General features: G+C 42.8%; 1 protein-coding gene across 1 annotated transcript; it reads right to left on the bottom strand.

Annotated features, from left to right (window-relative positions):
- Positions 1-20,307: 20,307 nt before the first annotated feature.
- LOC115121303 (visual system homeobox 2-like) lies at positions 20,308-44,831 on the bottom strand. The gene is made up of 5 exons (XM_029650364.2): positions 44,306-44,831; positions 43,657-43,741; positions 42,479-42,602; positions 23,753-23,933; positions 20,308-22,838 (listed from the first exon to the last, which is right to left on the bottom strand). Exons 1-5 carry the CDS (start codon positions 44,685-44,687, stop codon positions 22,510-22,512), a joined length of 1,101 nt encoding a protein of 366 aa, XP_029506224.1. The 5' UTR covers positions 44,688-44,831; the 3' UTR covers positions 20,308-22,509.
- Between the last annotated feature and the right edge of the window lie 27,258 nt (positions 44,832-72,089).

Genomic DNA, 72,089 nt, shown 5'->3' with positions numbered 1-72,089 from the left:
CCCATAACTACACATATCTATACCCCATAACTACACATATCTATACCCCATAACTACACATATCTATACCCCATAACTACACATATCTATACCCCATAACTACACATATCTATACCCCATAACTACACATATCTATACCCCATAACTACACATATCTATACCCCATAACTACACATAACTACACATATCTATACCCCATAACTACACATAACTACACATATCTATACCCCATAACTACACATAACTACACATATCTATACCCCATAACTACACATATCTATACCCCATAACTACACATATCTATACCCCATAACTCTATATCTATACCCCATAACTACACATATCTATACCCCATAACTACACATATCTATACCCCATAACTACACATATCTATACCCCATAACTACACATAACTATAACTACACATATCTATACCCCATAACTACACATAACTACACATATCTATACCCCATAACTACACATAACTACACATATCTATACCCCATAACTACACATAACTACACATATCTATACCCCATAACTACACATAACTACACATATCTATACCCCATAACTACACATAACTACACATATCTATACCCCATAACTACACATATCTATACCCCATAACTATACACATAACTACACATATCTATACCCCATAACTACACATAACTACACATATCTATACCCCATAACTACACATAACTACACATATCTATACCCCATAACTACACATAACTACACATATCTATACCCCATAACTACACATATCTATACCCCATAACTACACATAACTACACATATCTATACCCCATAACTACACATAACTACACATATCTATACCCCATAACTACACATAACTACACATATCTATACCCCATAACTACACATAACTATACCCCATAACTACACATAACTACACATATCTATACCCCATAACTACACATATCTATACCCCATAACTACACATATCTATACCCCATAACTACACATATCTATACCCCATAACTACACATAACTACACATATCTATACCCCATAACTACACATAACTACACATATCTATACCCCATAACTACACATATCTATACCCCATAACTACACATAACTACACATATCTATACCCCATAACTACACATAACTACACATATCTATACCCCATAACTACACATAACTACACATATCTATACCCCATAACTACACATAACTACACATATCTATACCCCATAACTACACATATCTATACCCCATAACTACACATAACTACACATATCTATACCCCATAACTACACATAACTACACATATCTATACCCCATAACTACACATAACTATACCCCATAACTACACATAACTACACATATCTATACCCCATAACTACACATATCTATACCCCATAACTACACATATCTATACCCCATAACTACACATATCTATACCCCATAACTACACATATCTATACCCCATAACTACACATAACTACACATATCTACACCCTATAACTACACATAACTACACATATCTACACCCTATAACTACACATATCTACACATATCTATACCCCATAACTACACATAACTACACATATCTATACCCCATAACTACACATATCTATACCCCATAACTACACATATCTATACCCCATAACTACACATATCTATACCCCATAACTACACATATCTATACCCCATATCTACACATAACTACACATAACTATACCCCATAACTACACATAACTATACCCCATAACTACACATAACTACACATATCTATACCCCATAACTACACATAACTACACATATCTATACCCCATAACTACACATAACTACACATATCTATACCCCATAACTACACATAACTATACCCCATAACTACACATAACTACACATATCTATACCCCATAACTACACATAACTACACATATCTATACCCCCATAACTACACATAACTACACATATCTATACCCCATAACTACACATATCTATACCCCATAACTACACATATCTATACCCCATAACTACACATATCTATACCCCATAACTACACATAACTACACATATCTATACCCCATAACTACACATAACTACACATATCTATACCCCATAACTACACATATCTATACCCCATAACTACACATAACTACACATATCTATACCCCATAACTACACATAACTACACATATCTATACCCCATAACTACACATATCTATACCCCATAACTACACATAACTACACCCCATAACTACACAAATCTATACCCCATAACTACACATAACTATACCCCATAACTACACACATCTATACCCCATAACTACACATAACTACACCCCATAACTACACAAATCTATACCCCATAACTACACATAACTATACCCCATAACTACACACATCTATACCCCATAACTACACATATCTACACCCCATAACTACACATATCTATACCCCATAACTACACATATCTATACCCCATAACTACACATATCTATACCCCATAACTACACATATCTATACCCCATAACTACACATATCTATACCCCATAACTACACATAACTACACATATCTATACCCCATAACTACACATAACTACACATACCTATACCCCATAACTACACATAACTACACATATCTATACCCCATAACTACACATAACTACACATATCTATACCCCATAACTACACATATCTATACCCCATAACTACACATATCTATACCCCATAACTACACATATCTATACCCCATAACTACACATATCTACACCCCATAACTACACATATCTATACCCCATAACTACACATATCTATACCCCATAACTACACATATCTATACCCCATAACTACACATATCTATACCCCATAACTACACATATCTATACCCCATAACTACACATAACTACACATATCTATACCCCATAACTACACATAACTACACATATCTATACCCCATAGCTACACATAACTACACATATCTATACCCCATAACTACACATATCTATACCCCATAACTACACATAACTACACATATCTATACCCCATAACTACACATAACTACACATATCTATACCCCATAACTACACATAACTACACATATCTATACCCCATAACTACACATAACTACACATATCTATACCCCATAACTACACATAACTACACATATCTATACCCCATAACTACACATATCTATACCCCATAACTACACATAACTACACATATCTATACCCCATAACTACACATAACTACACATATCTATACCCCATAACTACACATAACTACACATATCTATACCCCATAACTACACATAACTATACCCCATAACTACACATAACTACACATATCTATACCCCATAACTACACATAAATAACTACACATATCTATACCCCATAACTACACATATCTATACCCCATAACTACACATATCTATACCCCATAACTACACATAACTACACATATCTATACCCCATAACTACACATAACTACACATATCTATACCCCATAACTACACATATCTATACCCCATAACTACACATAACTACACATATCTATACCCCATAACTACACATAACTACACATATCTATACCCCATAACTACACATATCTATACCCCATAACTACACATAACTACACCCCATAACTACACAAATCTATACCCCATAACTACACATAACTATACCCCATAACTACACACATCTATACCCCATAACTACACATAACTACACCCCATAACTACACAAATCTATACCCCATAACTACACATAACTATACCCCATAACTACACACATCTATACCCCATAACTACACATATCTACACCCCATAACTACACATATCTATACCCCATAACTACACATATCTATACCCCATAACTACACATATCTATACCCCATAACTACACATATCTATACCCCATAACTACACATAACTACACATATCTATACCCCATAACTACACATAACTACACATATCTATACCCCATAACTACACATAACTACACATATCTATACCCCATAACTACACATATCTATACCCCATAACTACACATATCTATACCCCATAACTACACATATCTATACCCCATAACTACACATATCTATACCCCATAACTACACATATCTACACCCCATAACTACACATATCTATACCCCATAACTACACATATCTATACCCCATAACTACACATATCTATACCCCATAACTACACATATCTATACCCCATAACTACACATAACTACACATATCTATACCCCATAACTACACATAACTACACATATATATACCCCATAACTACACATAACTACACATATCTATACCCCATAACTACACATAACTACACATATCTATACCCCATAACTACACATAACTACACATATCTATACCCCATAACTACACATAACTACACATATCTATACCCCATAACTACACATAACTACACATATCTATACCCCATAACTACACATATCTATACCCCATAACTACACATAACTACACATATCTATACCCCATAACTACACATAACTACACATATCTATACCCCATAACTACACATAACTACACATATCTATACCCCATAACTACACATAACTACACATATCTATACCCCATAACTACACATAACTACACATATCTATACCCCATAACTACACATAACTACACATATCTATACCCCATAACTACACATAACTACACATATCTATACCCCATAACTACACATAACTACACAAATCTACACCCCATAACTACACATAACTACATATATCTACACCCCATAACTACACATAACTACACATATCTATACCCCATAACTACACATAACTACACATATCTATACCCCATAACTACACATAACTACACAAATCTACACCCCATAACTACACATAACTACACATATCTACACCCCATAACTACACATAACTACACACATCTATACCCCATAACTACACATAACTACACATATCTATACCCCATAACTACACATATCTATACCCCATAACTACACATATCTATACCCCATAACTACACATAACTACACATATCTATACCCCATAACTACACATATCTATACCCCATAACTACACATATCTATACCCCATAACTACACATATCTACACCCCATAACTACACATATCTATACCCCATAACTACACATAACTACACATATCTATACCCCATAACTACACATAACTACACATATATACACCCCATAACTACACATAACTACACATATCTATACCCCATAACTACACATAACTACACATATCTATACCCCATAACTACACATAACTACACATATCTATACCCCATAACTACACATAACTACACATATCTATACCCCATAACTACACACATCTATACCCCATAACTACACATAACTACACATATCTATACCCCATAACTACACATAACTACACATATCTATACCCCATAACTACACATAACTACACATATCTATACCCCATAACTACACATATCTACACCCCATAACTACACATAACTACACATATCTATACCCCATAACTACACATAACTACACATATCTATACCCCATAACTACACATATCTACACCCCATAACTACACATAACTACACATATCTATACCCCATAACTACACATAACTACACATATCTATACCCCATAACTACACATAACTACACATATCTATACCCCATAACTACACATAACTACACATATCTATACCCCATAACTACACATAACTACACATATCTATACCCCATAACTACACATAACTACACATATCTATACCCCATAACTACACATAACTACACATATCTATACCCCATAACTACACATAACTACACATATCTATACCCCATAACTACACATAACTACACATATCTATACCCCATAACTACACATAACTACACATATCTATACCCCATAACTACACATAACTACACATATCTATACCCCATAACTACACATATCTATACCCCATAACTACACATAACTACACATATCTATACCCCATAACTACACATAACTACACATATCTATACCCCATAACTACACATATCTACACATATCTATACCCCATAACTACACATATCTATACCCCATAACTACACATAACTACACATATCTATACCCCATAACTACACATAACTACACATATCTATACCCCATAACTACACATAACTACACATATCTATACCCCATAACTACACATAACTACACATATCTATACCCCATAACTACACATAACTACACATATCTATACCCCATAACTACACATATCTACACATATCTATACCCCATAACTACACAAATCTATACCCCATAACTACACATATCTATACCCCATAACTACACATAACTACACATATCTATACCCTATAACTACACATAACTACACATATATATACCCCATAACTACACATAACTACACATATCTATACCCCATAACTACACATAACTACACATATCTATACCCCATAACTACACATAACTACACATATCTATACCCCATAACTACACATAACTACACATATCTATACCCCATAACTACACACATCTATACCCCATAACTACACATAACTACACATATCTATACCCCATAACTACACATAACTACACATATCTATACCCCATAACTACACATAACTACACATATCTATACCCCATAACTACATAACTACACATATCTACACCCCATAACTATCTATCTACACATAACTACACATATCTATACCCCATAACTACACATAACTACACATATCTATACCCCATAACTACACATATCTACACCCCATAACTACACATAACTACACATATCTATACCCCATAACTACACATAACTACACATATCTATACCCCATAACTACACATAACTACACATATCTATACCCCATAACTACACATAACTACACATATCTATACCCCATAACTACACATAACTACACATATCTATACCCCATAACTACACATAACTACACATATCTATACCCCATAACTACACATAACTACACATATCTATACCCCATAACTACACATAACTACACATATCTATACCCCATAACTACACATAACTACACATATCTATACCCCATAACTACACATAACTACACATATCTATACCCCATAACTACACATAACTACACATATCTATACCCCATAACTACACATAACTACACATATCTATACCCCATAACTACACATATCTACACATATCTATACCCCATAACTACACAAATCTATACCCCATAACTACACATATCTATACCCCATAACTACACATAACTACACATATCTATACCCCATAACTACACATATCTACACATATCTATACCCCATAACTACACAAATCTATACCCCATAACTACACATATCTATACCCCATAACTACACATATCTATACCCCATAACTACACATAACTACACATATCTATACCCCATAACTACACATAACTACACATATCTATACCCCATAACTACACATAACTACACATATCTATACCCCATAACTACACATAACTACACATATCTATACCCCATAACTACACATAACTACACATATCTATACCCCATAACTACACATAACTACACATATCTATACCCCATAACTACACATAACTACACATATCTATACCCCATAACTACACATATCTACACCCCATAACTACACATAACTACACATATCTATACCCCATAACTACACATAACTACACATATCTATACCCCATAACTACACATATCTACACAAATCTATACCCCATATCTACACATATCTATACCCCATAACTACACATATCTACACATATCTATACCCCATATCTACACATATCTACACCCCATAACTACACATATCTACACAAATCTATACCCCATAACTACACATATCTACACAAATCTATACCCCATAACTACACATATCTACACAAATCTATACCCCATAACTACACCCCATATCTACACAAATCTATACCCCATAACTACACCCCATATCTACACATATCTACACCCCATAACTACCCATATCTACACCCCATAACTACACATATCTACACAAATCTATACCCCATAACTACACCCCATATCTACACAAATCTATACCCCATAACTACACATAACTACACATACCTACACAAATCTATACCCCATAAGGACAAAGCAAAAACAGGTTTTTAGAAATGTTTGTAAAAAACTGTAATCTCGTTTACATATGTATTAACTTTACTCAGTACTTTGTTGAAGCACCTTCGGCAGCGATTACAGCCTTGTGTCTTCTTGGGTATGATACTAGCTTGGCACACCTGTATTTGGGGAGGTTCTCCCATTCTTCTCTGCAGATGCTCTCAAAATCAAATCGTGCTTGTCACATGCGCCGAATACAACAGGTGTAGGTAGACCTTGCTTATACAAGCCATTACCAACAATGCAGTTTTAAGAAAATACCAACAAAAAAAAGTATGAGCTAAGAATAACAAATACTTAAATAGCAGCAGTAAATAACAAGAGCGAGGCTATATACAGGGTATTACGGTACAGAGTCAATGTGGAGGCTATATACAGGGTATTACGGTACAGAGTCAATGTGGAGGCTATATACAGGGTATTACGGTACAGAGTCAATGTGGAGGCTATATACAGGGTATTACGGTACAGAGTCAATGTGGAGGCTATATACAGGGTATTACGGTACAGAGTCAATGTGGAGGCTATATACAGGGGGTACCGGTACAGAGTCAATGTGGAGGCTATATACAGGGGGTACCGGTACAGAGTCAATGTGGAGGCTATATACAGGGGGTACCGGTACAGAGTCAATGTGGAGTCTATATACAGGGGGTACCGGTACAGAGTCAATGTGGAGGCTATATACAGGGTGTACCGGTACAGAGTCAATGTGCGGGGACACTGGTGTCGAGGTAATTGAGGTAATATGTACATGTAGGTAGAGTTATTAAAGTGAATATGCACAGATAATAACAGATAGTAGCATCAGTGTTGAAGAGGGGGAGTTAGGGGAGTTGTGCCTGGCCATGCAGTCATGAGTGAACATGGAGTACAGGAGGGGACTGAGCACGCACCCCTGAGGGGCCCCTGTGTTGAGGATCAGCGTGGCGGATGTGTTGTTACCTACCCTTACCAACTGGGGGTGGCCCGTCAAGAAGTCCAGGATCCAGTTGCAGAGGGAGGTGTTTAGTTCCAGGGTCCTTAGCTTAGTGATAAGCTTTGAGGGCACTATGGTGTTGAACGCTGAGCTGTTGTCAATGAACAGCATTCTCACATAGGTGTTGATTTTGTCTAGGTCTGAAAGGGCAGTGTGGAGTGCAATAGAGATTGCATTATCTGTGGATCTGTTTGGGCGGTATGCAAATTGGAGTGGTTCTAGGGTTTCTGGGATAATAGTGTTGATGTGAGCCATGACCAGCCTTTAAAAGTATTTCATGGCTACAGACGTGAGTGCTACAGGTCGGTAGTCATTTAGGCAGGTTATCTTAGTGTCCTTGGGCACAGGGAATATCGTGGTCTGCTTGAAACATGTTGGTATTACAGACTCAGACAGGGAGAGGTTGGAAATGTCACTGAAGACACTTGCCAGTTGGTCAATGCATGCTCGGAGTACACGTCTTGTTAATCCATCTGGCCCTGCGGCCTTGTGAATGTTGACCTGTTTAAAGGTCTTACTCACTTTGGCTGCGGCGAGCACGATCACACAGTTATCCGGACCAGGTGATGCTCTCATGCACGTTTCAGTGTTACTTGCCTCGAAGCAAGTATAGACGTTATTTAGCTCATCTGATAGGCTTGTGTCACTGGGCAGCTCTTGGGCTATGCTTCCCTTTGTAGTCTATAATAGTTTGCAACCTCTGCCACATCCGACGAGTGTCGGAGCCGGTGTAGTTGGATTCAATCTTAGCCCTGTATTGACGCTTTGCCTGTTTGATGGTTCATCGGAGGGCATAGCAGGATATTTTATAAGCTTCCAGGTTAGAGTCCCGCTCCTTGAAAGCGGCAGCTCTAGCCTTTAGCTCAGTGCGAATGTTGCCTGTAATCCATGGCTTCTGGTTGGGGTATGTACGTACAGTCACTGTGGGGACGACATCCTCGATGCACTTATTGATGAAGCCAGTGACTGATGTGGTGTACTCCTCAATGCTATCGGTAGAATCACGGAACATATTTCAGTCTGTACTAGCAAAATAGTCCTGTAGTTTAGCATCTGCTTCATCTGACCACTTTTTTATACACTGAGTCATTGCTGCTTCCTGCTTTAATTTTTGCTTGTAAGCAGGAATCAGGAGGATAGAATTATGATCAGATTTGCCAAATGGAGGGTGAGGAAGAGCTTCTCTGTGTGTGGAGTAAAGGTTGGATGTGGAGAGTTGCTGTAAAGCTATTTTCAGGTCTCTCCAGAGATGTTTGATCGGGTTCAATCCGGGCTCTGGCTCGCACAGCAACTCAAGGACATTCAGAGACTTGTCCCGAAGCCACTCCTGTATTGTATTGACTGTGTGATTAGGGTCATTGTCCTGTTGGAAGGTGAAACTTAGTCCCAGAGGTCCTGAGCGCTCTGGAGCAGGTTTTTATTAATGATCTCTCTGTACTATGCTCCGTTCATCTTTGCCTTGATCCTGACTAGTGTCCCAGTTCCTGCCGCTGAAAAACATTGGTTGGTCGAGTGCTTCAGAGATGGTTGTTCCCCTGGAAAGTTCTCCCATCTCCACAAAGGAACTCTGTCAGAGTGACCATCAGGTTCTTGGTCACCTCCCTGACCAAGGCCCTTCTCCCCTGATTGCTCGGTTTGGCCAGGCGGCCAGCTCTTGGAAGAGTCTTGGTAGTTCCGGGACCTTCAATGATGCAGAAATGTTTTGGTGACCTTCCCCAGATCTGTGTCTCGACACAATCCTGTCTCGGAGCTCTATGGACAATTCCTTCGACCTCATGGCTTGGTTATTGCTCTGACATGCACTGTCAACTGTGGGATCTTATATAGACAGGTGTATGCCTTTACAAATCATGTCCAATCAGTTGAATTTATGCCAGTTCCTGCTCGACTTTTTTAATGGCTATTTTCGCGTTAATTATTACTTTGTTTGCTCAAAGTTCAATAATTTCATACGACTGACAAACACTTCTGGATCATGAATCGGAAGCTACGAATATCACATTCCCTCCTTTGTTCCCCGCACAGTGTGGCATACCTGTTGCTCCTGGCCGAGATGACTGAAGGCAATGCCAACGACGAAGAAGAGGAAGGAAAATGGGGGGGGGGGGGCTGAAAAGACGGGCTACACGGCCTCCTCTTCCTAGTGTCCAGATGACTGATGTCCAATCACTGGAAAGGAAACTTTGTGAACTCAGAGCTTCAATCGCAGGGGTACATCAGGGAATGCAACCTCTTTGTTTTTACAGAGACACTCGACTCTGCTATACAACCAGAATGTTTTTTCCTTTTTCCGTATGGATGTGAACAGCGGCTTCTGGTAAGAGTAGGGAGAGGTGTATGCTTCCTGATCATCTATTCCTTGTGTTCCCGAAGATGAAAACATCTCGAGCTGCTGTTCAGTTTCTGATGCTGAAATGCAGACCCCAGTATATGTTGAGGGAATTCACGTGTGTTATTATCACAGCTGTGTACATATCGCCACAAGCAGACACCAAGGTGGCACTCAGCGAACTGTACGAGAACATTAGCCAGCAAGAAACCTTTCACCCGGAAACAGTCTTTATTGTCGCTGGTGATTTAAACCAAGCACATTTTCAAACACCTTTTCCCAAAATATCACCAACATGTATCCTGGCCCACGAGAGGAAACAACGTGCTGGACCATGTATATACACACATCTGTGACGTGTACAAAGCCACCCCTCCCCCCGCCCCCACTTTCGACCAATCAGATCACGTCTCTCTGTTCCTACTCCCGCCTACAAGCAACAACTCAAGAGGGAGACACCAACACAGAGAATAGTGAGACACTGGACAGAGGAGGAAGACTCAATGCTGCAGGACTGTTTTGAGAATAGTGATTGGAATATGTTCAAAGAATCATTCACCCAGGACTCATCCATCAACATTGAGGTGTCGTCAGACACAGACTCTTCATTTGAAAATGTGTTGATGATGTTGCACCCACAATAACAATCGGACGTACAGTACATCAACCAAAAACCTTATTTTTTTCTTTATTTAACCAGGCAAGTCAGTTAAGAACAAATTCTTATTTTCAATGACAGCCTAGGAACAGTGGGTTAACTGCCTGTTCAGGGGCAGAATGACAGATTTGTACCTTGTCAGCTCGGGGATTTGAACTTGCAACCTTTCGGTTACTAGTCCAATGCTCTAACCACTAGGCTACCCTGATGAATGGAGATATCCGTTCCATGCTGAGAGCCTGTACGGCCGCATTCAATGTCAGCAGAACAAACCCAGATGACTTGGTGGTGCGCGACTCGTAGAAGGCAAGCAGGTACGAGCTACGCAAATCCCATTAAGGACGCAAAAAGACAATACAGACTCAAACTTTAATTGATGTTTGACAACTCAGACACGCGACGCATGTGGCAAGGATTACAGACTATCACAGACTATAAAGGCAAATCCAGCTGTGTGGTGCCCACCGAAGCGTCCCTCCCAGACAAGTTTAATACATTCTATGCTCACTTCGAGGCAGACAATACTGAGCCATTCAGAAGGACTCTCGCTGCTCCCTTCCGACCCATGGAAGATTCCATTTCCATCGCTATTCACACGGCCGTAACACATCTGGACAAGAGGAACACCTATGTGAGAATGCTGTTCATTGACTACAGCATACAACACTATTTTCCCCTCCAAGCGCAACACCACGCTCAGAGCCTTGGGTCTGAACACCACCCTTTGCAACTGGATCCTGGACATCTTGACAGGCAGAACACAGGCTGTGAGGATTGGCAATAACACCTCCTCCACACTGACTCTTGACACAGGAGCCCCCCAGTGTTGTGTACTCAGCCATCTGCTGTACTCCCTGTTCGCCCACGACTGTGTGGCTTTGCATGACACCTACTCCATCATCTAGTCTCCATGACGACACCACGGTTGTAGGCCTAATAACCAACAACAATGAGTCAGCCTATACGGAGGAGGTAAGTGAACTGGCATTGTGGTGCCAGGACAACAACCTCTCCCTCAACATCAGCAAATGAACGGAGTTCAATGTTGACTTCAGAAAGCAGAGGTAGCACGCTCCGATCCACATCAACAGGACTACAGTAGAGAGAGTCAGCAGTTTTAAGTTCCTCTGCGTCCACATCACTGAGGACTTCACATGGACCGACATCACCACCACCACTCTTGTCAAGAGGGAGCAACAGAGTCTCTACTTCCTACGGCGGCAGAAGAAATTTGTCATGCCAACCCGGGTCCTCTCCAAATACTACCGCTGCACCATCGAGAGCATCTTGACCGGTTGCATCACGGCCTGGTATGGGAATTGCTCCATCAATGATCGCAAGGGCCTCCACCGGTGAAGACGGCCCATCACTGGGAACGCGCTCCCACCCATCCAGGATATGTACTCGAAACGGTGCCTGAGGAAGACCAGAAGCATCGTCAAGGAGCCCACACACCCCAGCCATGAGCTGTTCACTGTCGGGCATACAGTATCAAAGCATGAGGTCTTATACCAACAGGCTCAGAGACAGTTTCTATCTACTGTACAAGCCATCAGACTGCTGAACACTTGATACCAACAGGCTCAGAGACAGTTTCTATCTACTGTACAAGCCATCAGACTGCTGAACACTTGATACCAACAGGCTCAGAGACAGTTTCTATCTACTGTACAAGCCATCAGACTGCTGAACACTTGATACCAACAGGCTCAGAGACAGTTTCTATCTACTGTACAAGCCATCAGACTGCTGAACACTTGATACCAACAGGCTCAGAGACAGTTTCTATCTACTGTACAAGCCATCAGACTGCTGAACACTTGATACCAACAGGCTCAGAGACAGTTTCTATCTACTGTACAAGCCATCAGACTGCTGAACACTTGATACCAACAGGCTCAGAGACAGTTTATATCTACTGTACAAGCCATCAGACTGCTGAACACTTGATACCAACAGGCTCAGAGACAGTTTCTATCTACTGTACAAGCCATCAGACTGCTGAACACTTGATACCAACAGGCTCAGAGACAGTTTCTATCTACTGTACAAGCCATCAGACTGCTGAACACTTGATACCAACAGGCTCAGAGACAGTTTCTATCTACTGTACAAGCCATCAGACTGCTGAACACTTGAACTGGACTGACTCTCTGCACTTTAGCATACATGCACTCACACACACACACACACACACACATACACACACACGATTGATGTTAGGAAAATGTGGCGCTGGATATTTGGCCGGCAGCATTTCAATTTACCCGGACATCTAAAAAAAATTGTACCAGACGCATATCCATTAGGTGCCGAACCTGATTAGGTCGATCACATCCACGGTGCTCAGAATGAAATAAATCACATTTTGTTTATGATAATTCGTATATTAATAGAATATGCAAGTCCAGGATGCAACGACGTTCCTTCTCACCGAACTCTGATGCGCACTGTTTAGAATAAGTCCACGTCATCTTTTCCTTAGCCAACAAGACGAGTAGCAAACACCACAATCACAAGCGTGTGTCAATTTACTATTCCCCCACAGTATAAACGTGTTCCTATTTTATTAGTCCGCTAGTCGTTCTGTGTGAGAAATAAATAGCCTATTCCAAACAGACTGGGACAGTTGTGGGATGATAGAGCCCAAATTCATACAACCAGTATGCCTTGGCTACGTTAAAAAAATAATTTTAAAAAAGCAAAAAAAGCAATGAGGCTCATGAAATAGATCAGAACATTTAGCTTAAAATGTTTATAAACTATTTTTCTTCACATTGCACACAAGGCAGTGGGCTACACGAGAATGTTCATCCCATAATGCAATTAGTAGGAAAACAACTGTTGTCAAAAGCGCACCACACCTGCGAGTGGTTTCACGAGACAGAGATCCATTATAAATGTTTAAAGAGGGGAGATCTACACAACTAGCCTGGGTTGTTGACGTGTCCCGGTGTGGCTCAGTTTGTGGAGCATCGTGCCAGGGTTGTGGGTTCAATTCTTACGGGGCACCTGTACGGAAGAAAAAAAAGTTTTTAAAAAAAATGTATGGTCACTATTGTAAAGAGCGTCTGACGAATGTTTCTACTTGGATTGTGTCTTTGGCTACTGGACAATGAAAAGGGGCGGCAGGGTAGCCTAATGGTTAGAGCATTGGACTTGGAACCGCAAGGTTGCAAGTTCAAATCCCCGAGCTGACAAGGTACAAGTCTGTCGTTCTGCCCCTGAACAGACAGTTAGTTAACCCACTGTTCCTAGGCCAGGCCATCATTGAAAATGTGTTCTTAACTGACTTGCATAGTTAAATGAAGTTTTTTTTTAAAAATAACGTTGATTTGAAAACCAATAGAACATGAGAGAAATAGGTCTGCATGTTTTTGGGGGGATTTTGGCTAGGCTACTTTGAAAGGGAAAGGGGGCTACCTTGTCAGTAGTCCAAGTTAATGTATTGAACTGAATCAGAGAGGCGGGGGGGGGGGGGGGGCTACCTTAATCGAAGCATGGTAAGACATGCCTCATATGTGGCAAAACGTTCAGGTTTCAAACTAGTATAAGTTTTGAAAATACGTCCTGCCTCCAGCTCATTGCAAAGTGTTGTGTGACGCACCGAAGCCTGCCTAGTTGCCTATGCACTTGAATGGCGAATGAAAAGAGTGCTTCAGAGGAGAAAAATAAATAAATAAATAGCTGAATGGCATTTATAATTGTTTCTGGATGATTGGGTTTATAAAAGCACGTTTAAATCCAGCAACAACCAACAGCTGTTTGATGAGCTGTAGCAGCAGCTCTCGTGCTACATTGACTGGTATATTTCCGGGCTCAAATGCATTATTTCGCAATGGGATTTTTAAATATTTTTTTTAATGAAAAAATATCTGCGGACAGCCGGCATTAGCGGCTAACGGAAAACCTGACATACACACACACACACTCATGCTACACACAAATCACAACTGTTGCTACCAGACTGTTATTATGATTGCTAAATACTGCACAATTTAAACACAACCCCCCCCCCCCCCTTATCCAAAACACGTGTAAATATTGGGACTATAAATTGTGCCTTCCTGTATAATACTGATGCTAACATGTGTATTCTATTCTACCGAGACATTTACTTTATGTTCCTATTCTTATATTTGATTATTTATTATTGTTGTTGGAACCTGTAGTTAGCATTTTGGTTGGACGGTGTATACCATGTGTATCCCGTCTATAAAGACTAATAAAATAGGACATTTCAGAAACAAAAAGGATGTAAAGGTTGATGGGGAGAGAAGAGAACAGAGAATACGTTTATTTTTTATTTTTATAACCAGTGTGTCAGTCTGTCAGCCTAATAAACCCCGACTCCTTTGCTACAGATGTCGATGAACGAATTACTGCCACGTTAAGTAAATTAAATGCAATTAGGTTTGACTCTCTCCCTCGGCCAGGCCATGCTAATCTGATCTGGTCCGGGGCAGGGTCCTTGCCGGCTAATCTAGCGGTGCACTCTTTCTTGCTAATCTGGCTGGTGTGGATCTGGGATGCAAAAGGGAATATAGTCCCAAATGGCACCCTATTCCCTTTTGTAGTGCACTACATTTAACCAGGACCCATCAAAAGTAGTGCACTACATTTAACCAGGACCCATCAAAAGTAGTGCACTACATTTAACAAGGGCCCATCAAAAGTAGTGCACTACATTTAACCAGGGCCCATCAAAAGTAGTGCACTACATTTAACCAGGACCCAGGCTTTGGTCAAATGTAGTGTATTATAATAGGGTGTCATTTGGGACACATCGGGTCTCTGTAGAACTAGGACAACACAGAATAACATCCCACATGGGCAAGGTGCCAACCAGCCAGCCAGCCAATCAGACAGCCAGTCAAATCCCTTGATCTACCCCTCTAATGGGCTATTTTGCACATAGATCAAACTGCCAGCAATTATCAATAATGCCATTTAGTCCTAATTGGAAAGGCTCAGAGACTAAATACCATAACGACATAATCCTCTGTTCTGAAGTAGGGTATTTGGGTCATATCTATGCCTGTAATGCTCCACGCTAAACTATGCATGTTTAATTATGAATATTAAAGAGGCAATCTGGCATTCAAACAACAGCAAAATTAATAGCAATACTTTATTAATTTTAGAGTCCAAAAATGGATGTACCAATCCCAGATTGCCCCCTTTATTTGCCGATTGTGGGTTAATTAACGTTATTCCGGTGCATTTCGGTAATTACTCAATTCATGTAATTTGACGTGATCGAAGGATGAAATATATAGTGTCAATCTGAATTTTAGGTAGATTACCCTCTAAATTGTAATTTTTATTAGCGAAATCGTCTTTGACTTTAATGCTGGGCTATAATAACATGTTTTAAACTCTTTACAGTGTCATGTATACTCCCTCTCCGGCCTCTAGGTCATCAGGCTGCTGATTATCCCGCACACCTGTCACCATCGTCAAGCGCACCTGTCACCATCGTCTCGCGCACCAGCGCCTCATGACACTCACCTGGACTCCATCACCTCCTTGATTATCTTCCCTGTATCTGTCACTCCCCTTGGTTCTTTCCTCAGGTGTTATTGACTCTGGTTTAATGTCGGTGTGTTGTATGTGTTACGTGTTTATGATTTCATTTATTAAAACACTCATTCCCTGAACTTGCTTCCGGACTCTCAGCGCATACGTTACATACAGGCATGTTATTGTAGGCTACTTTTCACTGACACAATGATAAAATACATTCCAATGGAGCAAATTACATAGCTTCCGGTTCAATGAAGGTGAGCGAGGAATTGCCCCTAAAAGGTTAAACTATGGAAAGCTAGCTGACGTAACTGGTGGCGAGCCCACGTGCAGGGTCAGAGACAAAGAGAGAGAACATTTAAGTTGTTAAGTCTTAACAGACGCTCTTATCTAGACCACGTTTCTGTCAGAAAGAGAGAGAAATGAATTGCTGAGAAGTGTTTGTTTCCAAGTTACACTATATATACACACAAAAGTATGTGGACACCCTTTCAAATGAGTGAATTCTGCAATTTCAGCCACACCCGTAAAATCACAGCCATGCAATCTCCATAGACAAACATTGGGAGTAGAATGGCCTTACTGAAGAGCACAGTGATTTTCAACATGGCACCATCATAGGATGCCATCTTCCAATAAGTCAGTTTGTCAAATGTCTGCCCAGCTAGAGCTGCCCCGGTCAACTGTAAGTGCTGTTATTGCGAAGTGGAGACGTCTAGGAGCAACAACGGCTCAGCCACGAAGCGGTAGGCCATACAAGCTCACAGAATGGGACCGCAGAGTGCTGAAGTGCGTAATAATCGTCTGTCCTCTGTTGCAACACTCTCTACCGAGTTCCAAACTGTTGGGAGCTTCATGAAAAGGGTTCCAGTGGCCGAGCAGCCGCATACAAACCTAAGATCACCGTGCGCAATGCCAAACGTCGGCTGGAGTGGTGTAAAGCTCGCCGACATTGGACTAATGAGCAGTAGAAACATGTTCTCTGGAGTGATGAATCACGCTTAACCATCTTGCGTTAAAACGGACAAATCTGGGTTTGGCGGATGCCAGGAGAACGCTACCTTCCCCAAATACATAGTGGCAACTGTAAAGTTTGGTGGAGGAGGAATAATGGCTGCGCCACTCGGGAACCCTATAGCTCCACACCATGTGTAAAAACGACATCAGTCAAAGGTTTAACAGTAAATAATCATTTTAAAGTATCTTAAGAATCTATCAATGAACAGTAATAACATCATCATAAAAACCTGTGTCTCTTGACTCAACCTCCTCCAGTGGAACATCTCTGTCTGTCATGGCAACGGTGTTCTCTGTTCTCATGGCAACCAGGACCTGCTGGACGGAGGGACAATTCTGGACCGCCTGGTCCACGGTTCTCTTCAGATCGAACACCTTGCCTCCCCTCACAGCTTGGTTGACTGTGATGTCCGTGCTGGACGGCTATAGAGTAGAAGGACCAAGGACAGTCATGTTCAGCCTTATACAGTATTGACCATAAAAACTGTCCTGTAATTTCATTTATTTTTAAAACTTCAAGCATAATCATGCAGTAATACAGTGCCGATTTTGCAGGTTTTCCTACTCACAAAGCATGTAGAGGTCTGTAATTTTTTTAATCATAGGTACACTTCAACTGTGAGAGGCGGAATCTAAAAAAAAAATCCAGAAAATCACATTGTATGATTTTTAAGAAATAATTTGCATCTTATTGCATGACATAAGTATTTGATACATCAGAAAAGCAGAACTTAGTATTTGCTACAGAAACCTGTTTGCAATTACAGAGATCATATATTTCCTGTAGTTCTTGACCAGGTTTGCACACACTGCAGCAGGGATTTTGGCCCACTCCTCCATACAGACCTTCTCCAGATCCTTCAGGTTTCGGGGCTGTCGCTGGGCAATACGGACGTTCAGCTCCCTCCAAAGATTTTCTATTGGGTTCAGGTCTGGAGACTGGCTAGGCCACTCCAGGACCTTGAGATGCTTCTTAGTTGACCTGGCTGTGTGTTTTGGGTCGTTGAGATCTTGACCAACAGCCTCCTTCCCTCAGTAAGAGCATACTTAAAAATCATACAATGTGATTTTCTGGATTTTTGTTTTAGATTCCATCTCTCACAGTTGAAGTGTACCTATGATAAAAAAAATTACAGACCTTTACATGCTTTGTAAGTAGGAAAACCTGCAAAATCGGCAGTGTATCAAATACTTGTTCTCCCCACTGTTTATCTCTACGTCCCATATTCACAACACAAGGGAAAGTAAACCACTACTCAATCATTGATTCATACCGCACCTGAGAGGAAGAGACAACCCCTAATTTTGCTACTGAAGCCTGGGATGAACCACAGAGACCTCTCAACCCAGAAGAGTATGTGAGCGGGGCGTGCTGAATTTGACTAGAGCGCAGAGCGAGTTTCCCAACCGCTGGAGCGTCGACCTTCTTGCCCTCTCCAATTGCGCTCCAAAGTACCGCTCAAATAGCGCTCACTTCAATTCATGAGCTCAGGGCGTGCCCGGCCCAGCATGCATTTGTGGTCTACTTGTGTGCTGCTGTAGCCCATTGCTTTAGCTACTGCCATGGAGTTCACTATATATTTTTTCATAAAGAAACTGATAAAACACACAGGTACAAAATCAAGGAGACTTACAAATCTGAGGACCAAGAGCAATAGAGGGAGTGAGGGTATTTTTATTTAACCTTTATTTAACTAGGCAAGTCAGTGAAGAACAAATTCTTATTTACAATGAGGGCCTACCAAAAGGCCTCCCGCGGGGACGGGGGCTGGGATTAAAAATAAAAACATTTAAATAAAACAGGACAAAACACACATCACAACAAGAGAGACAACACTACATAAAGAGAGACCTAAGACAACAACACAGCATGGCAGAAACACATGACGACAACATGGTAGCAACACAACATGGTAGCAGCACAAAACAGGGTATAAACATTATTCGGGCACAGACAACAGCTTAAATATATGTAGTGTCCACAACTAAAGACTCATTGTCGAATCTGAAAAGACACATAGACATACATATCCCGAAAGCATGATTGTCTACTATGTGTACATGCTAACATGAAGGAAGGAGGTGGGTAGCGAGCTGAGTGTGTCATTGTAGCAAAGTATTTAATAAATACAACATATTAAACGTTCCGTTGATTTTCGTTCTATTATCTATACAATAGATTATCATTGATTTTGGCCGAATAGGCCTGACACAGTATAACCTCTTTCTTTCCGTTTTGATTGGGTTATTTCGCCTAAAGACCTTTGGACTTGCCTATATCATTTAAAAAAAAATTAAACAGCTCCGCATCCCCGCCCAGCCGTGACCCGAAGGGTGTTTTTATCATTCCCAGTGGCTCCAAGCCGGGAGAGGGGTTTTCTCCGCTGTTGGTCTGCACTCCAGGCTGTTTATAAAGGCTGTTTTTATTTTCTATTTTTATTTAACCTTTTATTTAACTAAGCTGTGACTTTAAAATGAAACGAAAAAAAGTGCATTATTAGGCTCTGTCTGTAGTGCCTTTTTAATTTTTTTTTTTAGAAACACTAGTTTGGCCAGAGTATGTGGCTTCACAGATAGTTGAGGTTCATATGAGCCTGCATTTTCCCCGAAGCCACATATAGACAGAGCGTAATAATATAGACTGAGCCTAATAATGCATTTTTCATGTAATTTTTATTTAATTCAATTTATACACTAACACAACGAAATATTGTTTAAAGAAGATTATGTTAGAAAAAGGAATGATTGATATATGGAGAGACGAAAATCCAGACGAAATAGAATTTTCTAGAAGGCAGGTGGTTTTAGGGGATTTGAAACTAACAAAGGATAGATCTGGTTTTAGTAAAATAAGGTTTAAGGAATTTTATGAAAGATATTAAATGCTGGCGCTAATGTGGCCACCAGTCTATTGTGTCACCCATCGCTTCACAATGTATTTAGTTGTAGGCTGTAGCCTTGAAACAAGAGGCAACTAATAAGGTAGCCTAAATCATTTATTTTCGTTCCTTCTTAGGCTTATAACACAATTAGTCTATTTATATTACAAGATCAGTCAATATGTTTCGATTTAAAATAGCCTATTATGACAGACCTATGCAATGTGGTTTATGTCATTTAGGCTATTCTTAATGAATCCTCATCAACACACACACACACGATACCCCTGAATCTTCCACGTAAATAACGTTTTATTACTATTATACAGAACACAGAGACGAACTTACTCATTTCCAACTACATGAACGTAGCTATATTTCGTTTAAAAAATGATTACAATAGAGAAATCCACCATACATTTCAAGAGAATGTGTTTGTGTTAAAAAGGTCCACGAATCCTCTGCAAGTTTAGTCTCTTGTTTTTTCCACAAGACACCATGTATATTTTTTTGTCACGACATGCTTTGAGTATTACCTTAGCCTATGTACTGTCCCCTATTATGTTATGTAGAGACGGATCTACGTAACCAAATAGTTAGTCTTCCTAAAGTTGCAGAATAGCAAGCACCCAAATAGCCGACAGATTACAAAACAGTGGACAGTTATAGACCAGGGTATAGTTATAGCAGTTTACCGAGGTGGAATTTGCCATGTTGCAAAATGTGATCTGTACAAAATGTATCTCCATGACTGAAGGATTTTGAGGTTGACGATATCAGGTCTTGGTGTCAAAGAAACATTATGTACTTTTTTTTGCTACTAAGAATATTGTGTATTGTGACCGATACCATCTTGTTTATGATTAGTATAGACGTCAGGAGTATGTAAACAATGTTCTTTACAGAGAGGGCATCAACTTCTTTAGACAATGAGCATTCATATCAGTGACTGGGCTCTCTCTCTCTCTCCAACGCAGGCTTCAACTGTCCTCCTCTTTGTCCTCTGTCTCCATTGGCTGTCCCCCTGTTCCGTCCCCTGAAACTGTTCCCGGTGGTCCGTCCCCAGGATGTGTCCCCAGCATCTTAGCGCTGTGTTCCAGCGCTTTAGCTCTGAGTGCAGCGATGCTATTCTCTCGCAGTTCCTCTTTGGACATGGACGATCTGGTACTCTCCCTCCTCCTCTCCTCCTCCTCTGTTTTCTCCACCACTCTCTCCCTCTCTCGTTCCCTGGCAGGCGGTTGGGAATGGGGAGCTTCTAGTTTCCCAGAAGAGGTCGGTACAGGGGTATCCATGGACTTCTTGTGCATACCTGGAAGGAAAATAAATCATTGTACTCATCCCATTTGGAGACATGCACGGTTAAAAACAGCAAAGCTACAGTACTAGGAATTTCAAGCTCGTATTGAGCTGTAGCTGGCAGGTAGTAGAAGGTCTTGGTCAGTTAGTGTTTCTGACCTCCACCATGGTCAGGAGGGAACATGGGAAAGGTACCCTCACTAACAGAGAGGTTTCAACTGCTCGTTGAACCATTTATTTTATTAAAACATGTTTTTATTTAACTAGGTAAGCCAGTGAAGAACAAATTGTTATTTACAATGAAGGCCTACCAAAAAGACAAAAGGCCTCCTGCGGGAACGGGGACTGGGATTAAAAAATAAATATAAATAAAACTGGGATTAAAAATAAATTTAAATAAAACTGGGATTAAAAATAAATTTAAATAAAACAACTGGGATTAAAAATAAATATAAATGAAACAAATATGATATGTGAATAGTTAAACCAAGCTCTCCACTAACTACATCATGGTTAAGGAAAGGGAGGATTTTCGCAAAGGTTTTGACCTCTATGTCAGACTTGTCGGGAGTCGATAAAAAGTGTCAATGACGGGTGTTAATCAATAAAATGATAATCCTACTTTATCAGACTGGATTAAGATGCATCTCCTCTCTGCTTGACGTATCGGTCAATTGATTAGCATAGATCAATGAGATGGTAACTAATTGAAAACAAAGCGTAGTACTGCAGAAGCAAACATGTTAGTCGTCTAGCAGACGCTCTTATCCAGAGCGACTTACAGTAGTGAGTACATACATTTTCATTCATACTGGTCCCCCGCGGGAATCAAACACACAACCCTGACGTTGCAAGTGTCATGCTCCAACAACTGAGCCACATGGGACACCAGCACACCCACCCACCCACATTAGCACAGTGCCTTACCCAGTAGCCATGGGGCACAGGAATCCATGACGCCGTCCTTGGCTGACTTGAGGATGGACTCGGGCAGAGGTATGGAGTGGCGGACCATGGCACCGTACAGGCCGTACTCCGCCATCACACTGCTGCGACCCCAACACTTCTCCCTCTTCCTCCACTTGGCACGGCGGTTCTGAAACCAAACCTGCAGGAAGGGAGGAAGGGACAGCGGATGGAAGTTTATTGGAATTCTCTCAACCAGCTTCATAAAGTAGTCACCTGGAGTGCAGCGGATGGAAGTTTTGGTTCAAAAGTTGGGGCACATCGAGCCATTCCAGGGATTTTTCTTTATTTTCTTCACTGTAGAATAATAGTGAAGGCATCAAACTATGAAATAACACATGTGGAATCATGTAGTAACCAAAAAAAGTGCTAAACAAATCCAAATATATTTTAGATTCTTAAAAAGTAGCCACCCTTTGCCTTGATGACAGCTTTGCACACTCTTGGAATTCTCTCAACCAGCTTCATAAAGTAGTCACCTGGAGTGCATTTTAAATAACAGGTGTGCCCTGTTAAAAGTTATTTTGTGGAATTTCTTCCCTTCTTACCGCATTTGAGCTAATCAGTTGTGTTGTGACAAGGGAGGGGTGGTATACAGAAGATAGCCCTATTTGGTAAAAGACCAAGTCCATATAATCGCAAGAACAGCTCAAATAAGCAAAGAGAAAAGACAGTAACAAAAACTATAAAGCCCTATGAGGAAACTGGCTCTCATGAGGACAGCCACGGGAAAGGAAGACCCAGAGTTACCTCTGCTGCAGAGGATAAGTTCATTAGATTTAACTGCACCTCAGATTGCAGCCTAAATAAGTCCTTCACAGAGTTCAAGTAACAGACACATCTCAACATCAACTGTACAGAGGAGACCTGCGCGAATCAGGCCTTCATGGTCGAATTGTTAGAAAGAAACCACTACTAAAGGACACCAATAAGAAGAAGAAACTTGCTTGGGCCAAGAAACACGAGCAATGGACATCAGACCGGTGGAAATCTGTCCTTTGGTCTGATGAGTCCGAATTTGAGATTTTTGGTTCCAACTGCCGTGTCTTTGTGAGACGCAGAGTAGGTGAACGGATGATCTCTACATGGGGAGGTGTGATGGTGCTTTGCTGGTGACACTGATTTATTTAGAATTCAAGACACACTTAACCAGCATAGATACCACAGCATTCTGCAGCGATACACCATCCCATCTGGTTTGCGCATAGTGGGACTATCATTTGTTTTTCAACAGGACAATGACCCAACACACTTCCAGGCTGTTTAAGGGCTATTTGACCAAGAAGGAGAGTGATGGAGTGCTGCTTTAGATGACCTGGCCTCCACAATCACCCGAAGCTCAAACCAATTGAGATGGTTTGGGATTAGTTGGACCGCAGAGTGAAGGAAAAGCAGCCAACAAGCAGTGGTGGAAAAAGTACCCAATTGTCATACTTGAGTACTTTACACCATTGCCAACAAGTGCTCAGCATATGTGGGAACTCCTTCAAGACTGCTGGAAAAGCATTCCAGGTGAAGCTGGTTGAGAGAATGCCAAGAGTGTGCAAATCTGTCATCAAGGTGGCTTCTTTGATGAATCTCAAATATATTTTGATTTGTTTAACACTTGTGTTATATGATAGTTCTGATGTCTTAGCTATTATTATACAACGTAGAAAATAGTACAAAATTAAGAAAAACCCTTGAATAAATAGGTGTCCAAACTTGACTGCATTTTATGTTTCTGCATATGTCCTTCAATATAATACAAAAAAAGTAAAAAAGATATGAACTTAGCTATATTGACATCATCCACAAGTCAAACAATAAATTGGCGTTTTAAACACATCCTAAACAAAAAGAAGATCTGATATGAAGAATAAAATAAAAGAGATTATAAAAAATAATCAGTATTTAACTAGGATGGTCCACAGCAACAATCACTGTGTTTCAAGGAGTCCTGTGATGGAGAGCGGAAAGAGGACGTCTCAATTTAAACATCAAGTCACTGGTATTACACCCACATGATAAGGTGAGAGTAGCCTGGTGAACTTAAACGTCCATTGATTGGATATAATGATTGTGTACCACAGTCTTTATTCTCTAGTTATAGAACAAGGACACCTGATGGAGAAGATAGGCAGATATTATGCTGTTTCTGCTAGATTCACCAGTGTGTGTGTGTGTGTGTGTGTGTGTGTGTGTGTGTGTGTGTCTCCCTCTCCCCTAGACTAATCGAGTGCCTAAATTTCCACAGTGGAGACCCAGTAATAACCTCATCACTTCAGATTCAGAGACATGCATATAGATCAGGGAGAAAGATACAGAGAGAAGAGAGATGGGTCTGGAGATAACCCCCATCTCACGGTGATAGGTCTGGAGATAAGGAATTACTTCCAGGGCGCACAGCAGAGAGCAGAGTGTGTGTGTGTGTCTGTGTGTGTGTCTGTGTGTGTGTGTGTGTGTGTGTCTGTGTGTACACGTGCTGTGTGTGCGCGTGTGTGAAACAGCTGAGCTGAGAAAGGGGAGGAGAGGAGGGTGTGTGTGTGTGTGTGTGTGTGTGTGTGTGTGTGTGTGTGTGTGTGTGTGTGTGTGTGTGTGTGAAACAGCTGAGCTGAGAAAGGGGAGGAGAGGAGGGTGACCCTAGGGGCACGTGGAGGCTGATTGAAAAATAAGTTAATTTCCAGAGCCAATCAATGGGTGACAGGCTTTCAAAAATCACCAGGGAAATTAAAGAGCTAAGAACCCAGGAGAGCCCTGCCATTGACCCATGCTAATTAATTTCACTGTAGTTATCCTTTCATTGATGGCTCCCACCATGCCTTGTGCTAAAGCATCTCTCCGCCTCCCTGTCTGCCTCCCTGTCTGGCTGAGTCGATGGCTGAGTGGATGGCTGATTTAACGAATCACACCAGAGGAAATGGGGTGTTAATTGAGCAGAGAAGGTGTGGTGGTGGTGGTGATAGGGTGTTAATTTAGCAGAGAGGGTGTGGTGGTGGTGATAGGGTGTTAATTGAGCAGAGAAGGTGTGGTGGTGGTGATAGGTTGTTAATTGAGCAGAGAAGGTGTGGTGGTGATAGGGTGGTGATAGGGTGTTAATTGAGCAGAGAAGGTGTGGTGGTGATAGGGTGGTGATAGGGTGTTAATTGAGCAGAGAAGGTGTGGTGGTGATAGGGTGTTAATTGAGCAGAGAAGGTGGGGTGGTGATAGGGTGGTGATAGGGTGTTAATTGAGCAGAGAAGGTGTGGTGGTGATAGGGTGGTGATAGGGTGTTAATTGAGCAGAGAAGGTGTGGTGGTGATAGGGTGTTAATTGAGCAGAGAAGGTGTGCTGGTGGTGACAGGGTGTTAATTGAGCAGAGAATGTGTGCTGGTGGTGATAGGGTGTTAATTGAGCAGAGAAGGTATGGTGGTTGTGGTGATAGGGTGTTAATTGAGCAGAGAATGTGTGCTGGTGGTGACAGGGTGTTAATTGAGCAGAGAATGTGTGGTGGTGGTGATATGGTGTTAATTGAGCAGAGAAGGTGTGGTGGGTGTGATAGGGTGTTAATTGAGCAGAGAAGGTGTGGTGGTGGTGATAGGGTGTTAATTGGGCAGAGAATGTGTGGTGGTGGTGATAGGGTGTTAATTGAGCAGAGAAGGTGTGGTGGTGGTGATAGGGTGTTAATTGAGCAGAGAAGGTGGGGTGGTGGTGACAGGGTGTTAATTGAGCAGAGAAGGTGTGGTGGTGGTGATAGGGTGTTAATTGAGCAGAGAAGGTGTGGCGGTGGTGGTGATAGGGTGTTAATTGAGCAGAGAAGGTGTGGTGGTGGTGATAGGGTGTTAATTGAGCAGAGAAGGTGTGGTGGTGGTGGTGATAGGGTGTTAATTGAGCAGAGAAGGTGTGGTGGTGGTGGTGATAGGGTGTTAATTGAGCAGAGAAGGTGTGGCGGTGGTGGTGATAGGGTGTTAATTGAGCAGAGAATGTGTGCTGGTGGTGATAGGGTGTTAATTGAGCAGAGAAGGTGTGGTGGTGGTGATATGGTGTTAATTGAGCAGAGAAGGTGGGGTGGTGGTGGTGATAGGGTGTTAATTGAGCAGAGAATGTGTGCTGGTGGTGATAGGGTGTTAATTGAGCAGAGAAGGTGTGGTGGTGGTGATATGGTGTTAATTGAGCAGAGAAGGTGTGGTGGTGGTGGTGATAGGGTGTTAATTGGGCAGAGAATGTGTGGTGGTGGTGATAGGGTGTTAATTGAGCAGAGAAGGTGTGGTGGTGGTGATAGGGTGTTAATTGAGCAGAGAAGGTGGGGTGGTGGTGACAGGGTGTTAATTGAGCAGAGAAGGTGTGGTGGTGGTGATAGGGTGTTAATTGAGCAGAGAAGGTGTGGTGGTGGTGATAGGGTGTTAATTGAGCAGAGAAGGTGTGGTGGTGGTGGTGATAGGGTGTTAATTGAGCAGAGAATGTGTGGTGGTTGTGGTGATAGGGTGTTAATTGGGCAGAGAATGTGTGCTGGTGGTGATAGGGTGTTAATTGAGCAGAGAAGGTGTGGTGGTGGTGATATGGTGTTAATTGAGCAGAGAAGGTGTGGTGGGTGTGATAGGGTGTTAATTGAGCAGAGAATGTGTGGTGGTGGTGATAGGGTGTTAATTGAGCAGAGAAGGTGTGGTGGTGGTGATAGGGTGTTAATTGAGCAGAGAAGGTGGGGTGGTGGTGACAGGGTGTTAATTGAGCAGAGAAGGTGTGGTGGTGGTGATAGGGTGTTAATTGAGCAGAGAAGGTGTGGCGGTGGTGGTGATAGGGTGTTAATTGAGCAGAGAATGTGTGGTGGTTGTGGTGATAGGGTGTTAATTGGGCAGAGAATGTGTGCTGGTGGTGATAGGGTGTTAATTGAGCAGAGAATGTGTGGTGGTTGTGGTGATAGGGTGTTAATTGAGCAGAGAAGGTGTGGTGGTGGTGATATGGTGTTAATTGAGCAGAGAAGGTGGGGTGGTGGTGGTGATAGGGTGTTAATTGAGCAGAGAAGGTGTGGTGGTGGTGATAGGGTGTTAATTGAGCAGAGAAGGTGTGGTGGTGGTGATAGGGTGTTAATTGAGCAGAGAAGGTGTGGTGGTGATAGGGTGTTAATTGAGCAGAGAAGGTGTGGTGGTGGTGATGATAGGGTGTTAATTGAGCAGAGAATGTGTGGTGGTTGTGGTGATAGGGTGTTAATTGGGCAGAGAATGTGTGCTGGTGGTGATAGGGTGTTAATTGAGCAGAGAAGGTGTGGTGGTGGTGATAGGGTGTTAATTGAGCAGAGAATGTGTGCTGGTGGTGATAGGGTGTTAATTGAGCAGAGAATGTGTGGTGGTTGTGGTGATAGGGTGTTAATTGAGCAGAGAAGGTGTGGTGGTGGTGATATGGTGTTAATTGAGCAGAGAAGGTGGGGTGGTGGTGGTGATAGGGTGTTAATTGAGCAGAGAAGGTGTGGTGGTGGTGATAGGGTGTTAATTGAGCAGAGAAGGTGTGGTGGTGGTGATAGGGTGTTAATTGAGCAGAGAAGGTGTGGTGGTGATAGGGTGTTAATTGAGCAGAGAAGGTGTGGTGGTGGTGATGATAGGGTGTTAATTGAGCAGAGAATGTGTGGTGGTTGTGGTGATAGGGTGTTAATTGGGCAGAGAATGTGTGCTGGTGGTGATAGGGTGTTAATTGAGCAGAGAAGGTGTGGTGGTGGTGATAGGGTGTTAATTGAGCAGAGAAGGTGTGGTGGGTGTGATAGGGTGTTAATTGAGCAGAGAAGGTGTGGTGGTGGTGGTGATAGGGTGTTAATTGGGCAGAGAATGTGTGGTGGTGGTGATAGGGTGTTAATTGAGCAGAGAAGGTGGGGTGGTGGTGACAGGGTGTTAATTGAGCAGAGAAGGTGTGGTGGTGGTGATAGGGTGTTAATTGAGCAGAGAAGGTGTGGTGGTGATAGGGTGTTAATTGAGCAGAGAAGGTGTGGTGGGTGTGACAGGGTGTTAATTGAGCAGAGAAGGTGTGGTGGTGGTGATAGGGTGTTAATTGAGCAGAGAAGGTGTGGTGGGTGTGACAGGGTGTTAATTGAGCAGAGAAGGTGTGGTGGTGGTGATAGGGTGTTAATTGAGCAGAGAAGGTGTGGTTGTGGTGATAGGGTGTTAATTGAGCAGAGAAGGTGTGGTGGTGGTGATAGGGTGTTAATTGAGCAGAGAAGGTGTGGTGGTGGTGATAGGGTGTTAATTGAGCAGAGAATGTGTGGTGGTTGTGGTGATAGGGTGTTAATTGGGCAGAGAATGTGTGCTGGTGGTGATAGGGTGTTAATTGAGCAGAGAATGTGTGCTGGTGGTGATAGGGTGTTAATTGAGCAGAGAAGGTGTGGTGGTGGTGATATGGTGTTAATTGAGCAGAGAAGGTGTGGTGGGTGTGATAGGGTGTTAATTGAGCAGAGAAGGTGTGGTGGTGGTGATAGGGTGTTAATTGGGCAGAGAATGTGTGGTGGTGGTGATAGGGTGTTAATTGAGCAGAGAAGGTGTGGTGGTGGTGATAGGGTGTTAATTGAGCAGAGAAGGTGGGGTGGTGGTGACAGGGTGTTAATTGAGCAGAGAAGGTGTGGTGGTGGTGACAGGGTGTTAATTGAGCAGAGAAGGTGTGGTGGTGGTGATAGGGTGTTAATTGAGCAGAGAAGGTGTGGCGGTGGTGGTGATAGGGTGTTAATTGAGCAGAGAATGTGTGGTGGTTGTGGTGATAGGGTGTTAATTGGGCAGAGAATGTGTGCTGGTGGTGATAGGGTGTTAATTGAGCAGAGAATGTGTGGTGGTTGTGGTGATAGGGTGTTAATTGAGCAGAGAAGGTGTGGTGGTGGTGATATGGTGTTAATTGAGCAGAGAAGGTGGGGTGGTGGTGGTGATAGGGTGTTAATTGAGCAGAGAAGGTGTGGTGGTGGTGATAGGGTGTTAATTGAGCAGAGAAGGTGTGGTGGTGGTGATAGGGTGTTAATTGAGCAGAGAAGGTGTGGTGGTGATAGGGTGTTAATTGAGCAGAGAAGGTGTGGTGGTGGTGATGATAGGGTGTTAATTGAGCAGAGAATGTGTGGTGGTTGTGGTGATAGGGTGTTAATTGGGCAGAGAATGTGTGCTGGTGGTGATAGGGTGTTAATTGAGCAGAGAAGGTGTGGTGGTGGTGATAGGGTGTTAATTGAGCAGAGAATGTGTGCTGGTGGTGATAGGGTGTTAATTGAGCAGAGAATGTGTGGTGGTTGTGGTGATAGGGTGTTAATTGAGCAGAGAAGGTGTGGTGGTGGTGATATGGTGTTAATTGAGCAGAGAAGGTGGGGTGGTGGTGGTGATAGGGTGTTAATTGAGCAGAGAAGGTGTGGTGGTGGTGATAGGGTGTTAATTGAGCAGAGAAGGTGTGGTGGTGGTGATAGGGTGTTAATTGAGCAGAGAAGGTGTGGTGGTGATAGGGTGTTAATTGAGCAGAGAAGGTGTGGTGGTGGTGATGATAGGGTGTTAATTGAGCAGAGAATGTGTGGTGGTTGTGGTGATAGGGTGTTAATTGGGCAGAGAATGTGTGCTGGTGGTGATAGGGTGTTAATTGAGCAGAGAAGGTGTGGTGGTGGTGATAGGGTGTTAATTGAGCAGAGAAGGTGGGGTGGTGGTGACAGTGTGTTAATTGAGCAGAGAAGGTGTGGTGGTGGTGATAGGGTGTTAATTGAGCAGAGAAGGTGTGGTGGTGATAGGGTGTTAATTGAGCAGAGAAGGTGTGGTGGGTGTGACAGGGTGTTAATTGAGCAGAGAAGGTGTGGTGGTGGTGATAGGGTGTTAATTGAGCAGAGAAGGTGTGGTGGGTGTGACAGGGTGTTAATTGAGCAGAGAAGGTGTGGTGGTGGTGATAGGGTGTTAATTGAGCAGAGAAGGTGTGGTTGTGGTGATAGGGTGTTAATTGAGCAGAGAAGGTGTGGTGGTGGTGATAGGGTGTTAATTGAGCAGAGAAGGTGTGGTGGTGGTGATAGGGTGTTAATTGAGCAGAGAATGTGTGGTGGTTGTGGTGATAGGGTGTTAATTGGGCAGAGAATGTGTGCTGGTGGTGATAGGGTGTTAATTGAGCAGAGAATGTGTGCTGGTGGTGATAGGGTGTTAATTGAGCAGAGAAGGTGTGGTGGTGGTGATATGGTGTTAATTGAGCAGAGAAGGTGTGGTGGGTGTGATAGGGTGTTAATTGAGCAGAGAAGGTGTGGTGGTGGTGATAGGGTGTTAATTGGGCAGAGAATGTGTGGTGGTGGTGATAGGGTGTTAATTGAGCAGAGAAGGTGTGGTGGTGGTGATAGGGTGTTAATTGAGCAGAGAAGGTGGGGTGGTGGTGACAGGGTGTTAATTGAGCAGAGAAGGTGTGGTGGTGGTGACAGGGTGTTAATTGAGCAGAGAAGGTGTGGTGGTGGTGATAGGGTGTTAATTGAGCAGAGAAGGTGTGGCGGTGGTGGTGATAGGGTGTTAATTGAGCAGAGAAGGTGTGGTGGTGGTGATAGGGTGTTAATTGAGCAGAGAAGGTGTGGTGGTGGTGGTGATAGGGTGTTAATTGAGCAGAGAAGGTGTGGTGGTGGTGGTGATAGGGTGTTAATTGAGCAGAGAAGGTGTGGCGGTGGTGGTGATAGGGTGTTAATTGAGCAGAGAATGTGTGCTGGTGGTGATAGGGTGTTAATTGAGCAGAGAAGGTGTGGTGGTGGTGATATGGTGTTAATTGAGCAGAGAAGGTGGGGTGGTGGTGGTGATAGGGTGTTAATTGAGCAGAGAATGTGTGCTGGTGGTGATAGGGTGTTAATTGAGCAGAGAAGGTGTGGTGGTGGTGATATGGTGTTAATTGAGCAGAGAAGGTGTGGTGGTGGTGGTGATAGGGTGTTAATTGGGCAGAGAATGTGTGGTGGTGGTGATAGGGTGTTAATTGAGCAGAGAAGGTGTGGTGGTGGTGATATGGTGTTAATTGAGCAGAGAAGGTGTGGTGGGTGTGATAGGGTGTTAATTGAGCAGAGAAGGTGTGGTGGTGGTGATAGGGTGTTAATTGGGCAGAGAATGTGTGGTGGTGGTGATAGGGTGTTAATTGAGCAGAGAAGGTGTGGTGGTGGTGATAGGGTGTTAATTGAGCAGAGAAGGTGGGGTGGTGGTGACAGGGTGTTAATTGAGCAGAGAAGGTGTGGTGGTGGTGATAGGGTGTTAATTGAGCAGAGAAGGTGTGGCGGTGGTGGTGATAGGGTGTTAATTGAGCAGAGAAGGTGTGGTGGTGGTGATAGGGTGTTAATTGAGCAGAGAAGGTGTGGTGGTGGTGGTGATAGGGTGTTAATTGAGCAGAGAAGGTGTGGTGGTGGTGGTGATAGGGTGTTAATTGAGCAGAGAAGGTGTGGCGGTGGTGGTGATAGGGTGTTAATTGAGCAGAGAATGTGTGCTGGTGGTGATAGGGTGTTAATTGAGCAGAGAAGGTGTGGTGGTGGTGATATGGTGTTAATTGAGCAGAGAAGGTGGGGTGGTGGTGGTGATAGGGTGTTAATTGAGCAGAGAATGTGTGCTGGTGGTGATAGGGTGTTAATTGAGCAGAGAAGGTGTGGTGGTGGTGATATGGTGTTAATTGAGCAGAGAAGGTGTGGTGGTGGTGGTGATAGGGTGTTAATTGAGCAGAGAATGTGTGGTGGTTGTGGTGATAGGGTGTTAATTGGGCAGAGAATGTGTGCTGGTGGTGATAGGGTGTTAATTGAGCAGAGAAGGTGTGGTGGTGGTGATATGGTGTTAATTGAGCAGAGAAGGTGTGGTGGGTGTGATAGGGTGTTAATTGAGCAGAGAATGTGTGGTGGTGGTGATAGGGTGTTAATTGAGCAGAGAAGGTGTGGTGGTGGTGATAGGGTGTTAATTGAGCAGAGAAGGTGGGGTGGTGGTGACAGGGTGTTAATTGAGCAGAGAAGGTGTGGTGGTGGTGATAGGGTGTTAATTGAGCAGAGAAGGTGTGGCGGTGGTGGTGATAGGGTGTTAATTGAGCAGAGAATGTGTGGTGGTTGTGGTGATAGGGTGTTAATTGGGCAGAGAATGTGTGCTGGTGGTGATAGGGTGTTAATTGAGCAGAGAATGTGTGGTGGTTGTGGTGATAGGGTGTTAATTGAGCAGAGAAGGTGTGGTGGTGGTGATATGGTGTTAATTGAGCAGAGAAGGTGGGGTGGTGGTGGTGATAGGGTGTTAATTGAGCAGAGAAGGTGTGGTGGTGGTGATAGGGTGTTAATTGAGCAGAGAAGGTGTGGTGGTGGTGATAGGGTGTTAATTGAGCAGAGAAGGTGTGGTGGTGATAGGGTGTTAATTGAGCAGAGAAGGTGTGGTGGTGGTGATGATAGGGTGTTAATTGAGCAGAGAATGTGTGGTGGTTGTGGTGATAGGGTGTTAATTGGGCAGAGAATGTGTGCTGGTGGTGATAGGGTGTTAATTGAGCAGAGAAGGTGTGGTGGTGGTGATAGGGTGTTAATTGAGCAGAGAATGTGTGCTGGTGGTGATAGGGTGTTAATTGAGCAGAGAATGTGTGGTGGTTGTGGTGATAGGGTGTTAATTGAGCAGAGAAGGTGTGGTGGTGGTGATATGGTGTTAATTGAGCAGAGAAGGTGGGGTGGTGGTGGTGATAGGGTGTTAATTGAGCAGAGAAGGTGTGGTGGTGGTGATAGGGTGTTAATTGAGCAGAGAAGGTGTGGTGGTGGTGATAGGGTGTTAATTGAGCAGAGAAGGTGTGGTGGTGATAGGGTGTTAATTGAGCAGAGAAGGTGTGGTGGTGGTGATGATAGGGTGTTAATTGAGCAGAGAATGTGTGGTGGTTGTGGTGATAGGGTGTTAATTGGGCAGAGAATGTGTGCTGGTGGTGATAGGGTGTTAATTGAGCAGAGAAGGTGTGGTGGTGGTGATAGGGTGTTAATTGAGCAGAGAAGGTGTGGTGGGTGTGATAGGGTGTTAATTGAGCAGAGAAGGTGTGGTGGTGGTGGTGATAGGGTGTTAATTGGGCAGAGAATGTGTGGTGGTGGTGATAGGGTGTTAATTGAGCAGAGAAGGTGGGGTGGTGGTGACAGGGTGTTAATTGAGCAGAGAAGGTGTGGTGGTGGTGATAGGGTGTTAATTGAGCAGAGAATGTGTGCTGGTGGTGATAGGGTGTTAATTGAGCAGAGAATGTGTGGTGGTTGTGGTGATAGGGTGTTAATTGAGCAGAGAAGGTGTGGTGGTGGTGATATGGTGTTAATTGAGCAGAGAAGGTGGGGTGGTGGTGGTGATAGGGTGTTAATTGAGCAGAGAAGGTGTGGTGGTGGTGATAGGGTGTTAATTGAGCAGAGAAGGTGTGGTGGTGGTGATAGGGTGTTAATTGAGCAGAGAAGGTGTGGTGGTGATAGGGTGTTAATTGAGCAGAGAAGGTGTGGTGGTGGTGATGATAGGGTGTTAATTGAGCAGAGAATGTGTGGTGGTTGTGGTGATAGGGTGTTAATTGGGCAGAGAATGTGTGCTGGTGGTGATAGGGTGTTAATTGAGCAGAGAATGTGTGGTGGTGGTGATAGGGTGTTAATTGAGCAGAGAAGGTGGGGTGGTGGTGACAGGGTGTTAATTGAGCAGAGAAGGTGTGGTGGGTGTGATAGGGTGTTAATTGAGCAGAGAATGTGTGGTGGTGGTGATAGGGTGTTAATTGAGCAGAGAAGGTGTGGTGGTGGTGATAGGGTGTTAATTGAGCAGAGAAGGTGGGGTGGTGGTGACAGGGTGTTAATTGAGCAGAGAAGGTGTGGTGGTGGTGATAGGGTGTTAATTGAGCAGAGAAGGTGTGGCGGTGGTGGTGATAGGGTGTTAATTGAGCAGAGAATGTGTGGTGGTTGTGGTGATAGGGTGTTAATTGGGCAGAGAATGTGTGCTGGTGGTGATAGGGTGTTAATTGAGCAGAGAATGTGTGGTGGTTGTGGTGATAGGGTGTTAATTGAGCAGAGAAGGTGTGGTGGTGGTGATATGGTGTTAATTGAGCAGAGAAGGTGGGGTGGTGGTGGTGATAGGGTGTTAATTGAGCAGAGAAGGTGTGGTGGTGGTGATAGGGTGTTAATTGAGCAGAGAAGGTGTGGTGGTGGTGATAGGGTGTTAATTGAGCAGAGAAGGTGTGGTGGTGATAGGGTGTTAATTGAGCAGAGAAGGTGTGGTGGTGGTGATGATAGGGTGTTAATTGAGCAGAGAATGTGTGGTGGTTGTGGTGATAGGGTGTTAATTGGGCAGAGAATGTGTGCTGGTGGTGATAGGGTGTTAATTGAGCAGAGAAGGTGTGGTGGTGGTGATAGGGTGTTAATTGAGCAGAGAATGTGTGCTGGTGGTGATAGGGTGTTAATTGAGCAGAGAATGTGTGGTGGTTGTGGTGATAGGGTGTTAATTGAGCAGAGAAGGTGTGGTGGTGGTGATATGGTGTTAATTGAGCAGAGAAGGTGGGGTGGTGGTGGTGATAGGGTGTTAATTGAGCAGAGGAAGGTGTGGTGGTGGTGATAGGGTGTTAATTGAGCAGAGAAGGTGTGGTGGTGGTGATAGGGTGTTAATTGAGCAGAGAAGGTGTGGTGGTGATAGGGTGTTAATTGAGCAGAGAAGGTGTGGTGGTGGTGATGATAGGGTGTTAATTGAGCAGAGAATGTGTGGTGGTTGTGGTGATAGGGTGTTAATTGGGCAGAGAATGTGTGCTGGTGGTGATAGGGTGTTAATTGAGCAGAGAAGGTGTGGTGGTGGTGATAGGGTGTTAATTGAGCAGAGAAGGTGTGGTGGGTGTGATAGGGTGTTAATTGAGCAGAGAAGGTGTGGTGGTGGTGGTGATAGGGTGTTAATTGGGCAGAGAATGTGTGTGGTGGTGATAGGGTGTTAATTGAGCAGAGAAGGTGGGGTGGTGGTGACAGGGTGTTAATTGAGCAGAGAAGGTGTGGTGGTGGTGATAGGGTGTTAATTGAGCAGAGAAGGTGTGGTGGTGATAGGGTGTTAATTGAGCAGAGAAGGTGTGGTGGGTGTGACAGGGTGTTAATTGAGCAGAGAAGGTGTGGTGGTGGTGATAGGGTGTTAATTGAGCAGAGAAGGTGTGGTGGGTGTGACAGGGTGTTAATTGAGCAGAGAAGGTGTGGTGGTGGTGATAGGGTGTTAATTGAGCAGAGAAGGTGTGGTTGTGGTGATAGGGTGTTAATTGAGCAGAGAAGGTGTGGTGGTGGTGATAGGGTGTTAATTGAGCAGAGAAGGTGTGGTGGTGGTGATAGGGTGTTAATTGAGCAGAGAATGTGTGGTGGTTGTGGTGATAGGGTGTTAATTGGGCAGAGAATGTGTGCTGGTGGTGATAGGGTGTTAATTGAGCAGAGAATGTGTGCTGGTGGTGATAGGGTGTTAATTGAGCAGAGAAGGTGTGGTGGTGGTGATATGGTGTTAATTGAGCAGAGAAGGTGTGGTGGGTGTGATAGGGTGTTAATTGAGCAGAGAAGGTGTGGTGGTGGTGATAGGGTGTTAATTGGGCAGAGAATGTGTGGTGGTGGTGATAGGGTGTTAATTGAGCAGAGAAGGTGTGGTGGTGGTGATAGGGTGTTAATTGAGCAGAGAAGGTGGGGTGGTGGTGACAGGGTGTTAATTGAGCAGAGAAGGTGTGGTGGTGGTGACAGGGTGTTAATTGAGCAGAGAAGGTGTGGTGGTGGTGATAGGGTGTTAATTGAGCAGAGAAGGTGTGGCGGTGGTGGTGATAGGGTGTTAATTGAGCAGAGAAGGTGTGGTGGTGGTGATAGGGTGTTAATTGAGCAGAGAAGGTGTGGTGGTGGTGGTGATAGGGTGTTAATTGAGCAGAGAAGGTGTGGTGGTGGTGGTGATAGGGTGTTAATTGAGCAGAGAAGGTGTGGCGGTGGTGGTGATAGGGTGTTAATTGAGCAGAGAATGTGTGCTGGTGGTGATAGGGTGTTAATTGAGCAGAGAAGGTGTGGTGGTGGTGATATGGTGTTAATTGAGCAGAGAAGGTGGGGTGGTGGTGGTGATAGGGTGTTAATTGAGCAGAGAATGTGTGCTGGTGGTGATAGGGTGTTAATTGAGCAGAGAAGGTGTGGTGGTGGTGATATGGTGTTAATTGAGCAGAGAAGGTGTGGTGGTGGTGGTGATAGGGTGTTAATTGGGCAGAGAATGTGTGGTGGTGGTGATAGGGTGTTAATTGAGCAGAGAAGGTGTGGTGGTGGTGATAGGGTGTTAATTGAGCAGAGAAGGTGGGGTGGTGGTGACAGGGTGTTAATTGAGCAGAGAAGGTGTGGTGGTGGTGATAGGGTGTTAATTGAGCAGAGAAGGTGTGGTGGTGGTGATAGGGTGTTAATTGAGCAGAGAAGGTGTGGTGGTGGTGGTGATAGGGTGTTAATTGAGCAGAGAATGTGTGGTGGTTGTGGTGATAGGGTGTTAATTGGGCAGAGAATGTGTGCTGGTGGTGATAGGGTGTTAATTGAGCAGAGAAGGTGTGGTGGTGGTGATATGGTGTTAATTGAGCAGAGAAGGTGTGGTGGGTGTGATAGGGTGTTAATTGAGCAGAGAAGGTGTGGTGGTGGTGGTGATAGGGTGTTAATTGGGCAGAGAATGTGTGGTGGTGGTGATAGGGTGTTAATTGAGCAGAGAAGGTGTGGTGGTGGTGATAGGGTGTTAATTGAGCAGAGAAGGTGGGGTGGTGGTGACAGGGTGTTAATTGAGCAGAGAAGGTGTGGTGGTGGTGATAGGGTGTTAATTGAGCAGAGAAGGTGTGGCGGTGGTGGTGATAGGGTGTTAATTGAGCAGAGAATGTGTGGTGGTTGTGGTGATAGGGTGTTAATTGGGCAGAGAATGTGTGCTGGTGGTGATAGGGTGTTAATTGAGCAGAGAATGTGTGGTGGTTGTGGTGATAGGGTGTTAATTAAGCAGAGAAGGTGTGGTGGTGGTGATATGGTGTTAATTGAGCAGAGAAGGTGGGGTGGTGGTGGTGATAGGGTGTTAATTGAGCAGAGAAGGTGTGGTGGTGGTGATAGGGTGTTAATTGAGCAGAGAAGGTGTGGTGGTGGTGATAGGGTGTTAATTGAGCAGAGAAGGTGTGGTGGTGATAGGGTGTTAATTGAGCAGAGAAGGTGTGGTGGTGGTGATGATAGGGTGTTAATTGAGCAGAGAATGTGTGGTGGTTGTGGTGATAGGGTGTTAATTGGGCAGAGAATGTGTGCTGGTGGTGATAGGGTGTTAATTGAGCAGAGAAGGTGTGGTGGTGGTGATAGGGTGTTAATTGAGCAGAGAAGGTGTGGTGGGTGTGATAGGGTGTTAATTGAGCAGAGAAGGTGTGGTGGTGGTGGTGATAGGGTGTTAATTGGGCAGAGAATGTGTGGTGGTGGTGATAGGGTGTTAATTGAGCAGAGAAGGTGGGGTGGTGGTGACAGGGTGTTAATTGAGCAGAGAAGGTGTGGTGGGTGTGACAGGGTGTTAATTGAGCAGAGAAGGTGTGGTGGTGGTGATAGGGTGTTAATTGAGCAGAGAAGGTGTGGTGGGTGTGACAGGGTGTTAATTGAGCAGAGAAGGTGTGGTGGTGGTGATAGGGTGTTAATTGAGCAGAGAAGGTGTGGTGGGTGTGACAGGGTGTTAATTGAGCAGAGAAGGTGTGGTGGTGGTGATAGGGTGTTAATTGAGCAGAGAAGGTGTGGTTGTGGTGATAGGGTGTTAATTGAGCAGAGAAGGTGTGGTGGTGGTGATAGGGTGTTAATTGAGCAGAGAAGGTGTGGTGGTGGTGATAGGGTGTTAATTGAGCAGAGAAGGTGTGGTGGTGGTGGTGATAGGGTGTTAATTGAGCAGAGAAGGTGTGGTGGTGGTGATAGGGTGTTAATTGAGCAGAGAAGGTGTGGTGGTGGTGATAGGGTGTTAATTGAGCAGAGAAGGTGTGGTGGTGGTGGTGATAGGGTGTTAATTGAGCAGAGAAGGTGTGGTGGTGGTGATAGGGTGTTAATTGAGCAGAGAAGGTGTGGTGGTGGTGGTGATAGGGTGTTAATTGAGCAGAGAAGGTGTGGTGGTGGTGGTGATAGGGTGTTAATTGAGCAGAGAAGGTGTGGTGGTGGTATTACAGTGCCTTGCGAAAGTATTCATCCCCTTTGGCGTTTTTCCTATTTTGTTGCGTTACAACCTGTAATTTAAATCGATTTATATTTGGTTCTCATGTATTGGACATACACAAAATAGTCAAAATTGGTGAAGTGAAAAAAAACAACTTCTTTCAAAAAATTGAAAACGTAAATGTGGTGCGTGCAGATGTATTCACCCCCTTCGTTATAAAGCCCCTAAATAAGATCTGGTGCCACCAATTACCTTCAGAAGTCACATAATTAGTTAAATAAAGTCCACATGTGTGCAATCTAAGTGTCACATGATCTCAGTATATACACTGCTCAAACAAATAAAGGGAACACTTAAACAACACAATATAACTCCAAGTCAATCACACTTCTGTGAAATCAAACTGTCCACTTAGGAAGCAACACTGATTGACAATACATTTCACATGCTGTTGTGCAAATGGAATAGACAACAGGTGGAAATTCTAGGCAATTAGCATGACACCCCCAATAAAGGAGTGGTTCTGCAGGTGGGGACCACAGACCACTTCTCAGTTCCTATGCTTCCTGGCTGATGTTTTGGTCACTTTTGAATGCTGGCGGTGCTTTCACTCTAGTGGTAGCATGAGACGGAGTCTACAACCCACACAAGTGGCTCAGGTAGTGCAGCTAATCCAGGATGGCACATCAATGCGAGCTGTGGCAAGAAGGTTTGCTGTGTCTGTCAGCGTAGTGTCCAGAGCATGGAGGCGCTACAGGACGTTTGGCATTTGCCAGAGAACACCAAGATTGGCAAATTCGCGGTGGGTCAGTCATGGTGTGGGGTGGCATTTCTTTGGGGGGCCGCACAGCACTCCATGTGCTCGCCAGAGGCAGCCTGACTGCCATTAGGTACCGAGATGAGATCCTCAGACCCCTTGTCAGACCATATGCTGGTGCGGTTGGCCCTGGGTTCCTCCTAATGCAAGACAATGCTAGACCTCATGTGGCTGGAGTGTGTCAGCAGTTCCTGCAAGAGGAAGACATTGATGCTATGGATTGGCCCGCCCATTCCCCAGACCTGAATCCAATTGAGCACATCTGGGACATCATGTCTCGCTCCAACCACCAACGCCACGTTGCACCACAGACTGTCCAGGAGTTGGCGGATGCTTTAGTCCAGGTCTGGGAGGAGATCCCTCAGGAGACCATCCGCCACCTCATCAGGAGCATGCCCAGGCGTTGTAGGGAGGTCATACAGGCACGTGGAGGCCACACACACTACTGAGCCTCATTTTGACTTGTTTTAAGGACATTACATCAAAGTTGGATCAGCCTGTAGTGTGGTTTTCCACTTTAAGTTTGAGTGTGACTCCAAATCCAGACCTCCATGGGTTGATACATTTGATTTCCATTGATCATTTTTGTGTGATTTCGTTGTCAGCACATTCAGCTATGTAAAGATTAAAGTATTTAATAAGAATATTTAATTCATTCAGATCTAGGATGTGTTATTTTAGTGTTCCCTTTATTTTTTTGAGCAGTGTATATACACACACCTGTTCTGAAAGGCTCCAGAGTCTGCAACAGCAAAAAGCAAGGGGCACCACCAAGCAAGCGGCACCATGAAGACCAAGGAGCTCTCCAAACAGGTCAGGGACAAAGTTGTGGAGAAGTACAGATCAGGGTTGGGTTATAAAAAATATCAGAAACTTTGAACATCCCACGGAGCACCAATAAATCCATTATTAGAAAACGGAAAGAATATGGCACCACAACAAACCTGCCAAGATAGAGCCGCCCACCAAAACTCAAGGACCAGGCAAGGAGGGCATTAATCAGAGAGGCAACAAAGAGACCAAAGATAACCCTGAAGGAGCTGCAAAGCTCCACAGCAGAGATTGGAGTATCTGTCCATAGGACCACTTTAAGCCATATGCTCCACAGAGCTGGGCTTTATGGAAGAGTGACTAGAAAAAAAACCCAACACTTCTCATCACCCCGAGAACACTATCCCCACAGTGAAGCATGGTGGTGGCAGCATCATGCTCTGGGGATGTTTTTCCTCGGTAGGGACTCGGAAACTGGTCAAAATTTAAGGAATGATGGGTGGCGCTAAATACAGGGAAATTCTTGAGGGAAACCTGTTTCAGTCTTCCAGAGATTTGAGACTGGGGCGGAGGTTCTGAATAGTTATGCACGCTCAACTGTAATTGATCAGAGAAGGTGTGGTGATGATGACAGAGTGTTAATTGATCAGAGGGGGCGTGGGGATGATAGGGACTTGTGTGTTGAAGGTATATGGAGGATATATACACACACACACACACACACACACACACACACACACACATCACGCCACACACACACACACACACACACACACACACACACACACAGCCAGGTTACAGTATGAACACACAGCCAGGTTACAGTATGACCACACAGCCAGGTTACAGTATGAACACACAGCCAGGTTACAGTATGAACACACAGCCAGGTTACAGTATGAACACACAGCCAGGTTACAGTATGACCACACAGCCAGGTTACAGTATGACCACACAGCCAGGTTACAGTATGAACACACACACACACACACACACAGCCAGGTTACAGTATGAACACACACACACACACACACACACACACACACAGCCAGGTTACAGTATGTTATGCACCTGTATCCTGTCCTCTGGAAGTTCAGTCTTCATAGAGAGCATCTCTCTGGCGTAAACATCGGGGTAGTGGGCCTCGTTGAAAGCCTTCTCCAACTCATCCAGCTGATACGAAGTAAATATAGTTCTGATAAGAGAACAAACAAACAAACTTATTTTGGTGACAAACATTTTAGAGTTGAATTCTGCCTCCAAGTTTCAAGTCTATAAAATCAAGGTCTCCCTCATAAAAATAGATATTCTGACCTCAACAGGACGTCCTGGATAAAAAGAAGTTAAATAAAAATAGACATGTTTTTTTTTAAACACAATTGCCCTTAAATATATATATATATATATATATATATATATATATATATATATATTTGATGAAGTGCTGTGTATGTCAAGCACGAGGCATACACTTTCCACTCTGAATCAAATCTAGGCCAATCAAAAACGTTTTAATAACAATAGATAATCATAATTTAGTCAATACAGAATGTTTAGTTCATACCACAGAGATCACTAAACTATTTATTAAATAAAAATATGAATAAGTTCCATAAATAATTACATTATCAGGACATTCATTATTTTTTTCCCCTTGAGTTAAACTACTTGTGGAATATACGGCACCAGAGATATTGACACCTTGTAGGCTATCCGTGATTGCACGCATTAAAATGTAAAGATTTTTAAAATTCAAAATATTTCATGCGGAATACTGCTATCAAATGAAGAAAATAGATTTTCTACTTCGTTTTCTTTATTGCTACAGTAGGAAGAGACCTGTATCGAAAATATAAACCTCTCAACTAATTAATATATATAATACATAATATAATATATAATAATAATAATAATAAATATAATATAAGCCGTCTCCTATCGCAAAACAAACGTCATAATGATATACCATCTCATCTCTATTTGAGGAATTAAAATCATTTAGAGATCTATTTCTATTCATTCTTGACAATGAGTTGTTTTAGACGTTTTCGTTAATATACGTGTTCTGAGAAGATGTAGGGCGGTGCATACATCGAAATACTGTTATATGAATTTGAATATTTCGCTTTCCAAATGCTTCACAAAAAAAAACTTCGCACGGAATTGTGTTCATTTATATATCCCTAAAATGCCTTATAGTCCAATTCAAACACAGTGAGGTAAATATTTGTTATAGTTAATAGTTTTACCTGTGACGTCTCTTCTTTCTTTTCTTGTTCTGGCTCATCGATGAATTAGAAAATGTCTTTTCACTGGAGGAAACGTCATCTGAATCTGTAAATAAACAGCCCTAGTTTATTATTAAATAGCCGCAGGTAATATTGCTAATACAATTACAATGTAATACTTATAAACTGTTATCCTACACAGGGTTTACCAAAACCCGGTCCTCGGAGCACTTAAACACAAGCCGACTCGAAAAATCACATAACTACTCATTAAGCTCTGCTCATTTGAATCAGCTGTTAGGGCAAAACCAAACGTGCAACTTGGGGTCCCGAGGACTGAGTTTTGGTAATCCCTGTGTAGGATAACAGTTTATAAGTATTACATTGTAATTGTATTAGCAATATACCTGCGGCTATTTAGTTTAGGAAACACTGTCCTACAGTGTGGCGAGAGGAGAAGAGAATTTGCAATCATTAAAATCAGAATTACATTTTCATTTGTCCGCAACATAAACTTTGGAAAGGAGTGGAGGGCGCTCAAACCACCGTGAGTCGAGGTGCAACTAAAAGATTAAACCAAATGAGATTGAAAACTCGTTCACCGTTAAAAACGAGTCTATTTGTTTAACATAAATATACAAATGTAAATAAAACATTTTTCTAAATTTACCAGAACAGCTTGCGGAGTGGTGGGCATCCAGCTGTCCGGTTGCCCTGGCCCTGTTGAGCGGCTGAAGGTGAACACTCTGCGCCTCCTGCAACACCTCCAGGAAGGCAGGCTGGCTGTAAAACGAATGAATCCCTCCTGGACCAATAATTCCCATTCCAACCCCGACTGCCGCGGGGCCCAAAGCCGACCTAGCCGTCAGAAGGTGCGCCCTGTGCTGCAGAGATTCCAACGGACGCCGCGGAAACGCGGGCGGCTCCTTGTTCAAGCCCAGAATTTCCTGGATTCCAAATCCTGTGCACCTATGCGTCGTAATAGAACCCATTTTCGACGGTTGATGCTGAAGTCCAACTAGTTTTAAGGGCGAAGCCATTTTCTGTTTCATTCAAAGAGTCTGAAAAGAACGGTCCATTATTTTCCTGTCATAACTGTTCTCTGATGGTATTCCCTGATTGGTGTTCCCGCCCTGCACAAGCCAGTCCCTTGTGCAATCACCAGTGTGCTCTCTCTCTCTCTCTCTCTGCTTTTTTCTCCCTCCGCAACGTTCCCTTTTTATCCAACAGGTTCCTGGCGCCAGGGGTCATTTCTCTTAGCCAATTACCACAGAGAGAACTCAACGCCACATTCAACAAGACAACAGAAGGGGTCAAAGCGATTCTTTCGCGATGGCAGATCGATTCAAATAAAATACATTTTAAGACTTTTTAGATTTGTTAATTATAAGAGAAGTTTTTTTTTCCAGACAACATGGTTTATTATCCCACCATAAAGCCTCTGTTGCTGCAAACGGTTCAGAATTGGTGACATGAATCAGAATGCAGAGCTCTTGTTATTTTACCGCCATCGAGACTGTGGTTCACAGAATAGTGCACGTTGCCATACAACGCCATACGTGCTTATTCGATTTGTTTTAGGTTATCAAGTGTTGTTGTTGTTTTTATTTTCAGATCAAGCTGTCGTCGAAAATCGAAACATTATTCTACATTGATATGTTTACTGTCTGAGTTTAACGAAGTGATGGATTATGCATCTATTACATTCGATAAGGTAACAGGGAATCGGTTTTTACATAAGGTAATGCTTGAGGTGACGAGTTCATTTTAAACTACAGGCTATCAAGAATCCAATTATGAACTACATAAATAAATAAGGCAAACCATTACATTTACATTTACATTTAAGTCATTTAGCAGACGCTCTTATCCAGAGCGACTTACAAATTGGTGCTTTCACCTTATGACATCCAGTGGAACAGCCACTTTACAATAGTGCATCTAGGTCTTTTAAGGGGGGGGGGGGGGGTGAGAAGGATTACTTTATCCTCTTATCCAGAGCGACTTACAAATTGGTGCTTTCACCTTATGACCTCCAGTGGAACAGTAGTGCATCACATTACTTTTTTAAATGCTGCGATATAGGCTATGTAAATATGTATTTAAATTGTAGGCTATTTTAATTTCCGTCTAATTAGTTAAGTGTTGATTTTTCTCCCAAGATTGAATTTACATGAATACAATCTAATTTCAACGAGACACAGGACCTAACAAAAAACATTCTGGACATGTCTCGCCCAATCAGGACCGCTCAATTGAATCCTCAACTCACACAATAAATGGCCGCAACAAATGAGAGTGTTTTTGAAGGCTTGAGTAAAACCTTTCATTATATTACCAGCGTAGAGTAAAAATCGATGACTAAAAACTTGTTCTGGGTATTACTTTCACTGTAGCCCGGGTTCTCCATCTCCCTATCCCTGTCTCGATGATTCCAGGGCCTTAATCCCGTAGCCATCGGGTCGTAAAGTATCCAATCATCCGGATAAAGCCCTCAACTGCTTAATCTGGACAGAGTTTGGGTCTGTGCCTGCCTGACTGGCTCTGAATATCACATCATTCCCGTGTCATTAATATAAGGAAATGTGACACAATGGAACACAATATTGAATATGACATTGGATAATGACCACTATACTAATCTATGGTTGTATTATAGATGTATTATAGATGTTGTAAAAGTGAGTAAGGAAAAAACGAATCAAGGAAAAAACAAAAACCAACATAGCCTACATATTATTATTGTTATTATTCAGCAATATAACCTTGAATAATTTGTTAGGCTTCATTTCGTTTTGTCTGTCATAATTAGAGTCATGATCATCATCGAACTAAAAACAATCGATTTTTGTTTCTGTTTTTTTTGTGTGTGTGTCGATTTGTAGGCATACTTTTTGACTGGATCTCATTTAGGCTATTTGGCCTTAATCAGAATACAAATATGATAAAAATGCATATTCTTTAACCTCGATGAATTAATTGGCCTACCACTGATGTAGCCTATCAAATAAAGAATAAACTAAAACTCAAGTTCTTGTGGTAATCCGAAAAACATCACTAGAGCTAAAATGTCAGGTCGCAATTCAAACAGTTTATTACCAGTATACAGAATAACTAATTAATTTGTTAAAAAGCGCTCATAAAAATTAATCCCTGACGTCTAATCAGTGGGCTGCGCGAGCGATTTGCATATTCTAATTAGTTTTGCATACTAAATGTTTTGTCTTTGGTGTTCACAATGCTTCATTTTGCGCATCTGTTGATATTACTCTTTTTTTTTTTTTAAACAGGTCACATGATTAAGAGTACAATGTCCCTGTTCAGAGTATTTAGGACACACACACAACAGGGTGGCATCAGAACGACTTAAAAACCCATCCTTTACAGTACTGCCTTAAAATGATCACAAATAATAAAGGCCATGGTTAAAACGAGCCTGTTGTTTTTCTTGGTGAGGGATGGTGATGACATTTCATCACATTGCTATTACCTACAGGGATATAGATTTGTATGTATGAAAAAATAAAGAAGTTGACAAGGATGTGAAAACACAAATCCGATTTCAAAAATGATGTTGACGACCTTGACAGCATGGTCAAACAAAGACGCCCTTAAAAGGTTACAGATTTTAGGACCAAGTCAAAGATATCTCCAGCTTCATTCCATTCATCTCCCTCTCACGAGAACCTGTTCTGTGATTTTATATTGGGCAGATATCGAACGATAATTAAAACCCCCATTTGATTTGGTAGGTAAGAGTGGAAAATATCCCCCAATTATATATTTTTTTACATAACTAATCCTGTCTAATCAGCTATTATTCAATTAAGGTGGAGTTTGTTTCGCTCAGGGATAATTTGTGGCACACTTTTGGACATCTGGACACGTAATTATGTCGAGGACTGAGATACAATTTATGGAAATGAGCAGACGCCTTCGATGGAGGCAGGAGATAACACCGACCTTATCAAAGTGCCATGTGGCAATGAATAAATAAATACCTGATTTATCCCGGACCCGTTTGGCGTCCTTCTAGAACGGCGTGTGATGGGATGGTGGGCTGCCGCCGCCGCAGCTGCACCACCAAACAGAACCATCGATTTTCTGCTAATGACCCCCATGATGGTTAGTGGATACGTCATTTGTCTCATCTCGAGCGCAGTGTGCACTGCGTGGCACAATATCCCTCAACATTCAATAATTTGAATGATCAATCATTTGACGTTTGATCTGAACTAAGGTTTTATAATATTTGGATACATAACATCAAAACCAACTGAATAGAGTAAAATCGGTCTCTGATACAGTACATAGTCTATACAGTATATAATATATTACAGTACATAGTCTATACAGTATATAATATATTACAGTACATAGTCTATACAGTATATAATATGTTACAGAGTATAATATATACAGAATATAATATATTACAGTACATAGTCTATACAGTATATAATATATTACAGTACATAGTCTATACAGTATATAATATATTACAGTACATAGTCTATACAGTATATAATATATTACAGTACATAGTCTATACAGTATATAATATATTACAGAGTATAATATATACAGAATATAGTCTGTACAGAATATAATATACTACAGAGTATAGTCTATACATAATATAGTCTATACATAATACAGTCTATACATAATATAGTCTATACAGTATATAGTCTATACATAATATAGTCTATACATAATATAGTCTATACATAATATAGTCTATACAGAATATAGTCTATGCAGTATATAATATATTACAGAATATAGTCTATACATAATATAGTCTATACAGAATATAGTCTATACAGTATATAGTCTATACAGTATATAGTCTATACAGTATATAGTCTATACATAATATAGTCTATACAGTATATAGTCTATACATAATATAGTCTATACATAATATAGTCTATACAGTACATAGTCTATACAGTATATAGTCTATACAGAATATAATATATTACAGTACATAGTCTATACAGTATATAGTCTATACAGTATATAGTCTATACAGTACATAGTCTATACAGTATATAGTCTATACAGTATATAGTCTATACAGTATATAGTCTATACATAATATAGTCTATACATAATATAGTCTATACAGTATATAGTCTATACATAATATAGTCTATACATAATATAGTCTATACAGTACATAGTCTATACAGTATATAGTCTATACAGAATATAATATATTACAGTACATAGTCTATACAGTATATAGTCTATACAGTACATAGTCTATACAGTATAAAGTCTATACAGTACATAGTCTATACAGTATATAGTCTATACAGAATATAATATATTACAGTACATAGTCTATACAGTATATAGTCTATACACTACATAGTCTATACAGTATATAGTCTATACAGAATATAATATATTACAGTACATAGTCTATACAGTATATAGTCTATACAGTACATAGTCTATACAGTACATAGTCTATACAGTATATAGTCTATACAGTACATCGTCTATACAGTACATAGTCTATACAGTACATAGTCTATACAGTATATAGTAGATACAGTATATAGTCTATACAGTATATAGTCTATACAGTACATAGTCTATACAGTATATAGTCTGTACAGTATATAATATATACAGTACATAGTCTATACAGTATATAGTCTATACAGTACATAGTCTATAAAGTATATAGTATATAGAGTATATAGTCTATACAGTACATAGTCTATACAGTATATAGTAGATACAGTATATAGTCTATACAGTATATAGTAGATACAGTATATAGTCTATACAGTATATAGTAGATACAGTATATAGTCTATACAGTACATAGTCTATACAGTATATAGTAGATACAGTATACAGTACTATACAGTATATATACAGTATATAGTCTATACAGTATATAGTAGATACAGTATATAGTCTATACAGTATATAGTAGATACAGTATATAGTCTATACAGTATATAGTCTATACAGTACATAGTCTATACAGTATATAGTCTATACAGTATAGTCTATACAGTATATAGTATATAGAGTAGATATAGTATATACAGTATATAGTCTATACAGTACATAGTCTATACAGTATATAGTAGATAGTATATAGTCTATACAGTATATAGTAGATACAGTACATAGTCTATACAGTATATAGTAGATACAGTATATAGTCTATACAGTATATAGTAGTATAGTCTATACATAGTCTATACAGTATATAGTCTATACAGTACATAGTATAGTATATAGTCTATACAGAATATAATATATTACAGTACATAGTCTATACAGTATATAGTCTATACAGTATATAGTAGATACAGTACATAGTCTATACAGTATATAGTAGATACAGTACATAGTCTATACAGTATAGTCTATACAGTATATAGTAGATACAGTATATAGTCTATACAGTATATAGTAGATACAGTACATAGTCTATACAGTACATAGTATACAGTATATAGTCTATACAGTACATAGTCTATAAAGTATATAGTATATAGAGTATATAGTCTAGTCTATACAGTATAGTCTATAGTCTATACAGTATATAGTAGATACAGTATATAGTCTATACAGTATATAGTAGATACAGTATATAGTCTATACAGTATATAGTAGATACAGTATATAGTCTATACAGTACATAGTCTATACAGTATATAGTAGATACAGTATATAGTCTATACAGTACATAGTCTATACAGTATATAGTAGATACAGTATATAGTCTATACAGTATATAGTAGATACAGTATATAGTCTATACAGTATATAGTAGATACAGTATATAGTCTATACAGTATATAGTATATAGAGTATATAGTCTATACAGTACATAGTCTATACAGTATATAGTCTATACAGTACATAGTCTATACAGTATATAGTATATAGAGTACATAGTCTATAAAGTATATAGTAGATACAGTATATAGTCTATACAGTACATAGTCTATACAGTATATAGTAGATACAGTATATAGTCTATACAGTATATAGTAGATACAGTACATAGTCTATACAGTATATAGTAGATACAGTATATAGTCTATACAGTATATAGTATATAGAGTATATAGTCTATACAGTACATAGTCTATACAGTATATAGTCTATACAGTACATAGTCTATACAGTATATAGTCTATACAGAATATAATATATTACAGTACATAGTCTATACAGTATATAGTCTATACAGTACATAGTCTATACAGTATAGTCTATACATAGTCTATACAGTATATAGTCTATACAGTACATAGTCTATACAGTATATAGATACAGTATACAGTACAGTATATAGTCTATACAGTACATAGTCTATACAGTATATAGTCTATACAGTACATAGTCTATATATATAGTAGATACAGTATATAGTCTATACAGTATATAGTAGATACAGTATATAGTCTATACAGTATAGTAGATACAGTATATAGTCTATACAGTATATAGTATATACAGTATATAGTCTATACAGTATATAGTCTATACAGTATATATATATACATAGTCTATACAGTATATAGTATATAGTAGATACAGTATATAGTCTATATAGTCATATATATACAGTATATAGTCTATACAGTCTATACATATAGTATATAGTCTATACAGTACATAGTCTATACAGTAGTCTATACAGTATATAGTCAGTATATAGTCTATACAGTACAGTAGTCTATACAGTATATAGTAGATACAGTATATAGTCTATACAGTATATAGTACATAGTCTATACAGTACATAGTCTATACATAGTATATACAGTATATAGTCTATACAGTATATAATATATACAGTACATAGTCTATACAGTATATAGTCTATACACATAGTCTATATATAGTATATAGTATATAGTCTATACAGTATATAGTCTATACAGTATATAGTCTATACAGTACATAGTCTATACAGTATATAGTAGATACAGTATATAGTCTATACAGTATATAGTAGATACAGTATATAGTCTATACAGTATATAGTAGATACAGTATATAGTCTATACAGTACATAGTCTATACAGTATATAGTAGATACAGTATATAGTCTATACAGTAGTCTATACAGTATATAGTAGATACAGTATATATACAGTATATAGTCTATACATACAGTATATAGTAGATACAGTATATAGTCTATACAGTATATAGTATATAGAGTATATAGTCTATACAGTACATAGTCTATACAGTATATAGTCTATACAGTACATAGTCTATACAGTATATAGTATATAGAGTACATAGTCTATAAAGTATATAGTAGATACAGTATATAGTCTATACAGTACATAGTCTATACAGTATATAGTAGATACAGTATATAGTCTATACAGTATATAGTAGATACAGTACATAGTCTATACAGTATATAGTAGATACAGTATATAGTCTATACAGTATATAGTATATAGAGTATATAGTCTATACAGTACATAGTCTATACAGTATATAGTCTATACAGTACATAGTCTATACAGTATATAGTAGATACAGTATATAGTCTATACAGTATATAGTAGATACAGTATATAGTCTATACAGTATATAGTAGATACAGTATATAGTCTATACAGTATATAGTAGATACAGTATATAGTCTATACAGTATATAGTAGATACAGTACATAAAGTACATTCGGAAGGTCTTCAGACCTCTGAACTTTTATCACATTTTGTTACATTACAGCCTTTTTCTTAAACTTTTTAAATCATTCCCACTCATCAATCTTCACACAATAGCTCATAAAGACAAAGTATGAAAGCAAAACCACATTTTTATACATTGTTGCAAATGTAAAAAATATATATATATATAAAAAAACGGAAAAATTACATTTACGTAACTTTTCAGACCCTTCACTCAGTATGTTGTTGAAGCACCTTTGGCAGCGATTACAGCCTCTAGTCTTCTTGGGTTTGACGCTACAAGCTTGGCACACCTGTATTTGGGGAGTTTCTCCCCTTCTTCTCTGCAGATCCTCTCAAGCTCTGTCAGGTTGGATGGGAGTGTCGTTGCACAGCTGTTTTCAGGTCTCTCCAGAGATGTTCGATCGGGTTCAAGTCCGAGTTCTGGCTTTGGCAACCAAGGACATTCAGAGACTTGTCCCGAAGCCACTCCTGCATTGTCTCGGCTGTGTGCTTACAGTCATTGTCATGTTGGAAGGTGAACCTTCGCCCCATTCTGATGTCCTGAGCGCTCTGGAGTAGGTTTACATCAAGGATCTCTCTGTACTTTGCTCCGTTCATCTTTCCCTCGATCCTGAATAGTTTCCCAGTCCCAGCCGCTGAAAAACATCCCCACAGCATGATGCTGCCACCACCATGCTTCACAGTAGGGATGGTGCCAGGTTTCCTTCAGATGTGACGCTTGGCATTTAGGCGAAAGAGTTCAGTCTTGGTTTCATCAGACCAGAGAATTTTGTTTCTCATAATAAGAGTCCTTTAGGTGCCCTTTGGCAAACTCAAAGCAGGCTGTCATATGCTTTTCACTGAGGAGTGGCTTCCGTCTGGCCACTCTACCATAAAGGCCTGATTGGTGGAGATTGGTGGAGTGCTGCAGAGATGGTTGTCCTTCTGGAAGGTTCTCCCATCTCCACAGAGGAACTCTGGAGCTCCTTCAGAGTGACCATCGGGTTCTTGGTCAGCTCCCTGACCAGGCTCTTCTCCCCGATTGCTCAGTTTGGTCAGGCGGCCAGCTCTAGGAAGAGTCTTGGTGGTTCCAAACTTCTTCCATTTAACAATGGAGGCCACTGTGTTCTTGGGGACCTTCAATGCTGCAGAATTCTTTTTGTACCCTTGACCAGATCTGTGCCTCGACACAGTCTTGTCTCGGAGCTCTACGGACAATTCCTTCCACCTCGTGGCCTTGTTTCTGATCTGACATGCCCTGTCAACTGTGGGACTTTACATAGACAGGTGTGTGCCTTTCCAAATCATGTCCAATCAATTGAATTTACCACAGGTGGACTCCAATCAAGTTGTAAGAAAGATCTCAAAGATGATCACTGGAAACAGGATGAACCTGAGCTCAATTTTGAGTCTAATTGCAAAGGGCCTGAATACTTATATAAATAATGTATATCTGTTTTCAATTTGTAAAAAATGTGAAAAAACTGTTTTTCGTTTTGTCATTATGGGGTATTATGGGTATTGTGTGCAGATTGATGAGGAAGGGGAAAAGTATTTAATGAATTTTAGAACAAGGCTGTAACGTAACAAAATGTGGAAAATGGGAAGGGGTCTGAATAGTTTCCAAAAGCACACACACACACACACACACACACACACACACACACACACACACACACACACACACACACACACACACACACACACACACACACACACACACACACACACACACACACTCCTCTCTATCCCCCCTCCGGTCTCTCTCTCTCCTCTATCCCCCCTCCGGTCTCTCTCTCTTTCCTCTATCCCCCCTCCGGTCTCTCTCTCTCCTCTATTCCCCCTCCTCTATCCTCCATCCGGTCTCTCTCTCTCCTTTTTCCCCCTCCATTCCTCCCTTCTCTCTCTCTCCTCTATCCCCCTCCGTTCTCTCTCTCTCTCTCTACCTCGATCCCCCAGTCTCTCTCCTCTATCCTCCCTCCGGTCTCTCGCTCTCTCCTCTATCCTCCATCCGGTCTCTCTCTCTCCCTTTTTCCCCCTCCATTCTCTCTCTCTCTCCTCTATCCCCCTCCGGTCTCTCTCCTCTATCCTCCCTCCGGTCTCTCGCTCTCCGGTCTCTCTCCTCTATCCTCCATCCGGTCTCTCTCTCTCCTTTTTCCCCCTCCATTCTCTCTCTCTCTCTCTCCTCTATCCCCCTCCGGTCTCTCGGTCTCTCTCCTCTATCCCCCTCCGGTCTCTCTCCTCTATCTCCCCCTCCGGTCTCTCTCCTCTATCCTCCATCCCCCTCCGGTCTCTCTCTCTCCTTTTCCCCCTCCATTCTCTCTCTCCTCTATCCCCCAGTCTCTCCCTCTCCTCTTTCCCCCCCTCCGGTCTCTCTCTCTCTCCTCTATCCCCCAGTCTCTCTCCTCTATCCCCCCAGTCTCTCTCCCCCCTCTATCCTCCCCCCCTCCGGTCTCTCTCCTCTATCCCCCTCCGGTCTCTCTCCTCTATCCCCCTCCGGTCTCTCTCCCCCCCGTCTCTATCCCCCCTCCCTCCGGTCTCTCTCCTCTATCCCCCAGTCTCTCTCCTCTCCGGTCTCTCTCTCCTCTATCCCCCTCCCCCTATCCCCCCTCCGGTCTCTCTCCTCTATCCCCCAGTCTCTCTCCCCCCAGTCTATCCCCCTCCGGTCTCTCTCCTCCCTCCGGTCTCTCTCTCTCCCCCAGTCTCTCTCCTATCCCCCTCCGGTCTATCCCCCTCCCCCAGGTCTCTCTCCTCTATCCCCCCTCCGGTCTCTCCTCTCGCCATCTCATCTCTCTCTGCTTTATCAGGTGGTTGTCAAGTGGGTATTGTGGGTTGTGGTCACCCATACGAAAATGTATGCCTGCCCGCACTACTGTAAATTGCTTTGGACAAAAGTGTGTGCTAATTGGCATATCTTATTTATTTTAATTTTTTTTTAAAATAGCTTTGGTACTATTTTTCACAAGTATGTGGTACATGTTCACAACTCTTAGTACAACACTCTGGTTAGACTTGTAACGCAGCCTTTCATTCATTCGGATTGTAAAATATTTCTCACCACACGACCGTTGATTGAAAATATTTGTTTATTTTGAAATGTAATGAGTACAATGGTTTAAGCACAACATAATGATATATTTTCAATTTAGTTATTTCAACTACCAGTTAATCCAATAGAAAATACAAGGAGTTTTTCAAAATCGCTGAAAGTGATATGCTACAGTACTTTAAATTACAGTAGATTAAACAGTTTTCATATTAAGCAATGGACTTAAATTACCCAACAAAATTGACATCGAATCGATCATTTTCATTATATCTATACAATGTGTGAGCAAAGGTGTGATTAATGAAGACTACAACCATTCACACAAAAACATAACAATGGAAACATAATTGCAACACACTGTCTGATTGAATGAACAACATAACATTAACTGTGCTGAGAGTCAGGAAGTAAGTTCAGGGAGCGAGTTCAGGGAGCGAGTTCAGGGAGCGAGTTCAGGGAGCGAGTTCAGGAGTGTTTTAACAAATAAATGAAATAATAAAACACGAAACATAAACACACCGACATGAAACCAGAGTCAATAACACCTGAGGAAAGAACCAAGGGGAGTGACAGATACAGGGAAGATAATCAAGGAGGTGATGGAGTCCAGGTGAGTGTCATGAGGCGCAGGTGCGCTTGACGATGGTGACAGGTGCGCTTGACGATGGTGACAGGTGTGCGGGATAATCAGCAGCCTGATGACCTAGAGGCCGGAGAGGGAGTATACATGACAATAACGTTTAGTTCATTTAATCATCAGGCCCGAAACCACCTCTGAATGGTGGAACCTGACATTGACCCACACAATGACTTCGGTGACCGCTTCACCTTGACTGATCAATTTAATTGAGAAACACAATGGAGGTGAGCAGCGTTGTAGGATCCTAGTAATGGCCTATGTCCTACCACATCAACTCAGGAGATGGCAGCGCGCATGGAGACGTTTCCCCTTCGTTGTCAAGGCACTTGGACGGTCGCCCATTTGTCCGATGAGGTTTCGCCCACGGTGCCTTAGTTTTGGCCCGTTTGAAGTCCGCTTGGTCGACAAAGATATAGTTGTGATGGTTCACAACCCTCTAAAAATACACTTTGGTTAGTTATTTTTACAGTATAATTCCAGTATGATTATGTGAAGTAGCATGTGCATTAATAGTAACAGTAATACAGTATACAGTGCTGTACCTGAACATACTCGGCCTACAGTTGTTTCACCAGGTCGTTGTTTCTATCAGAAGGCACCAGGTCAATGTGTTTCATAGATACCTGGTGCCTCTTCAAATGGCAGGTGATTGTTGGTAGGCTGATAAATGCCACATTGGCAAAGGGGTCATTGTTCTCCTCAATGACCATTTCAACATTTCCACCACTATACACTCCTGCTGTACGGTCAGCACACAGCCATTCCCACCTCGTTGACCTTTTTGACGGGGCCCATGCCCACCTCTTTGACGGGGCCCATGTCCACCCCTCTGACGGGGCCCATGCCCACCTCTCTGACGGGGCCCATGCCCACCTCTTTGACGGGGCCCATGTCCACCTCTCTGACGGGGCCCATGCCCACCTCTCTGACGGGGCCCATGCCCACCTCTCTGACGGGGCCCATGCCCACCTCTCTGACGGGGCCCATGCCCACCTCTCTGATGGGGCCCATGCCCACCTCTCTGACGGGGCCCATGCCCACCTCTCTGACGGGGCCCATGCCCACCTCTTTGACGGGGCCCATGTCCACCTCTCTGACGGGGCCCATGCCCACCTCTCTGACGGGGCCCATGCCCACCTCTCTGACGGGGCCCATGCCCACCTCTCTGACGGGGCCCATGCCCACCTCTCTGATGGGGCCCATGCCCACCTCTCTGACGGGGCCCATGCCCACCTCTCTGATGGGGCCCATTCCCACCTCTCTGACGGGGCCCATGCCCACCTCTCTGACGGGGTCCATGCCCACCTCTCTGATGGGGCCCATGTCCACCTCTCTGATGGGGCCCATGCCCACCTCTCTCTGTAAGGTGCAACACAACACTAAACAGAAAATAACCACCCACAAAACACAATGGAAAACAGGCTACCTAAATATGGTTCTCAATCAGGGACAACGATTGACAGCTGCCTCTGATTGAGAACCATACCAGGCCAAACACAGAAATAGAAAATCATAGACAAACTAACATAGACAACCCACCCAACTCACGCCCTGACCATACTAAAACAAAAGACATAACAAAGGAACTAAGGTCAGAGTGTGACACATACTGTACCTATGCAATCTTCTTGAGTATGCGTGAGCGTTTGTGTGTGTGTGTGTCTGTCTGAATCTCCCACTCTGTGAAGAGGAGGATGACCGAACAGAAAGCTCTTATAATAGTGAAGGTTTTAGGAAGAGCAGGGGGGTGTAAAACCATAACACACGTTTTCCAGCAGCAGACATTAAATCGATAATGTCAAAAGAACGGAAGTCTAACAAAACAGCCCCCACAATCTTTTTGTCATCAATTTCTCTCAGCCAATCATCAGTCATTTGTGTAAGTGCTGTGCTTGTTGAATGTCCTTCCCTAACAGCGTGCTGAAAGTTTGTTGTCAGTTTGTTTACAGTAAAATACCATTGTACCTGGTCAAACACTATTTTTCCCAGAACTTTACTAAGGGTTGATAACAGGCTGATTGGTCGGCTATTTGAGCCAGTAAAGGGGGCTTTACTATTCTTAGGAAGTGGAATAACTTCAGCTTCCCTCCAGACCTGAGGGAACACACTTTCTAGTACGCTTAGATTGAAGATGTGGCAAATAGGAGTGGTAATATCGTCCACTATTATCCTCAGTAATTTTCCATCCAGGTTGTCAGACTGCGGGGGCTTGTCATTGTTGCTAGACAACAATAATTTTTTCACCTCTTCCACACTGACTTTACGGAATTCAAAAGTACAATTCTTGTCTTTCATAATTTGGTCCGGTATACTTGGATGTGTAGTGTCATGGCTTGTGACTGGCATGTTTTATTTTTTTTATTTCACCTTTATTTAACTAGGTAGGCTAGTTGAGAACAAGTTCTCATTTGCAACTGCGACCTGGCCAAGATAAAGCATAGCAGTGTGAACAGACAACACAGAGTTACACATGGAGTAAACAATTAACAAGTCAATAACACAATAGAAAAAAAAGGGGAGTCTATATACAATGTGTGCAAAAGGCATGAGGAGGTAGGCGAATAATTACAATTTTGCAGATTAACACTGGAGTGATAAATGATCAGATGGTCATGTACAGGTAGAGATATTGGTGTGCAAAAGAGCAGAAAAGTAAATAAATAAAAACAGTATGGGGATGAGGTAGGTGAAAATGGGTGGGCTATTTACCAATAGACTTTGTACAGCTGCAGCGATCGGTTAGCTGCTCAGATAGCAGATGTTTGAAGTTGGTGAGGGAGATAAAAGTCTCCAACTTCAGCGATTTTTGCAATTCGTTCCAGTCACAGGCAGCAGAGTACTGGAACGAAAGGCGGCCAAATGAGGTGTTGGCTTTAGGGATGATCAGTGAGATACACCTGCTGGAGCGCGTGCTACGGATGGGTGTTGCCATCGTGACCAGTGAACTGAGATAAGGCGGAGCTTTACCTAGCATGGACTTGTAGATGACCTGGAGCCAGTGGGTCCGGCGACAAATATGTAGCGAGGGCCAGGCGACTAGAGCATACAAGTCGCAGTGGTGGGTGGTATAAGGTGCTTTAGTGACAAAACGGATGGCACTGTGATAAACTGCATCCAGTTTGCTGAGTTGCGTAAATGTACTAATCTTGCCAATGAAAAAAATAATTATTTGTCATTTATTTCATAACGTACTTCATTCTTCTTTTTATTCCGTTTAGTCACATGATTTCTCAATTTGCAATACTTTTGCCAATCGGTTGTGCACCCAGACTTATTTGCCATTCCTTTCACCTCATCCCTCTACCATACAATTTTTCAATTCCTCATCAATCCACAGGGATTTAACAGTTTTTACAGTCATTTTCTTGATGTGTGCATGCTTATTAATACCTGGGATAATCAATTTCTGGTTGCTCCTCATTACACACCACAGGCCAACAAATATTCTTATTATCGACAACATTGGAATCGCTACAAAACTTATTTGAACTCTTATACACTATATTAGGCCCAGCCTTTGGAACTTTGGTTTTCCTAGATATGGTTACTATATTGTGATCACTACATCCGATGGATTTTGATACTGCTTTTAAACACATTTCTGCAGCATTAGTAAAGATTTTTGTATGTGTATTTATTATGGATCCCCATTAGTTCCTGCCAAGGCAGCAGCTACTCTTCCTGGGGTTTATTATGGATCCCCATTAGTTCCTGACAAGGCAGCAGCTACTCTTCCTGGGGTTTATTATGGATCCCCATTTGTTCCTGACAAGGCAGCAGCTGCTCTTCCTGGGGTTTATTATGGATCCCCATTAGTTCCTGCCAAGGCAGCAGCTACTCTTCATGGGGTTTATTATGGATCCCCATTAGTTCCTGCCAAGGCAGCAGCTACTCTTCCTGGGGTTTATTATGGATCCCCATTAGTTCCTGCCAAGGCAGCAGCTACTCTTCCTGGGGTTTATTATGGATCCCCATTAGTTCCTGCCAAGGCAGCAGCTACTCTTCATGGGGTTTATTATGGATCCCCATTAGTTCCTGACAAGGCAGCAGCTACTCTTCCTGGGGTCCAGCAAAAAAACATTTACATTACATTCATCTCCACTACCACGTATATACAAACATGTGCGCAATAGATGTTGATAATTTTAATTTTAATTTTTATTAATGTCTAGCAGAGAGTCAATCAGCTCTTTAAAATCCAGTTTCAACTGTTCAGCCCTTTCATAATGTCATTATTAAATATTTTGTCTTGCCAATTCACTGTCTGAACGTCACACATACACAATCCCAAGGCTTAAAGAATCCTTCTTTAATCCGTCTCCTCCCCTTCATCTACATGTCTCCTCCCCTTCATCTACATGTCTCCTCTCCTTCATCTCATGTCTCCTCCCCTTCATCTACATGTCTCCTGCCCTCAATCTACATGTCTCCTCCCCTCAATCTACATGTCTCCTCCCCTTCATCTACATGTCTCCTCCCCTCAATCTACATGTCTCCTCCCCTCAATCTACATGTCTCCTCCCCTTCATCTACATGTCTCCTCCCCTTCATCTACATGTCTCCTCCCCTTCATCTACATGTCTCCTCTCCTTCATCTACATGTCTCCTCCCCTTCATCTACATGTCTCCTCCCCTTCATCTACATGTCTCCTCCCCTTCATCTACATGTCTCCTCCCCTTCATCTACATGTCTCCTCTCCTTCATCTACACTGATTGAAGATACACATTCCAGGGTTCAATTGTCTCAAGGCTTAAGAATCCTTCTTTAGTAAACATTCTCCTCCCCTTCATCTACACTGATTGAAGTGGATTTAACAAGTGACATCATCAATAAGGGGTCAAAGCCTTCAACTGGATTCACCTGGTCAGTCTAGGTCATGGAAAGAGCAGGTGTTCCTAATGTTTTGTACACTCAGTCTGTACCCCAGTCACAAACACCTTAAAAATCAGACGTTCTGTTTCCTATAATACTTCTAATTAAAATATATTGTAAAGAGATCCCTCCAATCAGGAATTAACATAGTGACTTCCTGTATTCAACATTTGACAGATTGTTTTTCTTGGAGGAAGCATGATGGCAGAAGTATAAGTCTACATTTATATTTGAGTCATTTAGCTGAGAGACTTAGTCAGTGAGTCATTTAGCAGACTCTCTTACCCAGAGAGACTTAGTCAGTGAGTCATTTAGCTGAGAGACTTACAGTCAGTGAGTCATTTAGCAGACGCTGAGAGACTTAGTCAGTGAGTCATTTAGCAGACGCTGAGAGACTTACAGTCAGTGAGTCATTTAGCAGACGCTGAGAGACTTACAGTCAGTGAGTCATTTAGCAGACGCTGAGAGACTTACAGTCAGTGAGTCATTTAGCAGACTCTCTTACTCAGGGAAACGTAGTCAGTGAGTCATTTAGCAGACTCTGAGAGACTTAGTCAGTGAGTCATTTAGCTGAGAGACTTACAGTCAGTGAGTCATTTATCTGAGAGACTTACAGTCAGTGAGTCATTTAGCAGACGCTGAGAGACTTAGTCAATGAGTCATTTAGCAGACGCTGAGAGACTTAGTCAGTGAGTCATTTAGCAGACGCTCTAATCCAGAGAGATTTACAGTCAGTGAATCATTTAGCAGACTCTCTTACCCAGAGAGACTTACAGTCAGTGAATAATTTAGCAGACTCTCTTACCCAGAGAGACTTACAGTCAGTGAGTCATTTAGCAGACTCTCTTACCCAGAGAGACTTACAGTCAGTGAGTCATTTAGCAGACTCTCTAATCCAGAGAGACTTACAGTCAGTGAGTCATTTAGCAGACGCTGAGAGACTTAGTCAATGAGTCATTTAGCAGACGCTGAGAGACTTAGTCAGTGAGTCATTTAGCAGACGCTCTAATCCAGAGAGATTTACAGTCAGTGAATCATTTAGCAGACTCTCTTACCCAGAGAGACTTACAGTCAGTGAATAATTTAGCAGACTCTCTTACCCAGAGAGACTTACAGTCAGTGAATCATTTAGCAGACTCTCTTACCCAGAGAGACTTACAGTCAGTGAGTCATTTAGCAGACTCTCTTACCCAGAGAGACTTACAGTCAGTGAGTCATTTAGCAGACTCTCTAATCCAGAGAGACTTACAGTCAGTGAGTCATTTAGCAGACTCTCTAATCCAGAGAGACTTACAGTCAGTGAGTCATTTAGCAGACTCTCTAATCCAGAGAGATTTACAGTCAGTGAATCATTTAGCAGACTCTCTAATCCAGAGAGATTTACAGTCAGTGAATCATTTAGCAGACTCTCTTACCCAGAGAGACTTACAGTCAGTGAATCATTTAGCAGACTCTCTTACCCAGAGAGATTTACAGTCAGTGAGTCATTTAGCAGACTCTCTTACCCAGAGAGACTTACAGTCAGTGAATCATTTAGCAGACTCTCTAATCCAGAGAGATTTACAGTCAGTGAGCCATTTAGCAGACTCTCTAATCCAGAGAGATTTACAGTCAGTGAATCATTTAGCAGACTCTCTAATCCAGAGAGACTTACAGTCAGTGAATCATTTAGCAGACTCTCTAATCCAGAGAGATTTACAGTCAGTGAATCATTTAGCAGACGCTTTAATCCAGAGATATTTACAGTCAGTGTGATCCAAAATGGCACTCTATTCCCTTAAATAGTGCACAACATACTAAACTCTATTCAATCTGGAAAGCTGAAGTGTTACCGATTCCGTAATAGAAACGCGAAAGGTAATTTCCGATTGAGCCGAAATATGCAGCGTTTACCTTGGATGCTGTCTACACTAAAGCAGGAGAGTTGCCTCTAAATGTCATTCACACTGTAAAGCTGCACTACGATGCAGATTGAATAGAGCCTTTAGTCAGACGTACTGAAACCTCCTGACACAGGACTCCTCCTGGTTCAAATATATTACTGAGTGAGTGAGGGTCACTGCGAACTGGGCTTGACCTTTGACCTTATGGTGTAGACGGATACACATGATGGTAAAGAGATGGAGAATTACTTCTCACCGATCAGGTTTTGTTCAGTACACACACACACACACACACACACACACACACACACACACACACACACACACACACACACACACACACACACACACACACACACACACACGATCCCAGCAGGCTAAGTCTTACCTGGGATTCAAAACCCAGTCAAACCCACTGTGACTAAATATTCTTCGATCAGTGCTGTAAAAGCTCTCTGTTTAGTTGCCAACGCCCCTGTCCCATCAAAGCAGTGTGAGTTCACCCTGCCCCCTCCAACCCTGTTTCCCATCCAGAGAACGCAGTGACAGAGTGATCACTGAGTTTACACTCCTGATCCACAGTAAGTTCGCTAGCTGCTAGTTTCCCACAATGGCCTGTATGGGAGCTGCCTGGTGTTATTGCTTAATTAGGCGAAGAATTGATTGGTTAGCTCTAATTGACAGCTAATTTAAAAAGGCTGAGAGCACATCAGATTGACGTGGGTCTGAGCCGCCAGGGATGGGACAGTAGGGGGTGACTGGTGTTTGTGTGTGTTAGAGACGATGGAGTCTGTGAGGGTACCCCCTGCCTTGGGGAAAGAGTTGCAAAATTATGGTACATTTCCCCAAATTCCCAGGTTTTCCAAAAAGTCCTGGTTGGAAGATTCCGAATGTCCCTCCTTATTACGGGAATCTTCCAACCAGGATTTCTGGAAAACCTGGGAATTTTGGGGAAATGTATCAGATTTTCTCCACCCAAGACAGGTCTTAGAACTAGAGTGTTGAAATGAGAGACTTGGGTATGCCTGTAGAACAAATCTTTCAACCAAACAAGGCAAGATTTGTCTCAACGAAAACCAACCATAATTATGTTATTTCTTTGCAGTGCTGATTTGGGCCGGAGCTCACAGGAACTGAATACCGGCACCTCACATTTTCTACTGCTTAAGTTCCAGCACCTCTTATAGAATATTGGCTTTAAAAATGTTGCAGAGCTCCAGCACCTAAATACAAATAGTACCGGGACCAAAAATTAGTACAGACGTCTACTTTTTAAACATAGCTTCTGTGGATATTTTGCCCTATCTTACCTTAGTTTATAGTCTTAGCACATTTGGTGTTTCAGGCTAGTCAGTTCAGATAAGGAATGTAGCTGCATAGTTAAAGGGATAGTGTGAAATTCTGTCCGTTTAAGACGTTTTTCTACCTGACTAGCATATGCCAGAGTACCTGTAGACTCCCGGTCATTGGCTCGATGAAACTACCTCTGACTTCCTTCGTACTGCAACTCAGCGACATAACAATGTTATACACGAGTTCATCTGCCTTTGACTAAGTAGACACATCTAATGGCCAGAATCTCTTTAACTTCTTACTCCTCCATGTTGTTGGTTTGGAAAGAGTCCATGTTTGGAGTGGGACACGGGGTGTTTTCATGGGATGTCTAGGAATTAAGAGGGAAACTAAATTGCCGTAGCAACAGTTGACGCAGATTTCTCCCTTTCTTCCTCCATGAGGTCTCGGCAGGAGCCCTGCTAGGCTCCATCCTGCATGGCTGTCTCAGCATCTGCCTTGGGTCTGCCTGGTCTCTGCATGGTCTGCCTGGTCTCTGCCTGGTCTGCCTGGTCTCTGCCTGGTCTGCCTGGTCTCTGCCTGGTCTGCCTGGTCTCTGCCTGGTCTGCCTGGTCTGCCTGGTCTCTGCCTGGTCTCTGCCTGGTCTCTGCCTGGTCTGCCTGGTCTCTGCCTGGTCTGCCTGGTCTCTGCCTGGTCTCTGCCTGGTCTGCCTGGTCTCTGCCTGGTCTGCTTGGTCTGCCTGGTCTCTGCCTGCCCGTGTGAACCACACAAGACAATTAGGGGCTTATTAGACACCTGTGGAGATGTGTTCCTCATGGGCAACCAGTCGCCTGCCAGCCTATGCAAACCCAGAACCCTATTCTCCAGCCCCAACCCCAGCCACAGCCCCAGCCCCAGCCCCAGCCCCAGCCTAGACAGAACAGAACAGTCAGGGGTATTGTCTCACCTAATTACGCTGAAGCCAGAGGCCCCCTTTTTGTGTGGCTTCACCATGCCTGTCTGATTCCCTTCTCCTGCCCTGGCCAATAACCTCTGTCCTGATCACCAGACCTGGGTTCAAGTTGTGTCTGAAATCTTATCTTACAAACAACTTTGAGCATTTGCTTTAACCTGCTGGTATGGGTGGGGGTTTGAACCTTAACCTGCAGGTGTGGGTGGTGGTTTGAGCTTTAACCTGCTGGTGTGGGTGGGGATTTGAACTTTATCCTGCTGGTGTGGGTGGGGATTTGAGCTTTAACCTGCAGGTGTGGGTGGAGGTTTGAACTTTAACCTGCAGTTGTGGGTGGAGGTTTGAACTTTAACCTGCAGTTGTGGGTGGAGGTTTGAACTTTAACCTGCATTTGTGGGTGGGGATTTGAACTTTATCCTGCTGGTGTGGGTGGGGATTTGAGCTTTAACCTGCAGGTGTGGGTGGAGGTTTGAACTTTAACCTGCAGTTGTGGGTGGAGGTTTGAACTTTAACCTGCAGTTGTGGGTGGAGGTTTGAACTTTAACCTGCATTTGTGGGTGAGGTTTGAACTTTAACCTGCAGGTGTGGGTGGGGGTTTGACATTTCAGGACTGCCCTGTTGGTTCCATTGCATTGGTGAAGCTCAATTAAGCATAGCTAGAGTATTTGAAAGGTTTCAAATACTTCTTGAACCCAGGTCCGCTGTCCACTCTGGGATTGTGCTAATTAGAATAGAAATGGGCCCAAGCAATTATGTCAACTCTCGTTACAGCCGATGACAATGAGGAATATTATTTCTCTGAAATGTTTTGTGTTGTTTTTTTTTTCCGGAGAGCGTTCCCTGGGCCTCCTGCTTTGCTCTCCAGTTTGTCATTACTGCAGCCCCGACACAACACAACTCCACATGCAATGGCCCAATGCCTACCAAGTCCCAGTCCCCTGAATCACTGAGTTCCCTGGTCTGATGGCCAGACCCTAGAGAGAGACGCTCCCATGCAGCGGGTCTATGGAACGACACTGGCATGAAGTTATTGCTCTAATTAATGCTTTGTCCATACAGCACAAACTAACTGTTGAGTCACGTCGCTAGCTGAGTAGCTTCACATTGTTGCACTGAGGGCCTTTGTCTCTCTGTCTGTTCTCTAGTTGTTCATCTCGCTGGGAACAATTAGCTAGATTGGAGGACAGAACATCAGATCAGACAGACAACCGACTTGACAGGACAGGACTGGACAGGACAGGACTGGACTGGAAAGGACAGGACAGGTGTGGACTGGAGAGGACAGGACAGGTCTGGACTGGAGAGGACAGGACAGGTCTGGACTAGAGAGGACAGGACAGGATAGGACAGGACTGGACTGGAGAGGACAGGACAGGTGTGGACTGGAGAGGACAGGACAGGACTGAACTGGAGAGGACAGGACAGGACAGGTCTGGAGAGGACAGGACAGGTGTGGACTGGTGAGGACAGGACAGGTGTGGACTGGAGAGGACAGGACAGGTCTGGACTGGAGAGGACAGGACAGGTCTGGACAGGAGAGGACATGACAGGTGTGGACTGGAGAGGACAGGACAGGTCTGGACTGGAGAGGACAGGACAGGTCTGGACTGGAGAGGACAGAACAGATCTGGACTGGAGAGGACAGAACAGGTCTGGACTGGAGAGGACAGGACAGGTCTGGACTGGAGAGGACAGAACAGGTCTGGACTGGAGAGGACAGGACAGGTCTGGAATGGAGAGGACAGGGCTGGGATGTTGTTGAGGAGAGCTGACAATGAGTGTCTTTATTACATATATTTTACTGTTAATAACTGTTCCTGGCTGTTCCTAACTGTTCCTGGCTGTTCCTGGCTGTTCCTAACTGTTCCTAACTGTTCCTAGCTGTTCCTAACTGTTCCTGGCTGTTCCTAACTGTTCCTGGCTGTTCTGGCTGTTCCTAACTGTTCCTAACTGTTCCTAACTGTTCCTGGCTGTTCCTAACTGTTCCTGGCTGTTCCTGGCTGTTCCTAACTGTTCCTAACTGTTCCTGGCTGTTCCTAACTGTCCCTAACGGTTCCTAACTGTTCCTAACTGTTCCTAACTGTTACTGGCTGTTCCTAACTGTTCCTAACTGTTCCTGGCTGTTCCTAACTGTTCCTGGCTGTTCCTAACTGTTCCTGGCTGTTGCTAACTGTTCCTAACTGTAACTGGCTGTTCCTAGCTGTTCCTGGCTGTTCCTAACTGTTCCTAACTGTTGCTGGCTGTTCCTAACTGTTCCTGGCTGTTCATAACTGTTCCTGGCTGTTCCTAACTGTTCCTAACTGTTCCTGGCTGTTCCTAACTGTTCCTGGCTGTTCCTAACTGTTACTGGCTGTTCCTAACTGTTCCTGGCTGTTCCTAACTGTCCCTAACGGTTCCTAACTGTTCCTAACTGTTCCTAACTGTTACTGGCTGTTCCTAACTGTTCCTAACTGTTTCTGGCTGTTCCTAACTGTTCCTAACTGTTCCTGGCTGTTCCTAACTGTTCCTGGCTGTTCCTGGCTGTTCCTAACTGTTCCTAACTGTTCCTGGCTGTTCCTAACTGTTACTGGCTGTTCCTAACTGTTCCTAACTGTTCCTGGCTGTTCCTAACTGTTCCTGGCTGTTCCTGGCTGTTCCTAACTGTTCCTGGCTGTTCCTAACTGTTCCTAGCTGTTCCTAACTGTTCCTGGCTGTTCCTAACTGTTCCTGGCTGTTCCTAACTGTTCCTAACTGTTTCTAACTGTTCCTGGCTGTTCCTAACTGTTCCTAGCTGTTCCTAGCTGTTCCTAACTGTTCCTACCTGTATCTGGCTGTTCCTAGCTGTTCCTGGCTGTTCCTAACTGTTCCTAACTGTTCCTGGCTGTTCCTAACTGTTCCTGGCTGTTCCTAACTGTTCCTAACTGTAACTGGCTGTTCCTAGCTGTTCCTGGCTGTTCCTAACTGTTCCTGGCTGTTCCTAACTGTTCCTGGCTGTTCCTAATGGTTACTGGCTGTTCCTAACTGTTCCTGGCTGTTCCTAACTGTTCCTAACTGTTCCTGGCTGTTCCTGGCTGTTCCTAACTGTTCCTGGCTGTTCCTGGCTGTCCTGGCTGTTCCTAACTGTTCCTGGCTGTTCCTGGCTGTTCCTAACTGTTTCTGGCTGTTCCTGGCTGTTCCTAACTGTTCCTGGCTGTTCCTAACTGTTCCTAACTGTTCCTAACTGTTCCTGGCTGTTCCCAACTGTTCCTAACTGTTCCTGGCTGTTCCTAACTGTTCCTGGCTGTTCCTAACTGTTCCTAACTGTTCCTGGCTGTTCCTAACGGTTACTGGCTGTTCCTAACTGTTCCTGGCTGTTCCTAACTGTTCCTAACTGTTCCTAACTGTTCCTGGCTGTTCCTGGCTGTTCCTAACTGTTCCTGGCTGTTCCTGGCTGTTCCTGGCTGTTCCTAACTGTTCCTGGCTGTTCCTGGCTGTCCTGGCTGTTCCTAACTGTTCCTGGCTGTTCCTGGCTGTTCCCAACTGTTCCTGGCTGTTCCTAACTGTTCCTAACTGTTCCTGGCTGTTCCTGGCTGTTCCCAACTGTTCCTAACTGTTCCTGGCTGTTCCTAACTGTTCCTGGCTGTTCCTAACTGTTCCTAACTGTTCCTGGCTGTTCCTAACTGTTCCTGGCTGTTCCTAACTGTTCCTGGCTGTTCCTAACTGTTCCTAGCTGTTCCTGGCTGTTCCTAACTGTTCCTGGCTGTTCCTAACTGTTCCTAACTGTAACTGGCTGTTCCTGGCTGTTCCTGGCTGTTCCTAACTGTTCCTAACTGTTCCTGGCTGTTCCTAACTGTTCCTGGCTGTTGCTAACTGTTCCTAACTGTAACTGGCTGTTCCTAGCTGTTCCTGGCTGTTCCTAACTGTTCCTGGCTGTTCCTAACTGTTCCTAACTGTTCCTGGCTGTTCCTAACTGTTCCTAACTGTTCCTGGCTGTTCCTAACGGTTACTGGCTGTTCCTAACTGTTCCTAACTGTTCCTGGCTGTTCCTAACTGTTCCTAACTGTTCCTGGCTGTTCCTGGCTGTTCCTAACTGTTCCTGGCTGTTCCTGGCTGTCCTGGCTGTTCCTAACTGTTCATGGCTGTTCCTAACTGTTCCTGGCTGTTCCTGGCTGTTCCTAACTGTTCCTAACTGTTCCTGGCTGTTCCTAACTGTTCCTAACTGTTCCTGGCTGTTCCTGGCTCTTCCTAACTGTTCCTAACTGTTGCTGGCTGTTCCTAACTGTTCCTGGCTGTTCCTAACTGTTCCTGGCTGTTCCTAACTGTTCCTGGCTGTTCCTAACTGTTCCTAACTGTTCCTGGCTGTTCCTAACTGTTCCTAACTGTAACTGGCTGTTCCTAGTTGTTACTGGCTGTTCCTTACTGTTCCTAACTGTTCCTAACTGTAACTGTCTGTTCCTAGCTGTTCCTGGCTGTTCCTAACTGTTCCTGGCTGTTTCTAACTGTTCCTAACTGTTCCTGGCTGTTCCTAACTGTTCCTGGCTGTTCCTAACGGTTACTGGCTGTTCCTAACTGTTCCTGGCTGTTCCTAACTGTTCCTGGCTGTTCCTAACTGTTCCTAAGTGTTCCTGGCTGTTCCTGGCTGTTCCTAACTGTTCCTGGCTGTTCCTGGCTGTCCTGGCTGTTCCTAACTGTTCCTGGCTGTTGCTGGCTGTTCCTAACTGTTTCTGGCTGTTCCTAACTGTTCCTAACTGTTCCTGGCTGTTCCTAACTGTGCCTAACTGTTCCTGGCTGTTCCTTGCTGTTCCTAACTGTTCCTAACTGTTGCTGGCTGTTCCTAACTGTTCCTGGCTGTTCCTAACTGTTACTGGCTGTTCCTAACTGTTCCTGGCTGTTCCTAACTGTTCCTAGCTGTTCCTGGCTGTTCCTGGCTGTTCTAACTGTTCCTAACTGTTCCTGAACTGTTCCTGGCTGTTCCTAACTGTTCCTAGCTGTTCCTGTTCCTAACTGTTCCTAACTGTTCCTGGCTGTTCCTAACTGTTCTGGCTGTTCCTAACTGTTCCTGGCTGTGTTTCCTGTAACTGTTCCTGGCTGTTCCTGTTCCTAACTGTTCCTCCTAACTGTTCTGGCTGTTCCTAACTGTTCCTGGCTGGCTGTTCCTGTTTCTGGCTGTTCCTAACTGTTCCTAACTGTTCCTGGCTGTTCCTAACTGTTACTGGCTGTTCCTAACTGTTCCTGGCTGTTCCTAACTGTTCCTAGCTGTTCCTGGCTGTTCATAACTGTTCCTGGCTGTTTCTGGCTGTTCCTAACTGTTCCTAACTGTAACTGGCTGTTCCTGACTGTTCCTGGCTGTTCCTAACTGTTCCTAGCTGTTCCTGGCTGTTCCTAACTGTTCCTGGCTGTTCCTGGCTGTTCCCAACTGTTCCTGGCTGTTCCTAACTGTTCCTAACTGTAACTGGCTGTTCCTGGCTGTTCCTAACTGTTCCTAACTGTAACTGGCTGTTCCTAACTGTTACTGGCTGTTCCTAACTGTTCCTAACTGTTCCTGGCTGTTCCTAACTGTTCCTGGCTGTTCCTAACTGTTCCTAACTGTAACTGGCTGTTCCTGGCTGTTCCTGGCTGTTCCTAACTGTTCCTAGCTGTTCCTAACTGTTCCTAACTGTTCCTAGCTGTTCCTGGCTGTTCCTATCTGTTCCTATCTGTTCCTAACTGTTCATAACTGTTCCTAACTGTTCCTGGCTGTTCCTAACTGTTCCTAACTGTTCCTAGCTCTTCCTGGCTGTTCCTAACTGTTCCTGGCTGTTCCTGGCTGTTCCTAACTGTTCCTAGCTGTTCCTGGCTGTTCCTGGCTGTTCCTGGCTGTTCCTGGCTGTTCCTAGCTGCTCATAACTGTTCATCTGACAATTAATCTTGATGGTTGTACAGTCGTCTCAAATAAAACTGTGACGGACCTCGGCGTTACTCTGGACCCTGATCTCTCTTTTGACGAACATTGTCACGTTCTGACCTTAATTTCCTTTGTTTTGTATTTATTTAGTATGGTCAGGGCGTGAGTTGGGTGGGTTGTCTATGTTTGTTTTTCTAGGTTTTGGGAATTTCTATGTTTCGGCCTAGTATGGTTCTCAATCAGAGGCAGGTGTCATTAGTTGTCTCTGATTGAGAATCATACTTAGGTAGCCTGGGTTTCACTGTGTGTTTGTGGGTGATTGTTTCCGTGTCTGTGTTTGTTCGCCACACGGTACTGTTTCGGTTTTGTTCACGTTTATTGTTTTGTATTCATTGAGTGTTCAGTTCATGTTTTTAAATAAACAACCATGGACACTTACCACGCCGCATCTTGGTCCGATCCTTGCTACACCTCCTCTTCAGACGAAGAGGAGGAAAACCCTTACAAACATATCAAGACTGTTTCAAGGATAGCTTTTTTCCATCTACATAACATTGCAAAAATCAGAAACTTTTCTGCCCAAAAATTATGCAGAATTTTTTGTTGTTACTTTTGTTACTTCTAGGTTAGACTACTGCAATACCCGGATAAAGCACGAAATAAACTTCAGTTAGTGCTAAATATGGCTGCTAGAATCCTCACTAGAACCAACCAATGTGATCATATTACTCCAGTGCTAGCCTCCCTACACTGGCTTCCTGTTATTAAGGAAAGGCCTGATTTCAAGGTTTTACTGCTAACCTACAAAGCTTTACATGGGTGTGAGAATGTTGTTCATTGATGACAGCTCAGCGTTCAACACCATAGTACCCTCGAAATTCATCACCAAGCTAAGGATCCTGGGACTAAACACCTCTCTCTGCAACGGGATCCTGAACTTCCTGACAGGCCGCCCCCAGGTGGTGAGGGAAGGTAGCAACACATCTGCCAGGCTGATCCTCAACACTGGAGCTCCCCAGGGGTGCATGCTCAGTTCCCTCCTGTACTCCCTGTTCACCCATGACTGCATGGCCAGGCACGACTCCAACACCATCATTAAGTTTGCTGACGACACAACAGTGGTTGGCCTGATCACCGACAACGACGAGACAGCCTATAGGGAGGAGGTCAGAGACCTGGCCGGGTGGTGCCAGAATAACAACCCATCCCTCAACGTAACCAAGACTAAGGAGATGATTG

The sequence above is a fragment of the Oncorhynchus nerka genome, linkage group LG24 (assembly GCF_034236695.1).
Source record: "Oncorhynchus nerka isolate Pitt River linkage group LG24, Oner_Uvic_2.0, whole genome shotgun sequence".
Lineage (NCBI taxonomy): Eukaryota > Metazoa > Chordata > Actinopteri > Salmoniformes > Salmonidae > Oncorhynchus > Oncorhynchus nerka.
Note: the sequence above shows the minus strand (reverse complement) of the source record. Positions and strands in the feature narration are given on the sequence as shown.

What these genes read in the sequence shown, in the direction of transcription:
- LOC115121303 (XM_029650364.2), bottom strand. Translation starts at nt 44,687, where the DNA reads ATGAAACAGAAAATGGCTTCGCCCTTAAAACTAGTTGGACTTCAGCAT. An exon ending in AGAAAGAAGAGACGTCACAG is followed by an intron (nt 42,603 to 43,656) that starts GTAAAACTATTA and finishes TTCTCTTATCAG; the next exon opens with AACTATATTTACTTCGTATC. An exon ending in TTCCAGAGGACAGGATACAG is followed by an intron (nt 23,934 to 42,478) that starts GTGCATAACATA and finishes CCCTTCCTGCAG; the next exon opens with GTTTGGTTTCAGAACCGCCG.